The following is a 72,089-nucleotide window of genomic DNA, read 5'->3' on the forward strand; positions in this document are numbered from 1 at the left end:
CAAAACCTCTTTGTTCTTCCTTTTACTGTGACATGTGCCCAAAACAACCAATTATCAGGAAACTAAACTTTTTCATACACCCCAATTTAAGATTGCTTCTCTTGAAACTGGAGAGAACGTGTTAACATGACTTAAAGGTGAAAAAAGCCTAACATTTCAGCAAGAACTTGAGTCATCATCAGTAACTCAAATTTGATACTATGCGACAGTTCGTTCAATTCACTCTTTGTACTTGACGATCCTACAGCTGTATTTCTTTTAAAAATAGTCTAAAATCTGAGGCGCCTGGGTGGCTTAGTCCGTGGGGCGTCTGACTTCAGCTCAGGTCATGATCTCGCAGTTTGTGAGTTCGAGCCCCGCCTCGGGCTCTGGGCTGATGGCTCAGAGCCTGGAGCCTGCTTCGGATTCTGTGTCTCCCTCTCTCTCTCTGCCCCTCCCCTGCTCATGGTCTGTATCTCTCTGTCTCTCAATAATAAGTGAACGTTAAAAAAAAAATAGTCTAAAATCTTGCTAAATTCCTCGTGTGTTTAGTACTATAGTTTCTGTGTACTCATCTCTCTTTTCCTCTAAACTACGAGTTCTTAGAGGGGCAGTACCTCAAAGCATTGCCACATTCGTTCCCTGTCCTTTAGGAGCTTAGGCAATAGGAGGAGGAAACCCTACACAAGGAGCTATCCTTATTTTCTAATGCCACCCTCTTCTGTTTCCTCTTCTATTTCTTCTCTCAGTCACTGCTACCCTTGCAAAAAACATAAACACTTCTTATTATTCATTATTTAGCTTTTGACAAAAGCTTCTCCAAAATAAAAAGTCACCCCAAACTGTTTATAAAAAAAAAAAAGTAATGTATAACGACACATCATTCCTATAAATCATAATAAAATACAGGAAAGCTACTACTTGGAATTCCTGGGACTAGGCAGTGGCGTAGAAAAGAGGAAAGAAGGAATTTTCTTTTAAGGGAACGGCCAAAGCAGGCCATTTGGCACCATTTTGACACCATAGATCATACTTTAAATAGAAGTTGCCCATTGCGGATTTTAGATTATAAATTAATTTTAAAAGTCAAACATCCTGGGGAAACATTTTTAGTCTGTTAATAATATTATTACTGAGATCTTTTCCCGCAAAACTACAAATAAAAGGGTATGAAATATCACGGTTCTACCCATTTTATGGTCTTGACAAGAAGTTATACTTACACAAGGTAAAGTCAAGTTTATTCCAGGAAAAAGAAAAAATAAAATAGGAACAAGTTGAAATTTACCATTAAGATTTTCAGATGATAAGCCACTTAAGAATAACTACTTTTCACCTTTCTTTAGCAAACATAATATACCAACACTTGGATCTGTACAAATAGTAACCTAGGATATACTTCTTTGACGACATGAAGTAAAATTTAAGTATCCAATTTTTCTATTAAGCAGTTTATAAACATAATTTAGTATTTTATGTGTGACATTAAACAAAGTATATAATGGGAAATAGCCTCCCTTATGAGTAAAACACAAATCTTCCAAGATTTTAGCAGAAAACCAAAATCCCAGAAAGTCACTCCAGGATGGGAATCCCCTTCGGTTTTCCACATGTTAATCCCCAACCAAAACTCTGACTCAAGAATAGACACACCCTCCATTCTTTAGTTCCCCTTGACCCAGTTGAAACTGATTTGATTTTTTTGTGCTTGTAAACGCGTACTGTGTTGCTCTCAATTTTGTTGCGGTTTATCATTGATATTTAAAAAAATACTTGACTAAATAAGGGAGAACATGAGAAATAATTATGGAAAATCCAAACTAAAAAAACAGGCACGTTTCCAAAGCACATATTTCTGATCCTAAAATAACCTCCCTTTAGCCCTGAAGGACCAGTAGAACTTTGCAGACACCTTGCCCAGTTCCCACCTTCCGTTTCATGCATTTTCCTTGTTTGCCAAGAAGTCTTAGAACCTATGAGAACCAATCTAGAATGACTTAACTTTAGACAACATTATGACCTTTCCTTTTCTTTCCTTTCTTTAAATTTCCTTTCCCCACAGATTTTCCACTTATACCTAGTTTCCCATCTGAGGGACACAAATAATTTATAGGGACATGATAATTTGAATAATGAATTGTCCATCTCTTTCTAGCCCAATTTACTGGCTCTGCCCACTTTTGTATGAGGCAATGATTCTGACATTTCACCAAATGTAGAAACAACTGTGTGTTATCTCTGAACTGGACAACAGCCATTGCATGCACACAATACCATGGCTTCCTCCACACCCCTGGCCTTGGAAGGCATGTAACTCAGGGCAACCCAGGTTGCCCATGTCTTATCCATAAAACCATTCACATCAGCTGAGTATGTGAAGGACAAAGCCCCCCCAAACGGCAAGAACAAATGACATGACACACTTGAAAAGAAAGGAGCCAGAGCACTGACCATTTCTGCAGCAAAGGCGGTGGGGGTGGGGGTGAGGGAGGGGGCGGGGGCGTCAGGAAATGAATCTTCAGGCGAACAGCTCAGGGAGAACTGGGATTTGACTACATGTTGTTTATGTCTCACTGTGGAATGTTTCTAAATTCCATTCGTTGGACTTTTACTCGTATCTGAAACATAAACTAGGGAAAAGAATCCAAACAAAAAAAATAGCAACAAACTCTCTGTAATTAGAACAGGTTCTATATTTCTGCTTCGGTAGAAAAACTATAGCTAAAGAGTGGTAGTTTCTTATCAACTAATTAACTCTTGATATCCCAGAGAACATAGCAGAAACCAAAGATTGATGAGTTTTCATTTTTTCAGATGAGTTCTTTTCTGTTTTGTCTTTGCTGTCATACTCACCCTTGTCCCAAAGAAAGACAGGTGTTGAGAGTAAAGCCTTAAGGAGGATGGTCTTTTTACAAAATTACAAAGCCCTGACCTTCAGAATTGCTACAAATAAAATCCCTTTGCAAAGGGTCAAGCCATGCTTTCCCCATGCTGACTGTCACTCCTTAAGCCTCTATCCCCTACCCTTAAATTCCAGTGGGCAACTCCGACTCAGGTATTCACATTATCTGACCTTCAGAATTACCTTCCATGAAGTGTGTATGGAGAAAAAGTAAGATTTTCAGTGTTTCAACATAGTATCTGTGTTTTTTTTTTTTATTTAAATAATCTCTAAATCCAATGTGGGGCTCAAATTTACAACACTGAAATCAAGAGTTGCACATTGCCAACTGAGCCAGCCAGGCACACCAAACATGGTATTTCTGAGTGAGATTTTTTTTTTTTCTTCACTGGCTTGTGACATTAACATTTTATTTTTTTAATTTTTTTAAATGTTTATTTATTTTTGAGAGAGAGAGAGAGACAGAGTGTGAGCGGCGGAGGGGCAGAGAGAGGGAGACACCGAATTTGAAGCAGGCTCCAGGCTCTGAGCTGTCTGTCAGCACAGAGCCCGATGTGGGGCTCGAACTCATGAACTGTGAGATCATGACCTGAGCTGAAGTCAGACACTCAACCGACTGCACCACCCAGGTGCCCCGTGACCTTAACATTTTAAACTATTTTCCATGAGAAAATTTTCTATCCTTTTAGTTATTCAAATGTCTCTTACCAGGAGTTAAATAGAAAAGAGCCTGAAACTGGTAAGATTTTTATAATCTCAGCGTGAACATTGAGTATATTTTCACTAAATTATGATGCTTCCATAACTTTTCTTGGCCCTAAGAATCACTTTACTCTGTGATGAAATGAAAGAGAGAAGATTGCATTGAGCCAAAGTTGGCGCAAGAGGAAATGGATCCACGTCCTGAAGCTTTTTAATCAAAGCCCCTACGCTGGGCTCTACAACTGGCTTTTACCTCCAAGGAGACTACATTCTCATTTGGCCTGTTTCTTAGGATGATATATTCGGGAAAACAGATCTCATTCCTCCTGATCTGTATATTAAGACAGACCCTAGTTAATGCCAAAGAAGTATGTTCTCACAATAATCATATTGGGAATTCTTTGAGGGGTTGTTTATTTATTTTTGTTCTCTTTTCTTTTTCAAAGGTGTTAAATATGCCAGGTAGTTCTGTGCTCTGATGCTCATGACACAGTGTTTTTCTTTTCATCACCGGCATTTTGGCGCTCATGGACCAGACCCTCACAGCCCTCGAGACAAAGTAGCCCTACCTGTTTATCACTGGAGTCAAGTACCTCTTCTGCCAGTTCCCACAATGTGACCTTCCTCTGAGCCTCTCTAGGTGCACTTTTCTCTGGACAGGCTTCTACTCTCTATTATACCAATGAAGACTCATAGCTCTGGGGTCTTTCCACTCAGAAGGCATGATTTTGAGTTTGCCCATAGGCCTAGAAGAACAATGTGAACTGCCGATGCCCTGACCCCACAGTCTATGCCCGCTTTCAGTGTGGGCACGCTCAGACGGAAGTAAGGCGTGACGAAGCAGCCTTCTGTAAGGACAGCTGCTTCCCCAGTTATTCAGAGCACCTGAACCTTGACTTCTAGACTTGTGGCTTCCCAGAACTGTTATTCTTACAAAATACCTAACTTTTATGGAGTACTCATAATATGCCAGGCATTTATGTAGACAGCTCATTAAATCTTCACCACATTCCTACAGGGTAGGTTTCTCATCTCACAGATGAGAAACAGAAGCTCAGAGACGTTCAGAAAGTTGCTCAAGGTCATATAATATAAGAATTAGTAGCGATGGGGTACAAATACAAGAAGTTTGACTCCAGATCCCTTAGCCATCTTTTGGGCAGTGGTTTACCCTTTGAATGAAAGAATAATAATTAAGCAGAGTATCTGGAATGAAAGAATATAATTAATTAATTAAACATATATAAAAATAATAACAGCAGTGCTTACAAGAGTTCTTTAACTGAGGATTTTCTGTGAAAACTATAGAAGGATTAGTTGAGAATGACTGGGGTTAACTTAAAATATCCCATAAACTATATGAAAATGTATAGTGAGGTTCTTATATCATCTTCCAATTTCTCCTCTCTAGGGAGTTGATAAAAACCTTCACCAGGTGTGGTTAAGAGAATCATCTTTCTTCTTGTCCACTCTAAATGTCCCCCTCCCTGTTCACTCTCCCAGATTCTCTTATCTCATGGTGTCATTGCCCCAGAATGATTTGGAATCACCCCAATCATTATCAATGGGTTACTAAGGAGGTTTGCAAAATGCCTGCCATAGATACTCTTAAACTTAGTACGTGGTTTCTCTCTCTTGGTCCCCGTCATCCCATCCCCTACTGCATTTGTCAATCCTGTAACACTTCATTTATACCTCTGTTTCAAGAGCTCCATATCTTACATCTGTTTCTGTGCTATGTTCTGCCCTCTGTGGCAATGGAACAATTATTGTATTTTGCTTCTTTGGGCATGAAGTGTGGCTTCCTGACAGAGATCTTATAGCTGATATGGTTGGTGCCCCATCCATATCTTTTCAGCGTTCACCTCACTGAAGACTAAGAACACTTGTCATTCTCCACCGTAAGCCTTTCTTGCTGGGCAGGAAGTAAGCTTGCAGGCTGAGCCACAAGCGTCAGAGCCAATGACCCTGAGCGCAGTGCTCAATCCATTGGTAGATGGGGAAGAGGTAGAAAAATACTCTAACTTCCTCACTTCTGGTTGGTATAACTCTGAGGCATGTTCTACACCATCTCTCAGAGTTCCTCAGGTGCCATGGCAAATCCAAGTAATACCATCAAACATACCCCTAGGCAGAGCAATTCCAGTGTGTTTCTTCAGTCATTTCACAGGAAGGCTCAGTGGGGAAGAGACAAGCCAGCCAAGGTAGGCTGGTGCCAATGTCGTTAAAGTATCATATTATGAAGACTCTAAACATTGATTCTATATAGTATCAGGAAGCGTGTGAGAAAACATTCTCATTCATGCTTTGCTGCAGTGGGAAATGATATAACTCTGTAAAGGCAATTTGGCAGGATCTACCAAAGCTTTGATTGTGTGTACACACTTTGGCCCAGAAATTCTTTTAGGAATTAATTCTGTAGAAATGTTTGCACATGTATGTCCAGGAATTTTCTTTTTCTTTTTTAAAATTTATTTGAGAGAGAGACAGTGTGTGTGTGTGTGTGTGTGTGTGTGTGTGTGTGTGTGTGTGAGAGAGAGAGAGAGCGAGAGAGAGAGCCAGGGAGAGAGCCAGGGAGAGGCAGAGGGGGAGAGAGAGAGAGAGAGAGAGAGAGAGACAGAGGGAGAATCTTAAGCAGGCTCCACACTGAGGGGGCTCCATCCCACAACCCTGGGATCATAACCTGAGCTAAAAATCAAGAGTCAGACGTTCAACCAACTGAGCCACCCAGGCACCCTAGGAATTTTCAACATAGCATATTTATAACAGCAAAAACAATGGCCATCAAAAGGACACAAAAAAAATAAAGAGAAAGCCCTCAAAAAAATAATCTATGTCCATTGCAAATAGCTTGTGCATAAACTCTCTATTTCCATAATGGCAATTAAAGGGGGAAGATAAACATTTATTGTGCCTTTCCTGTACAAGAATATTTTATATTTGCAAGTATCCAAATAGTACTAATTGATGTCAAAAAGTACTGTTTTATAGAGCACTTCCAGCTGATAAGTGTAGAAGGAATGATAGAATCCAAAAACATCTATTTTATAATCCCTAATGAAATAATTGATTCAGACTATGGTCACCAACAGATGATGAAACTCTAGAAGGAAGTCCAATGGGAACTAGCTATTGGTAGGGTTCCAAGCACTTATTACTTGTTGGTTATAAAGAGAAAAGAAAAACTTTCTCTTGGAGAGAACAAGCTGTCACCTTGACTATACTAGTGAATCTTGTCTGTCCTAACAGTGAGACTAGCTGTGACCCTCCTCAGGTGATACAGTCAGGAGGACTTGGTGCCACTTACAAAGTATTCTCATCAAAATGTTGATCCTGAAACTAATCAACTGCAGAAAGACATTTTTCACAATTGTAAAGAGGCATTCAGGGACCCTGAAAATAGACTGGATGTTAGCTGGAGGAATTATTGACAATTTTGTTAGATGACATTAGGAAAATGAGCTTTTTGGGGGGTTGGGGGAGGAACTGTATAGTGTTTAGGAGTGAAATGTCCTGACATTTCGAATTTGGTTTAAATACTTTAGCAAAGAAAAAACAGATTAAAAAAGATGAAATATGGCAAATTGTGAATCACTGTTAATACTCTTACAGAGGTATTCACATTAAGTTCATCATAATCTTCTCTCTTCTGAATGTATGTTTGAAATTTTTTGAAAAAATTAAACAGAAACAACTTTTGTGAAACTAAAATTGTAGTACATTCCATTTTTGTTTTATATATATATATATATATATATATATATATATATATATATATATGATTTTCGGTTTATGAAGAAAGTTTAACTTCACTCACGTTTATTAATCAATATGTGTATTCTATGACTGGTGCTACTCGTCTCGATGGGAATATAATCCAGCTTTCATGGAGCCTACAGTACAGCAAAGGAAGCAAACATTAAACTAATTGTGAAATTAATTATTTAACTGAAGCTAGAATGACCTCCTGATATTAGATGCTCTGCTCATAGCCTCAGGAGGTCTGGCCTCATCTGGGGAAGTGATGGTCAAGCCAAATACAAGACAAATTTATTGTTTCCCAAATGTGGTAGAATCTTAGGAGTTCCTGAAGAGCACTGGCTAAATTATTGACAGCAAGAAAGGACTTAAACATTAGGGACCGGAGTCAGCTTCCAGATGAGCCCAGGGTTCAGTCAGGTGTGCACAATGTCCAAAGGCTCAAAATCTCTAAGATCCCACACAGAGACCTTGTCCTGTGTTATTTTGCAGGAAAACTGACTCCTACCAAAGCCTGTCCAGATAGAGAGGGGGAGGCAGAGAGAGAAGCTGGTTGACCATATTAGTGGGGATTTCCTGCTTAGCATCACTGGAGCTGCATTTGCAGATGGAGAGAACTGGAGGGCCAGCTGGGAAAAGCTGGGGAAGAGGAGGACTAGAGAAATTGGGCAGGACTCACCCAAATATACATAAACTTGGATGAAAAGTCAGACTCCAGTTTATTTACAAACAACAGCGCATTACTTGAATTCCCCAAAGTAATTCTCCCGGAGTATTAACTACTAAGTGGAAGTCCCTCCAGACAGCAAACTTATCTCAGAGCACTAATAAGGAATCCTGTTCCGGGGTGTTTAGGTGGCTCAGTCAGTTAGGCGTCCGACTTCAACTCAGGTCATGATCTTGCGGTTTGTGGGTTCAAGCCCTGCGTTGGGCTCTGTGCTGACAGCTCAGAGCCTGGAGCCTGCTTCGGATTCTGTGTCTCCCCTCTCTCTGCCCCTCCCATGCTCATACTCTGTCTCTCAATAATAAATAAACATTAAAAACAATTTTTTTTTAAAGAATCCTGTTCCCTCCATCCAAAGGAAGAGATTGGATTGTCTCTTGGGTTTAGCTAGGTAAATGTATCCTCCTTGGAACAGCCAAGGTGGAGCCTGCTTTTCTGTTTCCTTGCCCTTTAAGATGGAGCAAGTATAGCGAGTCTAAAAGAGACTGTACCTATTAATTAATCCTTTTTTTAATTATGAAATATTGTACATGAGAAGTACAGAGAGTAATATACAATACCTTACTTCCCACTGGGAATTGTTTAAATTCAATATATGATTAATATATTTGTTATTTAAGAATAAAACTTCACATACAGTTGAAGTTCCTTATATATTCTTCCCTAAACCTATTCCTTTCCTCCTGGAAACAAATACTTTCCTGAATTGATCTGTGTCCTATGCCTTATATCTATATCATACGTATGTGAAAAATATATGAATATATGTATATACATATACGAAAAGTATGCATCCACAAATAACATATAGTATGGTTTTGTGCACCTCTAAACAAGTTGTACAATAAATTACCCAAGTCTTATCATAATATAAAGTGTCAGTCTGCAACTTGCAACTTCTTTTTGTCACTTAATATTGTTTTCTAAGATTCACAAACATAAATCTAGTTTATTCAGTTTAGCTACTGGCTGTATTCCATATGAGACCAAACTACCATTTATTCATCCATTTCTCCTACTTCTGGGTGTTTTAAAATTACAAACTTTTTGGGCGCCTGGGTGGCTCAGTTGGTTAAGGCATCCGGCTCTTGATTCTGGCTCTGGTCATGATCTAATGGTCGTGAGATTGAGCCCAGCAGCCCTGCTTTGGGATCTGGGCTTAGTGTGAAGCCTGCTTAAGATTCTGTCTCTCCCTCTCCTTCTGCCCCTCCCCGACTTGTGCTCACTCTCTCTCTCTCTCTAAAAAAAACAAAATTGCAAACTTCCAAGTATTATTACAGATCATGCTGCAGTGAAAATCCTTGTGCATTACTTTAGGTATACATATGCATATTTTATGATCTAAGATTTATACCAAGTAGTGCAATTTCTATGGTTCTATTTTTTAATCTAAATATGACTCTAGCATCCTTAGGTGCGCAATCCATCTTCAAACTGCTTTGACCTTGAGGGTAACGGAGAGATTCACAAGACCAATGATTGTTGATTGGAGCTTCATCTTGTGGAATAACTAATATACATTTATTTGTAGGACATCTATATACTGCTTTATTTGTTTATTACAGTTTTGTTAATTGTTGATGACTATGCATATGGGTTTGTGTATTGTAGTTTACCTACCATAAATAACTTAAGTTTCTATTTTGTTGGTATATACTCCCTTCACCCTAGGTTATCTAGAAAAACAAAACAAACCTTAGTTCCCCTGGAGAAATCTCAGAATCACATCTTCTTTGTATCTTTCATAACCCATGGATAGTTTTCCTGTTAAACTGCATATAATTTAATCTGTTTTCTTACATTAATAAGAACTGCTCAATCCAAGTTTTAGATCTTTAGAAGATAACTGTGTTATCATACTGTGTTTATCACATTTCATCTGTAACTCAAGAATTTTTAATACCTTAGCCACCCTGTGATTGCTTCAAGGAAACCTGCTTCAGTGACACCACTGGTCTAGAACCCAGTTGAGCTCACCTATAAAACCCAAATTGTTGAGTTAATAAACAATTGTAACTGTTAACATATTAAAATATTCCACTTTAAATATTTATATGTGCAAATCATATATTATCTAGAAATATATGAGAGAAAAGAAAAGAATCAAATGTTAGGAGCAAAGTAAATTAATCATTAGTGCAAATTATGCATTGAGGAAGAGCTTTCTGATGAGTATATAGCTAGATTTTTTTCCTTCTTGTCATTGTCTTATTTTCCATCTACAAAGGAGATAATGCAATGACTCTTCCATTGACATTTTCTTAGAAAGATGTGAGAGCTGACATGTAACTTTAGTCAGACTTATTAAATTGTCAGATTTATTTAACTCACTTAATTCAGTTAGTTAAAATAAATCAAATTATTTAAACTTAGACCACCATTAGATGGTATTATCTGGCAAGTGTATATATATATATATGTATGTGTGTGTATATATATATATATATATATATATATATATATGTTTTCTATCCCTGACTACATAGATATCCTCTAAACTTTGGATGACCTGATATCGTTCCAAAATGGTCCAGAAACCCTGGATTCTCCTGCATTTGAGATTGTACTGTTGAAGCTGGACCAACAGGAAGCAACCCACAATGCATATATGAACACCAATAACTATTGTATTGAACAAGCAAGTTCTGAGGGCCATAGTTGAATGAGATAAGGAACACTTACTCAGCCTTATGGTTACTCTTGGTTTCCGTGCAGACAATATATGCACTTTGCACATTTCAAAAATGCAGAGGTACAGCTCCATAAGCAATCATAGACACCAGGTATTCATATTTCTGAGAAGAAAGTGTATGTTTTCAGGCATTCCCTAATGATGTATGCAGGAGAAAATTTTGTTGCTAATTTGCACTTAGACTTAATCCACCAGTTGAGAGCCACTGACTTGAGCACATACTGAGGCAAAAGTCTTCTCTGCCCATCATCACTATATATATGGCAGCCTCTGAGATTCAAGTGCAGACCCAATGATAGCTAATGATTTTTAGCACTTCCTGTGTGTCCAGCACTGTTTTATGTACTTTCACCTGTATTCACTAAATCCTCACATTACCACATGGGATAGATGCCATTATTATCCTCATTTCACAGATGAGGAAACTGAGACATAGATTAAGTAACTTACACAAGTTACACAGCTCCAGAGCTTGTGCTCTTAAGCATTAGACCTCACTGGGTATTTTACATAGTTCCAATGGGGTCAGTCAGATACACACTGGATGTGGTCTCAAGTGCTCAGGGAAATGGATCTCTTCTGGAGCTATTCCAGGCTTTGGGATCCCACTGCTAGACTCAAAATGCAGGGGAAAAGACAAAGAAAATCAAGAATTGGACCTGTCATTCACTCTGAAGTGGCATCAAAATGTCCTGGAGATTCCCAAAATCAAAGTCAGTTTGGAACCAGATCAGGCTTCCTTAGTTTACATCCAGGCTGGAATTTCATAAACCCAGTAATGATTCTTCAAATTCTGATACTTGAACTACTAAAAGGTAAGGGGAGATGTTCTGATCAAATAAATTTGAAAAAAAAAAGCAACAGTCTACTGAAATTCACAAGAAATCATAATAGATATGAATATATTAGAGATTTGTAGAAATTCTGCAACAAAGAAACACATTCAACTTTGCTTAAGCAAGCATTTCCCAAACTTGTACCCCTTAACATTTCCATGGAACATCATTTGAGACCAGTGCTCCAGAATGAGTTGACCAGTGGCACCTTGAGATAGAAGCTACCTGGTCCACCATGTCTTAAAAACATTCTATAAGAGCTATTATAGCCCCTGCATCATTTCTCCTCCCAGCCTGGCCTCAGGAAGGCCTTCTCCTCTGAGAACTTTGGCAGGGCTTGGGTTTTGAGGTTGGCACTCCATACTCCCAGGCTTAGGCTTAGCTTCATAAGTCCCTTCAGACTTTTCTATCAACAGCTTGATGTGTGGCCCTGAAGCAACTTGAAAATGAGCCATTCGGTTCTGATCCTAAAACCAGGGAGTAAGACATTTTGTTTGGATTTTTGGAAGATCTTTGGCAACTTTCCATATAAGTGGTTCCTCAATAAGCAATGAATCATAAACATCCATTATGGACAGGAGCGACTGGGTAATAATAGAACAGACACATGCTGTCCTTATGACCTTTCTTCCAAAGGGAAGCTCAATTGAATTAAGTCTGTTCCCACAGTATATTACTCAATGTTTCTTAGGGGTATGAGAAACCTGGAAATTACAAGGCAAACCACAAATGAATTGCTGTTCAGTCAAGTCACACAACTAAGAGAAAGTTAAATTCCTCCATGGCCAAACACAGCATCTAGTTCCCAATCTGTCAAAGAACAACAAGCCAGGAAGTGACCACTTTACAGGTATCTATCCTTCCATCCAACCAAGGGTCTCAGAACATTTTAAAAGTGGAAGCTGATTAGGATAGTCCTCTGAATGGAGCAGAACAGTATATAGGCTAGGGAAGTTTTATGACATCCCCCTCATTCTCTTCTTTTTCTGTTGCTAGGGAAGGTGGGAATTAGGACTGACTTTTTTTTTAAACCACTTGATTGCAGTATGATTGACATACAAACAGAGGTATATACTTAATGTACACAAAAGTTTTCTCCTTCCCTCTTTGTTGTTTATTTATTATTATTACTATTATTATTATTATTATTATTATTATTATTTGTATGTGGTAAAAACATTTCACATAAGATCTACCCTCTTGGCAAATTTTTAAGTATCCAACACAGTATTGTTAACTTTAGGCACTAATCTGTCCAAGGACATATTTATAGATCTAAAGGACATATTTATCTTTCATAACTGAAATTTACTACCCTTTGACTAATATTTCCCCATTCCCCACTTCCCACAGTCTCTGGCCAAAGCCATTTCACTCTCTGCTCCTGAGTTTGACTATTTTAGATTGCTCATATAAGTTGTATCATGTAATATTTGTCCTTCTGTGCCTACTTTAATTCACTTAGCACAATGTCCTTCAAGTTCATTCCTATTGTCACAAATGGCAGGGCTTCCTTCTTTTAAAAAGCTAAATAATATTCCACTGTATGTATATACCACATTTTCTTTCTCCATGCATCTATTGATAGATAGATAGCAAGAAATGTTCTAGGCTTTTATCTAGAAAATGAAGTAATAATAGAAAGAAATTGACCTAGGAATTCCCCAACATGGACTGGCCAAATGCGATAGCGGAGTCAGCAGGGGGGCTACACTGGAGCAAAGTCTGCAAATCAGGAAACTCTGAATGATAACAGATACCCTCGTGCTTAGCTCCACAAAGCAAAAGTAGCATGGATGCTAAGAAGGATGGTGGCAAGGCTGCTTGCAGGGCCTGCTATGTTGGCCTAGTCCATCTGTAAGGTCCATCAAGCTCCTTGGGCTCAAGCACTGAGATTTAGTGAGGTTTATTGCTCAAGCTAGCTGAAATCTGGATCCAGTCCCCCACGCCCCTAAGCACTCTCTGACAGTGCATGCCAACATTCAGTAAAAATGCGCTGGGCATTGTATCAGACCTATGGAGGTTAGAAACATGAATTAGACATAGTTCCTGTGCTCAAAGAGTCTATGAGTTAATAGGATAAATAGAATCCAGTCAAGGAGGTATAATACAAAGCAGAATTAAGTGCCGTAAGAAATACATACAACTACAGCAACTGGAGACAATATAAATAGTATCAGTCCTTGTGTCAGAGAAGAAAAGCACAAGATGGACACCAGGAATGTTGATTAATTCAGGGCTGCTGGGAGGAGAAAGGTTGAAAGGAGGTAGGAGGAGATATAGTCATAATGAGTCAGAATGGTAGTTTGGGGCGGATAATGACAAACTCTAAATTTTTAGCCAAAATGTGATTGTATTCATTCCAGAGAACAATGGATGTTTTCAAGCAGGAAGAGTGTTTTTGACAAAGAAGGCAGGAAGGGGTCTGCAGTAAGGATTGAAAGTAGATCAACTTGAATGAGAAAGGACATTAAGGAGGCCAGAAACTATGGAGGCTGAGAACTCCAGCCAGGAGGTATTTAGAGAACATTTTCTTTAGAAGAAGGAAGGGAAAGAAACAAACAGACTACTACATCTCAAATGTCAAGAGGAGAAATTTCAAGAAAGAAAAAGTGGAAATTTTGCAGAGAGAATTAATTTGTTATAATTAATATATTACATAATTAATTATTAATATAACAATATATTATATTAATATAATTACATAAACATTTGATAAATGTTTATGTGGAACAGAAGACCAGCAAGAAAGTCTACTCTGGGGGAGCTTACATTTCAGTAAAAGGAAGCAAAGTAAACACGTTCAACAAAATAGTTATGCATTGTGATAAGTACCATAAAGAAATAAACAGGATGAAGCAAGGAGAAAGTAGAGAGAGGAAGAAATCTTTATGGGGCTTCCAGGTTAAGACCTCTTAAAGAAGTGACACTTGAACTGAGGATGTTCAGCTATTGTAGAGCAGGAAGGAGAGTGTTCTAGGCAGAAAGAACAAGTGCAAAAGTGTGGGTCATTAGAAAGGGCCATTCGAGGAACAGAGAGGAGGTGTGGCCAGAGCATACCGAACAGGCAGAATCATGGCATGTAATGAAGTCAGTGGTCCAGCAGAGAGAAGATAAGACTTGGCCTTGGGTTGGTTACAGAGAAGACAAAGAAAGGGCCATATCTGGAATTAGAATCAATAGAGTTTTTTGAGAGATTAGCTATGGAAGATGAAAGGAAGGGGTAATCAAAGATGACTCTTAGCTTCTCTGCCTGAGTAACCAGGAGGATACTGATACCATTTATTTTGATGTGAAAGAGTGGGAGACAGATACATTAGAGGGAGAAGGAGCTCAATTTTAGATATGTCAAGTTTAAGATACCTAGGTGAATAGTATTTGGATTGTCATAGAATGGGTTTGGGCAATAAGGAGGCCATTGGTTTCTAGTCAGAGATGTGGTCCATGGTAGTTCTGGGGTCACATCCTTATAGCCACTTCCATTCCAGCTCCAACAGAAAGTCTCTGTGAAGGATCTGATTGGTGTAACTTGGGCCCAGTGCCCAAGTGAAAATAGACTCCTAAGATTGGATCCTACCTATTATATTCCCATTCTTGTGACTGGTGGGCAGTGGGGGCCAGAGAAGATATATAGGAACCATTGCCAGAAAGAAAGTGGAAGGGTATGCCATACAGACAACGAAAATAACAAGCAAAGGCAGAAGAGGTGGCCCTGCTCCTACCCACATGGCACCTTTTTTTTTCTGATATCTTCTCCACTAAAACATTACAACTATTTGTCATTATGCTGCATTAGAGACAAAAGCCACACTGCAAAATGGTAGCTGTATATAGGCATCTTTGCCAAAACAGGCTGACTTTGATGATACAACCACCTGGCCTACCCTAAAGTGATGCCTTCTCAGAGGCAGGAAGGCTAAATAGTAATTTGCCTACTTGATCTAAGTGTTCGTTCCTTTTTTCATTAAATAAGTCTATCTCAGGGACTTAATATGTGCCAGGAGATGTGGGGTATACATAGATGTATAAGAGAAGGCTTTAATCCTGTGGGGAAGACTAGACATGAACACAAACAGTAATACAGAAAAGAAGGGGTAAGTGCCATTTGAAACAAAGTAATCTCTGGAAACCTAGCTGTGGGAATTTAAGGGGGAGGTGGTGGTACTTATGTAAAGGAAAAGAAAGGTGAGAGAAGAGGCTTTGCTGAAGTATGGAGACAGGAAGGACAAGGTAGGATTGGAGAATGGTCAAAATATCTGTTGAACTGGATTCCAAATTTCTATTACAAAGCAATAGGATTGGGGGCTGAAAGGTAGGTTGGGGCCAGATGATAGAAGGCTCTGAATGCCTGACTTGGAGCACTAGGTTTTCTCCGACTCCTCTCAGTGTTTGAGCGGAAGAATGATAGGATCCAAGCAGTGCCTTCGGAAGGTCGAGTTGGCGAGGAGTTGGGGAAGCACAAGAGGTGGGGTGACAGGGCGGTGTCAGGAGGTCACTGCACCCTCCATACATGAGTGATAGAACCCAGCTAGGGAGACAGTAGCACTAGAAAAGAAAAGAGGAGTAGAAAAGAGGGTATGAAGAAATGTTTGACTGGACTGGAGAATGGTAGGTAGGGAAGGGTAGGGTAGGGAAGGGTTCCATTAGGGTGGAAAGAAAAAAGAAAGTTGTGCAAAGTGACTGAGGTTTTTGGCTCAGTGAAAAGGAAGAAGGCAGTTTTGCTACAGAGACAGGAGGGTCTGGAGGTTTGGGGAAGATATGGCTAGTTGACCTTAGACATAGTTTATTAAGCCTGAGTCACCAGGAGGACAGACTGGAGTAGATTTTCAGTAGTGTGTTTGGCATGTAGAACTGGACCCAGAAAAGCCATTGGCCGAGAGACAAACTATTGGATGTCATTAGCTGACAGATGTGATAGCAGAAGAGGTTCCCGGAAAGTGTTAGAACCTTGAGAATTACATTTAGGAATCAGGTAGAGACAGGAGGCAAAGTGAAGTCTGAAGAGAGTCCAGGAGTAAAAGAGAAAATGTGGTTGTGATGGAAACCAGAGAATGACCAGCCATGTCGTACTGATCAACCTGATGTCAGAGACACAGTTACCTTGTGGCAAGTTGAAAACTTGCCTGTCCTTCCTCAACTCCCCAGGCCCATCCTTAGTCTGGGTAGAGATTTGCACACAAAATGTGCTACCAGTTAAGCGAGATTTGGCACTCTGGCTTGGAAGTGCCTTTGTCACATGAGTTAGAGCAACAGAAAGGGCAGGCCTTGACCCCACAGGTCGGGGCTGGACTGCTGTGGGGCTTCCTTCCCGACTTGATTCAGGAATGGAGTGGGAGCTGGAGGAAATGGAGCCAGGGAACTTGAGATTCAAAGAAGGGAAGTTCATGCAGGGGCAGATTGGAAGGGTGGATTATTTAGGGAAAATGACGATTTTCGTGGCAGGGGAATTAGAAAATTGCATCAAGCAGCCATCTCTCTCTCTCTCTCTCTCTCTCTCTCTCTCTCTCTCACTCACTAGAAGGGAAAGAATTGGAAATAAAAATTAAAGGGGGAATTAAGATATGAAAATGATGATGTTGTCAGATATTTAGTAAATTCCATTTTCTCATTCAGAAACTTGCACGTTAAATTATACATGAATTGCCTGCTTTAAAAAGCAACTGAAAGTCACTTATTTCTGAGAAAATAATGTGCCCTGAACCTAGAAAGTGTGGAAATACAAAAACAAAAAACAAAAAACAAAAAACAGTAAGTTTCCTCTAACCCCTAATCCAGAGAAACTTCTTTTAAATGTTGGTGTATGCCATTTCATCTGGAATTGAACAACTAGGCAATTTCCAATCTTTTACTACCGTAAACAGTATTATGATGAATATCCTTATACATTCGCTTTTGAATACTTGTTCTAATATTTCCTTACCATAAATCCCTTTAAGCAGGGTTGTTGGGTAAAAGGAGAGGCACACTTTTCAAAGCTTTTGATAAATACCACCAAATTACTATTCAGATAATGATACACATTTGAACTTCCACCAGCGATGTAGCAGAGTATCTATTTCCCTACATGTTCTCATCAAATTTTTTGTATTAATTTGTATTCCGCTACATGCATAGCTAGGTTGAAGTTTTTCCCAAATATTATTGACCATAGGTATTTCTTCCTTTGTGAGTTGTTTATCTATGTCTTTTGGGTATGTTCATCCTCTTTTTTTTTTTTTTTAGTTTTTAAGAGTTTTCTATTTAGTAAGAATATTCATTCTTTATCTATCACATACATAGCAAGTGTTTTATTCACAATTTTCTATCTTCTGGTGTTTGAATTAATTTTATGGTTTGTTAGATTTATAGAAATATTTAAAAATTTTAAATGTATATAGTAAAATATTTTTTAAACATATTTTACTATATATTGCTATTTATAGTTTCTGTTGTGCATGTTATGGGGAAGTCTTCCCCACCTATATTTTCTTATAGTTTTTTAGTTGTGTATGTATGTATATAGGTATAAGTGTGTGTTTCATATATGACATTTTGATCCATGCAGGTTTTACTTTTGTATTTTGTATTTTTGTATGTGAATAGTTAATCAGTTATCCTGGAATAGCATTTCAAAAATCTTGTTCTGAGGACTTCTTTTCAGGGAGATGCAAATTGGTGCTGTGAAAAATGGGTCTTTAAGTACAATGCTTCTTTTAGGAATTGATAATAATTGTTAGCAATCTAATAAGGAATCCTGATTAACTTCAATTCAGTGCTTTATAAATGTGTTTGAACACTCTCTTTGCACTCAACTATTAAATTCAAGCAAGTGTTCATTGCATGTCTGCTATTAGAATTATAGAGATTTAAAGGTGAGTGGGAGAAAATCCTTATCCTCAACAAGCTTAAACCACAAGGGAATTATAGTCTAATAGAGACTGTTTTAAAGGACAGAATATGATACTTCCGGCTAGAAGTTAGGGCTCATCAACTAAACATGTATGGGTTGGGGACGTATAGGCAAGAGTCCCAGGGGCTGGCAGATGATGCCATGTTCAGTCTGGACTAGCTCAGCTTGGACTAACAGTGGCACACCCAACTGGGGGCAATGAAACATATAGAATAAGAGTTTAGGTGAAGAGAACAGATTCGAAATTAGGGTAGATTAATACTATAAGGTAGGAGAGCAGAGAGCCACAGCATGAGTCCTGGCGTCTGGCAACATTTAAGGAGCCGGGAACAGCAGGAAGAGCTAGGAAAGCAAAAGATGATCACATCAGAGAGGAAGAAGGGAATCTTGAATAAATTTAGAAGTCCTTGGAGTAGGTTTGTTTCACAGGATCGTTCTGAGATATTTTATTAAAAATGAATTGGTAATTTCCTGGATGAGAAGCTTGGGACTGAGGGTCAAGTGATGTGCTCAGGGGACCATCATGAATCAGCAGCTACATGTCAGTTCACCACAAATGAAATGTCAGTGGAAATGCAAAGGCTGAGAAGGGAAAGAAGACTGAAATTCTACAAATTACATATCAGAACTACATCCTTTAAACATGCAAAGTGTTTTTTAAAATTCAGAGTTTAAAATGCATGGCTGTAATCTCAAAATCATTGTGACTACATATAAAATTGCTCTTTCTGCTTTGAGAATGGAGAAGAAAGACTTGTGGCAAAAGGAATGGGTGGTGGTGAGAACTGGGTGAACTGGGGCTATTAGAGGTTAGTGGCCAACTCTCTAGTTTTGAAGGGTGGTGAGTGGTGAGAGAAGATTACCAATAATGAGTAAAACCACAAGAAACTCCAGAAAGAGTTGACAGAATCTCAGAATATGAGGGTTTGTAAGAAATGTTTGGTAAACCATAGGCAGAGGTGCCCCAGATTCTGATGTAGGAATTGAATATTCCAAATTGGGTCACAAATAAAAATCCCTTTAAACTGTTCTCGTGGCTTCCATAAGGGCATCTTCTCTGGTATGCCTTCTTTCTCTCTGATTGCTTGTTCTTTGACTCCTCTTTCTCACCCATTCCTGAAATTTCATGTTCAGAAACATGGTTCAATGATTCCAAATCTCAACTCTATCTTCTTCGCTTAAACTATTCTCAGAAGATATTTTCATCTTATCTCCATTCATTGTCTCTTCTTTGCCCATAAACAAAACCAACCTCCTCAGCCCTCTACTGCCAGCTATTACTATCTCTGGAAGTGTTCCCTGAGGGTGTGGGAGCTCAGGTGGGGCCAGTATTTGGGAATGATGCTGGTACTGGCAAAAGTTATGGGGGTGACACCTCGGTTAAGCCACCATGTCCAAGGTCTCATGCTCATTCAGCCTCCCTTGCCCAAGCGCTGGATGACTTTTAGTGACTCCAAAGATGATCCCTCATAGGTCACCACTTTAATTTTTGAAATGAGCTTCTCAGCTTTATCAAGGAATAGTTAATATTATAATTAACATTATAATGATTGCTTACTATGATCACTGATTGCTCACTGTGTGCTAGTTACTGCTGTAAAAACTTCATATATATATCAATGGATTTAATCATTATTAACTCCTCTTTAAAGAGGGGAAAATGATGGGGCGCCTGGGTGGCGCAGTCGGTTAAGCGTCCGACTTCAGTCAGGTCACAATCTCGCGGTCGGTCCGTGAGTTCGAGCCCCGCGTCAGGCTCTGAGCTGATGGCTCAGAGCCTGGAGCCTGTTTCCGATTCTGTGTCTCCCTCTCTCTCTGCCCCTCCCCCATTCATGCTCTGTCTCTCTCGGTCCCAAAAATAAATAAAAACGTTGAAAAAAAAATTTAAAAAAAAAAATAAAGAGGGGAAAATGGGGCACCTGGCTGGCTCAGTCAGTGGGGCGTGCAACTCTTGATCTCAAGGTTTGAGCCCCATGTTGGGTGTAGAGATTACTTAAAAATAAAGTCCTTAAAAAATAAAAATAAAAAATATGTAAATAAAGATGGGGAAACTAAGGTGAAAGGAGGTGAATGATTTGCCCCACTGGTAGGTGGAGGATCCAGGATTCAACCCAAGCCATGTAACTCCTGACATAGCATAAAGAAAACCTGGGCAGAAAGAGAGTAATACAATATTCAGAACAGACAAATGGTTCTAGCAAGTACTAGGAGATGGCGTTGGGTATAAGGCAAAAGAGATGGATACAGTGAGGCAGGTATGGGCAAGAAAACAGACTTCCATCTGCTGGAAAATGACACCATCGCTTTGACTCAATCATTCTGCCAGACTAGTTCCCTCCTCCCTCCCTTACATGCTGTCCTTGCTTCCTGTTAGTCTCCTCCCAGAATGCCCTTTCTGTCCAGTTTCCCTGTCCACACCCTGTCCAGCCCAGGAAAATCCCCTCTGTCTTCATTACACTCACTTTCCGTGACCACCCATCATCCTTACATGTGTTTCATGACTCACTTAAATACATAACCTCACACTGCCTTATGCTGTTACTTAGCAGTTTCAGGTGTTTCCAGCTTATTCCTCCAAATCAGTGAAGGCTCCTCTAAGTCAGGGACCATGTCTTAGTATGGTCTTTCATCAATGTCCCTTCCCATTCTCCACCATCCCCTCCCCAAGCTGTCCATATAAAAGGCATTCAATGAATACTTGTTTACTCAAATCCCATTATTGTGGGAAACCTTCTAAGTGACCTTTGTATGAGTAAGTTCTCAATCTTTAACTTTCTATTTGTATGTGGCACGCAATAGAGATCCATTGTTTGAAATTACATCCAGAACTTCTGTTTACTAAGTATGGTTTGAGTTATTTTGTGCAGATAAAAAAGAGAGAGAGAGAGAGAGGGAGAGAGAGACTGCTTCCGGAAAACATTTTTTATAACATTATTATTGGCGACTCATGCTGTCATGGAACTGCTTCTTTATTTTGGCTGAACTTTGAACACAGATTTACATTCTCCAAGTTTCCTTTGGAGTCAACTTTACTCTCATGCAAACTTCCAAAGGTTGCCAGCTACATCTCTCAATGTGAAGCAGAAAGAGCCATGTGTACAGAAAAATGATCTAGCTAAAAGTCCAAAGTCTGTGTTTATTTTACTGCTTTTAGTTAAAATGTGCAAGTCTAGAATTTCCAAATGTTCACCATATGTGTAAGCCCAAGCAAATCAAACAATTTTCAATTATAATTGGGTAATAATATGGTCTACCTTCTGTCTTACTATTTGAGCTTGCAATGTGAGCAGTAGAAGACAAGTATCAGTTCTCAGTTCTCATTTCTCAGGCCACAGAGTACCCAGAGTTCTGCACATGCCAATAATTGCCCCATATTCCCAATGTCTTTGAAACCCATCATGGAGTTTTCTTTTTAGTGATGATAAATTCTCATATTCCAATCCTGTAAAGTTAGCTTTCTTGCATTTAAATTCACTCTTCTAATTCGATTTCAAATTGTAAGTAAATAAACTATTTTTAACATTCCTTTGTATCTTCTACAATGCCTAATTCCAATGCTTTGAAAACAACATAAAAAATTTAATTGACTCGTGAACAAGTCAACAAAAGCTTAACGTGGCTTTTTCCATCAGAGATTGTAGGTATTTTTTGGTATTCTGTACTCAGAGAATGTGACCATCCTTCATAAATTTTACTCTTAAATATTTATCCTATATTTAGTTAGAAGGTTACCTAGACTTAAAAAAATAGTTGATAGGAGCTCCTGGGTGGCTCAATTCGTTGAGTGCCCAACTCTTGATTTTGGCTCAGGTCATGATCCTAGAGTTGTAGGATCGAGCCCTGCATCGTGCTCTGTGCTGAGCAAGGAGCCTGCTTGAGATTCTCTCTCTCCCTCTCTCTCTCTGCCCCTCTCCCCCACTCATGCTCTCTCTCTCTCTAAAAAAAAAAATAAATAAATAAATAAAAAATAAAATAAAATAAAATAAAATAAATAAAATAAGTTAATTGAAAGTAGAAGGTACTAAGGTACTTCTGTGTATGTTTGATTTTTTAAATATATTTGTTAAATTACTGACCTACTCATTAACTTTTGTCCCAGGCCTAGTCCCATCTAAGACTGTTCTCTTTACATTCTCCAAGTTTCCTTTGGAGACAACTGTTCTCTTTAAACCAGTGCAAAGCCAGCTGGACATTTTATAAAGAGCACCCTTACTGACAACTTGTTTACAAATATGCTATTACTTCCACCCATGTCTGATAGCTAAGTCCCTAGTGGTTAGCAACACAGACAGTGATCTCGAAGACTGTTCACATAAAGAAGCTAGGACCTACTGATCCCTGCTGCCCAGATTAATGTACCCGGGTTCCTTCATCTCCCAAGGGTACCGGTAGTCGTTGGGACTGTTCCATGCTGTGTATACCAGCCAGCAGGCTCGGCCCTACTCCATTCCTCTCTATTTTGTTTTTTCTTTCTCTCCTCTTCTCCTTTCTGCTCTCTCCTCCCATCTCTTCCCTTCCCCTCTTTCTTTTTTCCCTTCCCTACCCCTCTTTCTTTCTCTTTCTTCTTTGTTTCATTCAGTATTTATTAACAAATTTTCTATTTATGGGGCCACTGTGTTAGAGTTTATGGTTGAATAGAGAAGTGAATATTAATAAAATTATCACAAATAGTGGTGAGTTCTATGAAGGTAAAGAATAGAGAGATATGACAGCAGGTTCCAGACACCTGGTCTGATCTGGAGGGTTGAGAACATGGGCTTAATTTTACACTTAGATCTCAGAGACAAGTTGTATTTGTTAATTTATTACCCTTTTTCTCTTCTTTGTTTCACTTCTGAGAGATAAATTCTCCCCTTGTGCCAACTACTGGCACCTAGGGCCCAATGTAACGTTGTTGTTGTTGGTTTTTTGTTTTTTGTTTTTTTGTTTTTTTTTTACCTTCTCTCTTGTTATGCTAGAATTTGCCCAATAATCAATAAATATATCCTGAAATTAGGGTTTGGACATGTACTTGATTCTTAACAAGTGTAAAAATGGTATCAATGCAAAACTGACCTTGCTTCTCCCCCATATACTGGTAGCCCCGTGACATATGTCCTCCCCTGCCCTTCTTTCCCTTCTAGTTGCCTCAAATTGTACACCTCCTTGGTCCCCATCACTTGGTTTGGCACTGGCCTCCTCTGCCACACCCCAGGCTGGACTTGACTCTGTAGGCTTCCTCACCCCTCTTTCTTCTTCCTGTTAATTTGTCCCCAAGCATCTCCTTCGTGAAACACATCAAAAATCTTATTAAAGAAAGTTTCCATTGTTGCCAATGTACTTACTATTTTCTCTCTGAGGCATAAAAGTATATTTTATTCATATTTTTAACAGCAAAAGATGACCCAAGTCATTTTCTTTGATAAGCCTTAATGCTGGCAAAGATGTAGGAAAAATAGAAATTCTAATGCAATGTGACTGACCCTGTACATTTTGGGGGATTCATTGTCAGTATCCTACCAAATATTTCAAATGTGCATGCTCCTTGACCCAGCAGATCCTTCTGAGACATGCTTCTCTATGCTGTATAAAGATGTATGTAGAAGAATGTTCATTGCTTCTATTATAATAACAATTTTAAACAACCAAAGGGGATTGAAGAAATAAACAATGGTTCAATCACATACAGGGATACTTGCTGCCAATTTAATCAATGAGATAAAGCTGTTTGGACTAACTTGGAAAGGTGTTCGTGATATATTGTTAAGTGGAAAAAAATCAAGGTATAGGACAATGTAGTAATATGATCCTATTCTTGAAAAAGTAATCATAAACAGCAATCACCTCTGGATAGTGGGATATCCCGGAACATTCATTTACTGACGCATCGCCACTGCAATGCTTCAGCTTTAACAGGTCAGCATGTTTTATTTTGTTAAATAAGTAATCATGGCTATATAATACTTTTATATACTAATTTACAGTGGGTTTTCCCTCCTCCTACTCCCTTCCCTTTACTTGAGCAGTTTCTGTCTGTTCTCTCAAGGAATGTAACAGAACATAAAAATAGCCTTTCCAGTCTTTCTGGCTTTCGTGTTCCAAAAGCATAAGCCCTTAGGGGAAGAGAATTTATTACATGTGTAAACAAAATGTTTTATTCAGCAGTGAGGGGAAGGCAGGGTGTCCTCCAGACTGGGGAAAGACACCACCTGAATGCAGTGATGGGGGAAAGAGAGTGTGAGAAGCCATCAGGAGGAGGAGGAGATCTTTTGAGTTACTAGAGCAGAAATAACCCACACACTGTTCTCAGGAGCTGGTGGAAAGGGCAAGGGACAGGGGTGGGAATAGGTAAGATTCCAGAACCTAAATGTCTGTATCTAAGCCAGAAGTTATATTACAACTCAGATACCTCCAGGTGTCCTGGAGCGAAATGGCCCACTTGGCAGGACAGCTGTTACTCAGTCTCCTGCTGTCCACCAGGAGTGAGGGCCCAGCGTTGCCAGACCTTCCAATTGTTCAAATCCAAAGTTTAAGTTACAAACACTTACTTTTTAACTGGCTCAGTTCCACAGGACACATTAATTGTACCTGTTGGTCCATTTGGGCTGCTGTAACAAAAACGTCATAGGCTGGCTGGTTTATAAACAACACAAATTTATTTCTCACAGTTCTAGAGGCTGGGAAGTCCAAGATCAAGGCGCTGGAAAATGCGGTGTCTGGTGAAGACCTGTTTCCTCGTTCATAGTCATCTTCTCACTCTGTCTTCAGTTGTGGAAGCGGGGGAGAGAGCTCTCTGGGGCCTCTTTTATAAAGATACTAATCCCATCACTAGTGCTCCACCTTCCAGACCTAAGCACCTCCCAAAAGCCCCACCTCCAAATGCCATCACCTTGAGGGCTAGGATTTCAACATATGAATTTGGTGGGGACATAAACATTCAGTCCACTGTAGTACCTGTGGGTGGAACCCAACCTACAGGCCTCACATGTGTGAATTGTTGGAAGAAAAAGAGGCAGTCTCGCAAACAATTCCTGCGCTCCAGGCATGGGCCAGGTAGCAGGAGCTGTGGGCGCTTCTCTTCACAGGTGCCAGTGTAGACCAGGACCACATGCTCCTTCCCACCCCCACTGCCTTGTTGAGGCCCGCAGCCACAGAGGCTGGATTAAAGAGAGGTGAGGGGACAAGAACCCCTATGTCCTGATGTTGTTGTGTTTTTTGTCTACCAGGGCAGGTGAATAGAAGTGAAATGGAATAAAGAAGTGAATGGAATAAAACGCAGTCAGAAGTGAAATGGAATAAAGAAAGAATGGCTAATATAAGGATTATTTTGTGTAGTCTTTGTACGAAGAGCAGGGGCTCTCTGCCAGGCTCTGGAGAGCCAGCCCTTCCTTGAGAACCACTGCCCTGGCCACCTTTCTTCTCTTCCCGCCCCACCCACACCAGGACATCCCAGTCCCCATCTCCTACCACTGTCATCAGGACGCCAGGCCCTGAGAAAGCCAGGCCCACGCACGTGGGGTTGGGGGTGACAGGCAGGGAGGGTGCACTTTTATTTCTGGGATTGTGAGAAAAATGAGTTCCTGGAATCCCCAGTTGGAACCTGGAACAAATAAGATACAACATAGTAGGGAGGGGTTTGTTTCTCTAGTGTTGTGAATATTACAGTTTGGCCATATTAAGTCATGTTGTGAGAACTGGCCTGGGAAACTAAAACAAGTCTTGATTAAAAAAAAAAAAAAATGAGAAGGGGCGCCTGGGTGGCTCAGTCGGTTAAGTGTTGGACTTCAGCTCAAACCATGATCTCACGGTTCATGAGTGGAGCCCTGCATTGGGCTCTCTGCAGTCAGCACAGAGCCCACTTCAGATCCTCTGTCCTCCCCTGCTTGCATTCTCTCTCTTTCTCTCAAAATGAACAAAACATTTTTTAAATTATTTAAGAAATGAGGGGAGGCATTTGAACACTACTAACCTACAATCAAACCTAAGGTTCTCCTCACCACTTTCCTCTCTTGCACCTCTACTTTCTCTCCCTTATTTAGCCAAATGATTCTTACAGCTTCAATTCACACCTTTACACAGATGTGTCAAAACCTAGAGCACAGGTGCAAATTCTCCTCTGAGCACCAGACACACAATCTCCCCAGCCTGGGGAACATCTCTGCCTGGGCTGTTGAAAGGTTTCCCAGAGACCAATGGGAATCTTAATAAGGAACTCCATGGAGGTGGGGGGTGGTGAAGGAAAAGGGGAGAAACATGAGAAATGACCACCCTTTGCTCCAGGGGAATAGAGGTATGGATCACCAGGCCAGAGCACCAGCTGAATTTCAACTCCTGGGCTGGGCATTCTTGTATGGAGTCTCTTCCTCCCATCTTCCCTTTTCTGTCACTATTTTTCTAGTCAAGACTTGATTAGGAGCACCTGGGTGGCTCAGTCGGTTGAGCGTCCGACCTCGGCTCAGGTCATGATCTCACGGCTCGTGAGTTCGAGCCCCACGACGGGCTCTGTGCTGACAGTTCAGAGCCTCGAGCCTGCTTTGGATTCTGTGTGTGTCTCTCTCTGCCCCTAACCCACTCGCATTCTGTCTCTGTCTGTCTCAAAAATAAATAAATATTAAAAAAAAATTTTTTTTAAAGACTTGACTAGAGATCCCCTGACCAGCTTAGATGTCAATTCTTCCAGAAAGTCTTTCCTAACCCTCTAAGTAAGAATCAGGTGCCTCTACGTGTCATATACTTCCCTCCCAACAACTCTTAGCACACTGAGGTGGAAAGCCCTGTTGTTTGCCTTTTACACTCTACGGTCCCTGCCTTACAATGGTTCAACTTTACAATGGTGCAAAAGCAATACACATCCAGTAAGAACCTTACTTTGAATTTTAGATTTGGATCTTTTCCCAGGCTAGTGATATGCAGTACAATCCTTGTTCATGATGCTGAGCAGCACCGGGGAACTGCAGCTACCAGGCAGCCGCGTAGTCAAGAGAGCAAACAACTCACACACCGACAACCATCCTGGACCCATCCAACCATTCTGTTTTCACTTTCAGGGCAGCATTAAGTCAATTTCATGAGCTAGTCAACACTTGATTATAAAGCAGGCTTTGTGTGAGATGAGTTTGCCCAACTGGAGGCTAATGTAGGTGTTCTGGGCATGCTTAGCGCAGGCTGCCAGGCCAAGCTATTATGTTCAGCAGGCTAGGTGTATTAGATGCCTAATTTTTGACTTAAGATATTTGAACTTTCAATGTGTTCAACTTGCAATGCGTTTATCAGGACAGGAGCCCATTGTAAGTTGAGGAAGATGGGGCACCTGGGTGGCTCAGTCGGTTGAGCATCTGACTTCAGCTCATGTCATGGACTCACGGTTCGTGAGTTTGAGCCCCATGTTGCGCTCTGTGCTGACAGCTTGGAGCCTGGAACCTGCATCAGATTCTGTCTCTCTCTCTCTCTCTCTCTCTCTCTCTTTTAATTTTTTTTTTTTAATGTTTATTTGTTTCTGAGACAGAGAGAGAGCATGAGTGGGGGAGGGGCAGAGAGAGAGGGAGACACAGAATTAGAAGCAGGCTCCAGGCTCTGAGCTGTCAGCACAGAGCCGGATGTGGGGCTCGAACCCACAAACTGTGAGATCATGACCTGAGCCAAAGTCGGTCGCTCAACCGACTGAGCCACCCAGACGTCACTCTCCCTCTCTCTTTGTTCCTCCCATGCTCACACTCTCTCTCTGAAAAATAAAGATTAAAAAAAAATTTTTTTTAATAAAAAAATAAGTTTAGGAAGATCTGTACTTACAGAGAAGTAGGAGGAAGGAAGAAACTTAGCTGCCTTCTTCATATACCTATTATGGCAGTGATCTTATTTCATTTTTTATTTATGGTTTAGACAGTTGATCAAGAAATACTGGATTTCCTTATTTTCGCCAACCAATTTATTTTTTATTCTGAGCCCCCATCCTTGCCATGCTGGGGTATATTTCGATTTCAGTCATTCTTGGTTCTCTCTGCAGGACTAAGCTCCCAGGGACATTCTTCTGGACCACAGTCACAAGGACAATGCCACAGCCTCTCAGTCACTGCCTCTATGCCGATTCTGGGCTCTGCCTGCGGGCACTGGCATCCTGGCAAAGCCAAGAGTCATGTGGTTCTTTCCCTGAAGTCTCCCCACTTCCAGGGAGCAAGAGCTCCATATCCCACCCTTAATCCCACCCACTCACCCCCAAGGCAAGAAGGAACCCCTTCCTGTCTCCATGCGTCCCTCTCAGCGCTCCCTGCCACACCCAGCACAACTTCTTCAATGTGCTTAGGCTTCTAAAAATCAAAAGCTGGAAAGAGAACAACTTCTGCTTTCTGCCCCTTCCTTTCAAGGAGGCAGGTCAGAGCATGGCTCCCTGCTCAAACGAGGGAAGGTAGAGAATAAAATACAAAGGTGTGCCTGGGTGGCTCAGTCCAGAAACAGGCATTCCAGAAACAGGTAGGCAAGAGGGAGTCCTGGACTCGGAGACTCGGGTTCAGCTGCTGTGTGTCTCTGAAAAATGCTAGCGCTTTGCACACCCCCTCTCTGGGCCCAGCCAGGAAAGGGGTGAGAAGGGCAGGGAAACCTGCAGGCAAATTTCGGAGAACCTAGAACAGAAGGAGAACTGGATAAAGCAAATGTAGGTCATGTGACCCTGAAGGCAGCAGGCCAAGCTGACACCAGATACGTTGATGAGACTGGACCATGTGATACGACCCAGCTACACAGGGACAGCGTGGGGTGCCTGTACCTGCCCCAGCACCAAACAGCACAGAAGCACTGTTGCCCTAATCCTCATCCTTCATAGGAAATGCTGATCTTTGCCTCTGCATTTAATCCAAGAAGATGGTTTGATCCAGTGATCCTGATTTGACAATATTAAGTCTTCCACCATCGGCAGAATGGAGTGCTTCAGAGCTAAGTAATTTCAGTTCTGGAGGGTCATAAACAATTCCAACTCCTCGTATCCAAGATTTGTAGCCTGGTAAAAACTTATACCAACAAATAATTTTAAGCAGAGCTGAAATGGAAACTTTTATTGGAGTGCAACCCAACCTTTGTTGCTTAAGATGTTCTATCCAACATATTCTTATATTCTTATAGTTCTAAGAAAATAATTCTGTTTTATAGCTTCATACTTAAAGCATTTTTTTCTTTCTTAAAGAAATGATTTTTCAGTAATTGTATTACAGCTTTTTCTTTGAGGCCAAGGTAAAATTAGACTTTATGGATCAATTCTACTTGTAATGTATATATTTTAACTTAGGAGTCTTTGCCCCTTTTCCAAACATGAGGTGATCATTCAAAGCCCCATTTTCCATCCCACAGCCTGGAAACATCCTTGATGCAGAGGAAAGATAACAATCTGGATCCGCTCAGGGAAAGAAACCCACAATAATTTATTTTCGTGGCATAACAGAAAATGTAGTGGAAAAGTCACAAACCCAGGAATCAGTAGATATGGTCTCCTGGCTTCCGGTGTGGGAGTTTAGTCTTTGGGTGGGAGTTTTGTCAGCTTGTTGGTACCCTGTTTCCTTTCCCCCCATTTGTGAAATGTAGGGCCTGACAGAGATGATCTCCAAGGCAGTGCTCCTCACACTTTAATGTGTCGATCTTGCCCACGTACGCAGATCTAGAGGAGAGCCTGATAGTCTGCATTCTAATCAGCTCCCAAGAGGCAGGTGATGTACATTCTCAAACCAAACTCAAATGTGCATCGAGTAACAAGACTCCAAGGACAGCCGGTACCCAAACTGTTCTATATTTCATTAACTCGTGTCTGCCTTCAGAGAACTGTTATTGTTTGCATTTTTTTAAAATTACATTTTGCACAGTTAGAAAGGACCCACGTTGTTCAAGTTTAAGTTAATTAGGGATTGGGATCACTGTTAAGGGTTGCAGGTCACTGCTAACAGATGCATAAACACACACCTTTTTTTCTGTAGCCCAGCAGTTCTGGCTCTAGCTGCAGTTAGTATCACCTGAGGTGGCTTCAAAACCTACTAGTTCCTGCCCGCCCACCTCCATTTACATACACACCAGAATACAATTGAACTGGTCTGGGGAGGGGCCCAGTCACGGGGTGTTTCTCAAAATCTCTGCTTGTCCTGTGATTCTAATGCGTAGCCAAGATGGAGAACCACGGCAGGCCAGCCTCTCCGGCCAGCCTCTCCGACTATGAAGGCACTCCAGGTACGGTCAAGTTGTTTTCAAGACTACTCACGGCTGTTATCCATTAACTCAGGGCATTCTTGTAGAAAGCGTAGTTAAATTATACAACTCACGTAACCATTTCTCTTCTGAACTTGTAATTCAATCAAGGTTCTCGGCAAGGGAGATGATACAGAGAAACCTCTGGCTTTGTTTGGTCCTTTTTAGAAAAAAGAAAAGAAGGTGGTCCAGTCTATAATGCACACTTTGGCTCTACGGAACACACAGGCTTTAAGGGAGATTTTGTCCACTTTCTCAGTTGCGAGGCTCAACTTGAAACAGCAAAGTTTTATAAAATCAGCAGAAGCCAGCATAGACTGTAAAAGTTCCTGGAGATTCAGATGTCATCAGAGCAATCTCTCCCCAGAGAACAAGTCTTGCCAGAGTGTTGCCATGGTCAGGAAGCCACATGGTCAGTTGAAATCCTGGCTACACCATTTTCTAACTATATGACCTTGGGCAATTTTATTAACACCTGAGTTTCCTTTTTCGTAAAATGTAATGAGGATTAGGTTATAAAGATTAAAATGAGCTAATGTATATAAAGTGCTTTTGGTACAATGCTCTTATACAGTAACTGTCATCTATGCTGCTTTGAGAAGTGGGACATCACTATTTCCGCCTTTAAAAATGACATTTTAGGGGCACCTGGGTGGTTCAGTCAGTTAAGCGTCTGGCTCTTGATTTCGGCTCAGGTCATGATCTCAATGTTCATGAGTTTCAGCCCTGTGTTGGACTCTGCTCTGACAACACGGAGCCTGCTTGGGATTCTCTCTCTCCCTTTCTCTCTGCCCCTTCCCTGATCATGCTCTCTCAATCTCTCTCAAAATAAATAAGTAAACTAAAAAATAAATAAAGTAAAACCCCATTTTAGCATTGCCTCAGCAAGACTATAGTGTGTATTTGTTTAGACAATGATGAAAATAGTATGGGTTTAGCAGGAGTGAGGTAGTCATGAAGCCAGAAAGGTAAACGGAGGCCGGTTTGTGGCAGGCTTTATAGACTGGATTAATCTTGTTGGCAGTGGAGAGCTCTTTGAGAATTTTGAGCCAGAGAATGACATGATCATTTTTTTCTGTTTTAAAATAGACCATTTGCAAAGTTCAAATGGGGTTTACAAGTATCTCCCCTCTTCTTGAGCTGCAAGAATTTCTCTGCCCTACTTCTGTAAGTGATACCATCACAACACGCATTTGCAATTTGTGGTTTTTCTGAAGCAAAGAAGGACTCTCAAACCACTGGTGTTTCCATTTCTGCCCCAAGAGGATGACAGTTGAACAAAACCTCGAAGTCCCCAAATACATTCTAACAACTCCCAGCTAGCTACAGCCCTGAAGTAATTTTATTTTTCTCTTAAGTCGTTAAATGGATATTCGTATTAGCTCAGGCACTTTTAAGATTTACGTTCCAGTGCCCCAGCAAGACCCAAATCAAAGTAAAAGAGCAAGATAAAGGAATAATGTCCTGGATCTTCCAGGAGCAGTAGGGGCCCCTCCAGATACTATGGGAATTTCATATAATTGAAAGAAATTACTAGCCTACTGTCAAGTAGCTTGTGGGTTTAGGGTCAGGGAGTTTATAAGTGAGACTTGGGGCTTGGCCAGACATGATGTAGAATGTGAACATTTTCACAGGCTAAGAGTTTTGCCCAAGTCACCTCCCATACGTTAAAACCAGAGTATGTGGGGACACTTCGCTGGCTCAGTCGGTAGAACATGTAACTCTTGATGTTGGGTTCATGAGTTTGGCCCCACGTTGGGCATAGAGATTACTTAAAAAAAAAAAAAGACCCGTAATATATAAAATTAGGTATCCTGACTCTGGGCTTCTACTTAAGAAAAAGACAAAACATTCTTAAATAAAATAAATATAGTCCTTCCAACTCAGAAGTAGGAGGTATTTAGAAAGTGGAGTTGAAGTGATGTAACTTCTAAACCCAGTTTGGGGAGAGTCATTCAACACTAAAATCTCTTTTCTCCCCAAAATAAATGTTCATAACCAACTCTCCATCATCCAGATGTGCAAAGGTTCAACAAATGCTTGCTGAGTGCTTAGTGTATGCTAACGCCTGTGTTTTTGTCATTCTGTTCTACCAGAACTCTCCTGACTACTTAGTATCATTAACCCCATTTTGCAGATAAGGATACTGACAGTTGGAGGGGTTAAGTAACTTGCCCAAAACCACATGAGCTTGAATGTGGCAGAAGCAGGATTCAAACACTGAATCTAAAGTCTGTGTGGCCACAATAAAACGCTCTTACTGAACAAGCTAAGAGCCTCACGGAGAGAAATCAGAGTGCATGCAAACATGTTTATGATGCTGGTGCATCTGCTAGAAATCAAAAAGATGTTAATGTTAAGGTAGCACTAGGAGGGAGAGAGAAGACCAAGTTTCCAGGGTCAAAAGAGGTTTCTGAGAAGAGTGGTATGGAATTGGGGCTGAAAAAGCGAGTGCATAGGATTTCACCTGGCAGAGAGAGTGAAGGCAGTCTTGGTGGAGGAATGAGTGTGAACAGACATGGAGGCAAATATCAGGTGTACTTGGAGAACGTGACTAAGTAAAGGAGTGTGACAGAGGCATGGAGATCAGCTTTGCAGAAGCCAGGAGGAGCAACAAGGGTCTGAACCAGCTGATGATAACCGGAGGAAGAAATTTAGGAGACATTAACTGAGGGAAAATGGCAAGAATTTGGTTCCTCTTTAAAGCTATGTCTAATTCAGCCTTGTTTAGGGGTGCCTCACTTTATTTCTGACACAGAGTGCACTCTGAAGTCATGTTTGCTGAATGAACAAAGGGAAGAAAATGTCAAAAAAAAAAAAAAAGAACCAAAGGTGGGAGAGGAAGTAGACTAGGTATAAATCATTCAATAAATGCCATCAAAGAACTTTGAATTTTCATACATGAGTAAATGGTGGATCCGTGAACTTAAAGAAAAGTCCAGAAGATAAACTGGTTTGGAGAGTCGCCAGTCTACCTCACAACGTTCTGGCAAAGGTAAAAGCGAATGAGGTTAGTAAAACACTTCTGTAGCTCTGAGGTATACATGTTTGCGTTTATTTATTCACTAAACATTCTTGAGTGGTCTTTGTGTTGGGTATTCATTCAAAAAATATTTCATGAACATCTATGAGCTGTATTATAAAGATGAATAGAACAGAACACATTTCTGAGAAACTCACTGTCTAGTGATTGACATAGGAATGGAATACAGTGATAATAGCCAATGTTTATTGGATATTTACTATATTCCAGACAAAAGTATTTTGTGTATTGATTCATTTTATCCTTATTACAATCCTGTGAGGTATATGTTATTACTATCTGTGGTTAAGTGGAATACTAGCTCCCCTCAAAGATGCCCATATTCCAATCTCTGGAATCTGTGAATATAGTGTGTTATATGGCAAAAGGGAATTAAGCTGCAGATGGAATTAAGGTCGCTCATTAACTGACACTGAGATAGGGAGAATATCCTGGGTTACCTCGATGAGCCCCATGTAATCACAAGGACCTTTAAAAGTGGAAGGGGTGAGAGAAGCAAAGGAAGATAGAGAGTCAGAGATGGAAGCAAGATTGGAGAGATGTCAAATCTCAACCTGCGATTGTTGGCCTTTAAGATGGAAGGGGGCTATGAGTCAAGAACACAAGCAGCTTCTAGAAGCTAGAAAAAGCAAAGAAACAGATTATCCCCTAGAGCTTCCAGAAGGAGGACAGGCCTGCTGACATATTGAAAGCAGGTGTAAAAGACCTGTTTTGGACTTCTGACCTCTAGAAATGTAAGACGATGCATTTTTGTTGCTTTAAGCCGCTAAGCGTATGGTACTTTGTTATAGCGGTGATAGAAAACTAACACATTACTCGTTTGTTTTTTTTAATTTAAGAAAAAACTTATTCATTTATTTTATAAATGTTTATTTTAGAGATAAGGAAATGGAGGCACAGAGAGACTGTTTTATCCAAATTTTGACTACTTGACATTGTTCTTTCTTGAGGGCTTTCTCATCTCTCTGGCCACTTTTTTCCTGAGGCTCCTTGCAAGTTCCTTTACTTGTAACCAATCTCTAAATGGTTATGTTTTTCAAGGACTTTTCCTAAATACCTTTCTCTTCTTGAATTTTTTTCCTCGGTGATCTCACCCATTCCCAGAGTTTTAAATACTGTCTATAATCTGATTATTCTCAACACGATATTTCTAACTTTGTCCCCTCCTCTGAGCTCCATGCTAGTCAGCTTGTCATCGGCCAACTTGATGTCTTTGTTCAGGTAGCTTACAAACATTCCGAACCTAACAAATGTTCAAAACAATCAGTTCCTACCACAAAACGGATCCCCACTCCGATGTTCAGTTACATTTGTCTCAAGTCAGAAAAACGGAGTCAAGCATCATTCTTCTGTCTCTCCCTCCACCTCCATGGTCACCCCACCAGCAACCCATCCATGTCCTTCTGCCTTCACTACTATGAACCTGGTCCAAACCACCACCATTTCCTACTTCAGAAACCACAGTAGCTTCTCCATGGCCTCTGTGCATCTGTTTTCTTCACCACCTTCTTAGACAGTAAATCAGATCTTGTCTTGTACCTGTTTAACATGCTTCAGTGGCTTCCATTCTATGTAGAATAAGATCCAAACTCCTTTTCAGTGACTCCTAGAGCTCTGCACAATCAAGCTCCTGCTTACCTTGCCAACCTCACCTGCTGCCACTGCCTCTCATTCATTCACCTTTTTCTAACCCCACTCAGCGTCTCTCTGAAGTTAATCTCTTAAATTCTTTCCTGCCTCAAGAGCTTTGTCTCTGCAGCTTCCTGTTCATGGAGTACAAGTGCTCACACACACACACACACACACACACACACACACACACACACACACACCTTTTGCCTATATATTACCCATTCTTCAATTTTCAGATTAAACCCCCCCCCCTTATAACGGACAACACCAAACCATGCTGTCTAAAGCATTTTTACTCTGCCACCCAACCCCTCTCCAACCTGATTCTGTATCCCAGCTCCCATTTGTTTCCCTTTAACACTTACTGCAACTTGCAGTAATTTGTCATTTTAATTCCTTGGTTTTTTTGCTTCTTGTCTTTCTTGTATGTTAGTTCTGTAAGGGCAGGAACTGTATCTGCCTTGGTTATCAGTGTAACCCCAGAGCACTATGTCTGACAAATAGTAGATGCTCAATAAATATTTATAGACTCTCGAGTAAATGTTGTATATACAAAGTTAGTAATGTTTAAAATGGTACTGATACTCTCTACACCATTATCTCTATACCATTATCTATAGCGTATCTATAATAATGTTCCAACTACTTAAATGGTACATTTGCATTTAAGCCAATTACTGATCACTAGCCAATTGAATTTACATTTTATAATATCTTTTTATTCCACTGATTGTAGTTATCTATACATTAAATCAACTATGCATTTAAAAGTAAAATATCGTGTGAAAAAAAATTTTTAATTTTTAAATGTCATGACAAATTTTATATATATTATATGTATTACATATATATAATTTTTTCATCTAAAGACTTTGAATCAATTAGCTTTTTTTTTTTTTGCCTTTATGCTTGTAGTAAAACCACATGATGCAGATTCAGAGTAAGAAAATATATATTTAGAATAGATCACACCAGCACACACGTATTTTTTCCCAAAGTTAGAGGTGCTAAAGAGAAGAAGTCTACTTGCCAGATACGGTTTCTAGGAAATCCCCAATGAGATATAAAAGTAGAATATAAATTATTCAAATTATGTGTAGCAAATGACTTATGCTTCTCAACTAGGTATTTGGAGATAAGCAACAAGTGATAAAATATAGTAGCAGGCAAATGAAAAAATAAGGTTGATATATTTAACTTTAAGTAAGGCTATATTTGTAGTAAAGAGCCAACTCCTTTGAAAAATATATGGAATGAGAAAGAAACACCTTCATTCTTCTTCCACTCTTCATTAAAGCAACATATTCCCAATCCCCCAAAGAGGACCAATGGCGATGCGGGATCTGTAAGTTTGAAGGATAATATTCAATTCAATCAGTAAATTTTTATTTTGAGACTACAGGATGATAGGTGTTTTTGAAGATAAGCAAGATGAATGAATCACTAGGCCTGACTTTATATAGGTTATAATCTCATTGGAAAAATAAGACAAAATATGTAAAGAGTCAAGCAACAAACACATCAGGACCAGAGGTTTAACAAGAAAGTACTAACTAACTACAGATGTCCCTTCAAAGAGATAGATATAGTGTCAAATTCTGGCTCTAAATCTTCACCAGCTGTACAACTTTTGTTAAGCTACATGACCTCTGAACCCCTGTCCCTCCTCTGTAAGAAGAGGATTATAGAAGCATACTGTGCCTCATGGGGTCATGATAGGACAAAATGAGATCATCTTGGCAGAGTGCATGGCATTGAGCATAGCACAAAGTAAGCGCTCATTAAACATTAGCTATTGTTATGACTATTTTAGTCTTTTGTAAGTTATATGAGAAATTGTTTCTGTAAATGGAAATGGAAAAAGCCTTTGTTGAAAAGTATTATTTGCAGACTGTGTCATTCGTTGTAAAGGATTTATTACAAACTTACCCACATTGTTGAGATGAATCCCACTGTAACTTCTGCCAGAAGTTTGCAACTTTGAGGTGTTAATTTCTGGAGTGAAAAGGCTCTTTTCTTAGATGGCTTTCTTTAAAGAAAAATTTTTTTAATGTTTTTTGAGAGACACAGCATGAGCAGGGGAGGAGAAGAGAGAAAGGGAGACACAGAATCTGAAGCAGGCTGCAGGCTCTGAGCGGTCAGCACAGAGCCTAATGTGGGGCTCGAACGCATGAACTGCGAGATCATGAGCTGAGCCAAAGTCGGATGCTTTATGGAATGAGCCATCCAGGCCCCCTAGATGGCTTTCTTTTAATTAAGTGCTTCCCCAAGCACGAGGTAGAGGAATCTTATTTATGATCACATGGCCTAATATAAAAAGATAATTATTCAACAAAAACTTACTTATTTTGAAGGATACAAAATGTCACACACAGTCCTTGCACTTTAAAGATATATAGGGGCGCCTCAGTAGCTCAGTCACTTAAGCACCCACTCGATTTTGGCTCAGGTCACGATCTCATGATTCCTGGATAGAGTCCCACATTGGCTCCTGCACTGACAGTGAGGCGCCTGCTTGGCGTTCTCTCTTTCCCTCTCTCTCTGCCCCTCCCCTGTTTGTGTTCTCTTTCTCTCTTTCTCTCTCAAAATAAATAAACATTTAAAAAAGATATATAGATATAGAGATAAAGATAATCTGTCTGCCATGGAGAGATGTACCAAAATGTATATTATAAATCATTAAAGAAGTACATATCATATATCATTCTGTCTGGGAATTCTTCCTCTCTCGTGGTTTTAACTACCTCCTTCATTGTGATGACTTCCAAATCCACACCTGGAAACTTAACCTCTCTTCTGAGCCGTTGTACATTCTGGTGAGGACAGCTAGCTCCATTAAATGGAGCATGCCCAGAACTGCACTCACCATCTTGCTGCCAGGTATTTACTTCTCTCCTTTATTACCAGTCAGACAAGGAACGCAGAGCCTAAATTCCTCTTTCTTTCTTCCTTCTCCCTAAATACTTTTTTATTTTTTAATGTTCATTTATTTTTGAAAGAGAGAGAGTCAGAGAGAGAGCAGGCAGGGGAGGGGCAGAGAGAGAGGGAGACAGAATCTAAAGCAGGCTCCAGGCTCTGAGCTGTCAGCACAGAGCCCCACGCAGGGCTCGAACTCACAAACCTTAAGATCATGACCTGAGCTCGGGTGCTTCGGTGGCTCAGTCGGTTAAGCGTCCAACTTCAACTCAGGTCACGATCTCTCGGTCTGTGAGTTCGAGCCCCGCGTCCGGCTCTGGGCTGATGGCTCAGAGCCTGGAGCCTGCTTCCGATTCTGTGTCTCCCTCTCTCTCTGCCCCTCCCCTGTTCATGCTCTGTCTCAAAAATAAATAAACGTTAAAAAAAAAATTAAAAAAAAAAGATCATGACCTGAGCTGAAGTTGGATGCTTAACCCACTGAGCCACCCAGGCGCCCCTCTCCCTAAATACTATTAATCCTTCAGCCCCTGGTTTTGCTTTCTACTTTTTCCTCATATCTATCCCCTCATCTATGCTGCTATCCCCATTATTTCGATTTTGGGCCTTCCTTTTCTCTCATATATATTAAAGATGGTAAATTGCTCTCTCTCTTTCTGCCCCCCTTCCAATTCCTCCACACCATGCAGAGTCATCTATCTAAAAATTAATTCTGATCTGTTTAATACCTTTCCCTGTCTCCCTCTGTTTAATGACTCCCCAGTATTGGCAGTATTGGCATTTACTCAGTGATTTGATTTTTACTGACTGCTTACTAGGGAATAGACACTGTTACAGGTACTGAGAAAAGAATATTAAAAAAACAGCTAAGCTTCACAACTTCATAACTATATATTCTAAGAGACCCACCCCCACCTCAAAAGTAAACAAAGACCAACTATAAGGTCAAGTAGTGACCATCAATACAAAGAAAGATAAAGCAGGGTATGGGGAAAGACTCAGATGAAGATCACTGTGTTAGGTATAGTCATTAGAGAAGGTTTTTCTGAAGAGAGAACTCTTAAACAATTTAAAAATCCAGAGAGCAGTGTCTCAGACAAGAGAAACAGTGAAAATTTCCTGAGCTTGGAAAGCTTGGGGAATAGACAGAAGACCAGTTATGACTGAAACAGGATGTGCAAAGAAGAAAGTGATAGTAATGAAGATGAACAGGTAGGCAGGGAACACGGTATAGGGCTTTGTAAACTACGCCAAAGAGCAGGATTTATTCTAAGAATCATAGAATGCCCCTGAAAGGTGCTTTTTAAAGTCAGGTATATATTGAGGTATAATTTATATACCAAAAAAAAAAAATGTATCCTTTTTAGATGTAGCATTCAGTGAGCTTTGACATGTTTTGAGCATGCTGCCACCACAACAGTCAAGATAAGAATGTTTCTGTCTCTCCAAAAAGTTCTCTTGTGCTCCTTGATAAGCACCCCCTCCATCCTTCACAGTCCCTGTTAACTGCTGATCTGTTTTTTGTCCCTCTAGTTTTGCCTTTTCTAGAATGTTCTGTAAATGGAATTATATCAGGTGTAGATTTGTGTGCGTGCCTTCTTTCACTTAGCACAATGCATTTGAGATTCATCACTATCCTTACATGGATCAGTAGCCTATTATATTTTAATGTTGAGTAGGTTTCCATTATGGGAGTACCTGATGGCATTTAGATCATTTCCAGTTTGGGGCTGTTACAAATAAAGCTGCTATAAACATCCACATAAAGGTCTTTTTGTGGGTGTATGTTTTCATTTCTCTCGGAGAGATAGCTGGGAGTAGGATTGGTAGGGCATACGGTAAGCGTATGTTTAATTTTGTAGGAAGCTGCCAAATTGTTTTCCAATGTGTCTGTGCCATTTTGCATTCCACCAGCAGTGTATGAGAATGTCAGCTGCTTCATGTCTTTGCCAACTCTTGATACTGTGAGTTTTTATTTTTCATTATCGCCAATTACGTAGGTGTGTAGTGGCATTCATTGTGACTTGAATTTGCATTTCCCTAATGACATTAAGCATATTTTCATGTGCTTATTTATCATCCGTGTCTCTTACGTGAAGAATGTGTTCAAATCTTCTCCCCATTTTGTTAATGGATCGTTTGCGTTACCAGATTTCTTCACGGTCTGGATGTCAAGAAACAGATCGGTATTTAGCAAATGTATTCCCCTAGTCCATGGCTTGTCTTTTCATTTTCTTAACAATGTCTTTCCGATAGAGGAAGCTTCAATTGTGATGAAGTGCATTTTATAAATTTTTATTTGGTCGTTCATGTTTTTTGTGTCCTGAGAAATCTTTGTTTAACCCGAGGTCACAAAGATTTTCTCCTACGTTTTAAGTTTTATGATTTTAGGTTTTAAATTTGGTCTCTGACCCATCATTTTAAGTTTTTGATCAGCATTATTATAAAATCTCACATAAAAACGTAACTGTAATATAAAGAACAGACCATAGGATTCCACCCTGTGGAAGTTCAGAGTGGTAGTGAAGACACTGGTTTAGAAGGAAATTGCAGTAATTCAAATTCAGAGACTTTTTTTTTCAATATATGAAATTTATTGTCAAATTGGTTTCCATACAACACCCAGTGCTCATCCCAAAAGATGCCCTCCTCAATACTCATCATCCACCCTCCCCTCCCTCCCACCCCCCATTAACCCTCAGTTCTCAGTTTTTAAGAGTCTCTTATGCTTTGGCTCTCTCCCACTCTAACCTCTTTTTTTATTTTCCTTCCCCTACCCCATGGGTTTCTGATAAGTTTCTCAGGATCCACATAAGAGTGAAAACATATGGTATCTGTCTTTGTATGGCTTATTTCACCTAGCATAACACTCTCCAGTTCCATCCATGTTGCTACAAAGGGCCATATTTCATTCTTTCTCATTGCCACGTAGTACTCCATTGTGTATATAAACCAAAATTTCTTTATCCATTCAACAGTTGATGGACATTTAGGCTCTTTCCATAATTTGGCTATTGTTGAGAGTGCTGCTATAAACTTTGGGGTACAAGTGCCCCTATGCATCAGTAGTCCTGTATCCCTTGGGTAAATTCCTAGCAGTGCTACTGCTGGGTCATACAGTAGGTCTATTTTTAGTTTGTTTTTTTTTTTTTTTTAATTTTTTTTTTCCAACGTTTATTTATTTTTGGGACAGAGAGAGACAGAGCATGAACGGGGGAGGGGCAGAGAGAGAGGGAGACACAGAATCGGAAACAGGCTCCAGGCTCTGAGCCATCAGCCCAGAGCCTGACGCGGGACTCGAACTCACGGACCGCGAGATCATGACCTGACTGAAGTCAGACGCTTAACCAACTGCGCCACCCAGGCGCCCCTATTTTTAGTTTTTTAAGGAACCTCCACACTATTTTCCAGAGTGGATGCACCAATTTGCATTCCCACCAACAGTGCAAGAGGGTACCCGTTTCTCCACATCCTCTCCAGCATCTATAGTCTCCTGATTTGTTCATTTTGACCACTCTGACTGGCGTGAAGTGATATCTGAGTGTGGTTTTGATTTGTATTTCCCTGATGAGGAGCGACGTTGAGCATCTTTTCATGTGCCTGTTGGCCATCCGGATGTCTTCTTTAGAGAAGTGTCTATTCATGTTTTCTTTCCATTTCTTAACTGGATTATTTGTTTTTCAAGTGTGCAGTTTGGTGAGCTCTTTATAGATTTTGGATACTAGCCCTTTGTCTGATGTCATTTGCAAATATCTTTTCCCATTCCGTTGGTTGCCTTTTAGTTTTGTTGACTGTTTCTTTTGCTGTGCAGAAGCTTTTTGTCTTCATGAGGTCCCAGTAGTTCATTTTTGCTTTTAATTCCCTTGCCTTTGGGGATGTGTCAAGTAAGAAATTGCTGCGACTGAGGTCAGAGAGGTCTTTTCCTGCTTTCTCCTGTAGGGTTTTGATGGTTCCCTGTCTCACATTCAGGTCTTTTATCCATTTTGAGTTTATTTTTGTGAATGGTGTGAGAAAGTGGTCTAGTTTCAACCTTCTGCATGTTGCTGTCCAGTTCTCCCAGCACCATTTGTTAAAGAGAATGTCTTTTTTCCATTGGATGTTCTTTCCTGCTTTGTCAAAGATTAGTTGGCCATACATTTGTGGGTCTAGTTCTGGGGTTTCTATTCTATTCCATTAGTCCATGTGTCTGTTTTTGTGCCAATACCATGCTGTCTTGATGATGACAGCTTTGTAGTAGAGGCTAAAGTCTGGGATTGTGATGCCTCCTGCTTTGGTCTTCTTCTTCAAAATTCCTTTGGCTATTCGGGGCCTTTTGTGGTTCCATATGAATTTTAGGATTGCTTGTTCTAGTTTCGAGAAGAATGCTGGTGCAATTTTGATTGGGATTGCATTGAATGTGTAGATACCTTTGGGTAGTATTGACATTTTGACAATATTTATTCTTCTAATCCATGAGCACAGAATGTTTTTCCATTTCTTTATGTCTTCTTCAATTTCCTTCATAAGCTTTCTATAGTTTTCAGCATACAGATCTTTTACATCTTTGGTTAGATTTATCCCTAGGTATTTTATGCTTCTTGATGCAAGTGTGAATGGGATCAGTTTCTTTATTTGTCTTTCTGTTGCTTCATTATTAGTGTATAAGAATGCAACTGATTTCTGTACATTGATTTTGTATCCTGCGACTTTGCTGAATTCACGTATCAGTTCTAGCAGACTTTTGGTGGAGTCTATTGGGTTTTCCATGTATAATGTCATGTCATCTGCAAAAAGTGAAAGCTTAACTTCATCTTTGACAATTTTGATGCCTTTGATTTCCTTTTGTTGTCTGATTGCTGATGCTAGAACTTCCAGCACTATGTTAAACAACAGCGGTGAGAGTGGGCATCCCTGTCGTGTTCCTGATCTGAGGGAAAAAGCTCTCAGTTTTTCCCCATTGAGAATGATGTTAGCTGTGGGCTTTTCATAAATGGCTTTTATGATGTTTAAGTATGTTCCTTCTATCCTGACTTTCTCGAGCATTTTTATTAAGAAAGGATGCTGAATTTTGTCAAATGCTTTTTCTGCATCGATTGACAGGATCATATGGTTCTTATCTTTTCTTTTATTAATGTGATGTGTCACATTGATTGATTTGCGAATGTTGAACCAGCCCTGCATCCCAGGAATGAATCCCCCTTGATCATGGTGAATAATTCTTTTTAATATGCCGTTGAATTCGATTTGCTAGTATCTTATTGAGAATTTTTGCATCCATATTCATCAGGGAAATTGGCCTATATTTCTTTTTTTTACTGGGTCTCTGTCTGGTTTAGGAATCAAAGTAATACTGGCTTCATAGAATGAGTCTGGAAGTTTTCCTTCCCTTTCTGTTTTTTGGAATAGCTTGAGAAGGATAGGTATTATCTCTTCTTTAAACGTCTGGTAGAACTCCCCTGGGAAGCCATCTGGTCTGGACTCTCATTTGTTGGGAGATTTTTGATAACCGATTCAATTTCTTTGCTGGTTATGGGTCTGTTCAAGCTTTCTATTTCCTCCTGATTGAGTTTTGGAAGAGTGTGGGTGTTTAAGAATTTGTCCATTTCTTCCAGGTTGTCCAGTTTGTTGGCATATAATTTTTCATAGTATTCCCTGATAATTGCTTGTATTTCTGAGGGATTGGTTGTAATAATTCCATTTTCATTCATGATTTTATCTATTTGGGTCATCTCCCTTTTCTTTTTGTGAAGCCTGGCTAGAGGTTTATCAATTTTGTTTATTTTTTTCAAAAAACCAACTCTTGGTTTCGTTGATCTGCTCTATAGTTTTTTTAGATTCTATATTGTTTATTTCTGCTCTGATCTTTATTATTTCTCTTCTTCTGCTGGGTTTAGGCTGTCTTTGCTGTTCTGCTTCTATTTCCTTTAGATGTGCTGTTAGATTTTGTATTTGGGATTTTTCTTGTTTCTTGAGATAGGCCTGGAATGCAATGTATTTTCCTCTCAAGACTACCTTCGCTGCCTCCCAAAGTGTTTGGATTGTTGTATTTTCATTTTCATTTGTTTCCATATATTTTTTAATTTCTTCTCTAATTGCCTGGTTGACCCATTCATTCTTTAGTAGGGTGTTCTTTAACCTCCATGCTTTTGGAGGTTTTCCAGACTTTTTCCTGTGGTTGATTCCAAGCTTCATAGCATTGTGGTCTGAAAGTATGCATAGACTTTTTTTAAAGCTGCTGGTAATGAAAGTAGTAAGAGGTAGGCTGAAAGAAGATACACTTTTAAGTTAGAACCAAGAAAATTTGTTAATGAAAGAAGAAAAAATGCTCCAAAGCTTTTGGACTGAGCAGCTGAGTTAATAGTTGGTATAGTTGTTGAAAGGTTTGCCATTTTCTTTTTTTATAAATATAACTGATGGTCAAGTTAGTATCCATACAACACCCAGTGCTCATCCCAAGTGCCCCCGTCAACACCCATCACCCACTTTCCCCTCTCCCCTACCCCCATCAACCCTGGTTGTTCTCATTATCCAAGAGTCTCTTATGGTTTGCCTCCCTATCTGTCACTTTTTTCCCCTTCCCCTCCTGCATGGTCTTCTGTTAAATATGTCAACATCCACATATAAGTCAAAACATATGGTGTCTATCTTTCTCTGACAGACTTATTTCACTTAGCATAATACCCTCCAGTTCCATCCGCGTTGCTGAAAATGGCCAAATTTCATTCTTATTGCTAAGTAGTATTCCATTGTATATATAAACCACATCTTCTCTATCTATTCATCAGTTGATGGACATTTAGGCTCTTTCCATAGTTTGGCTATTGTTGAAAATGCTGCTATAAACATTGGGGTACATGTGCCCCTGTGCATCAGCACTCCTGTATCCCTTGGGTAAATTCCTAGCAGTGCTATTGCAGGGTCATAGGGTAGATCTATTTTTAATTTTTTGAGGAACCTCCACACTGTTTTCCAGAGCGGCTGCACCAGTTTGCCTTCCCAGCAACAGTGCAAGAGGATTCCCATTTCTCCATATCCTCGCCAGCACCTATAGTCTCCTGATTTCTTCATTTTAGCCACTCTGACCGGTATGAGGTGGTATCTCAGTGTGGTTTTGATTTGTATTTCCCTGATGATGAGTGATGTTGAGCATCTTTTCACGTGCCTGTTGGCCATCTGGATGTCTTCTTTGGAAAACTGTCTATTCATGTCTTCTGCCCATTTCTTCACTGGATTTTTTGTTTTTCAGGTGTGGAGTTTGGTGGGTTCTTTATAGGTTTTGGATACTAGCCCTTTATCCGATAGGTCATTTGCAAATATCTTTTCCCATTCCGTTCGTTGCCTCTTAGCTTTGTTGATTGTTTCCTTTGCAGTGCAGAAACTTTGTATCTTGATGAGGTCCCAATACTTCATTTTTGTTTTTAATTTCCTTGCCCATGGAGATGTGTCGAGTAAGAAATTGCTGCAGCTGAGGTCAAAGAAGTTTTTTTTCTGCTTTCTCCTCTAAGGTTTTGATGGTTTCCTGTCTCACATTCAGGTCCTTTATTCATTTTGAGTTTATTTTTGTGTATGGTGTCTAGAAAGTGGTCTAGTTTCATTCTTCCTCATGTTGTTGTCCATGCACCTTTGTTAAACAGACTGTCTTTTTTCCATTGGATACTCTTTGCTGCTTTGTCAAAGATTAGCTGGCCATACATTTGTGGGTCCAATTCTGGGTTCTCTATTCTATTCCATTGGTCTATGTGTCTGTTTTTGTGCCAATGCCATGCTGTCTTGATGATTACAGCTTTGTAGTAGAGGCTAAAGTCTGAGCTTGTGATGCCTCCCTCTTTGGTTTTCTTCTTCAAGATTACTTTGGCTATTCAGGGTCTTTTGTGGTTCCATACAAATTTTAGGATTGCTTGTTCTAGCTTGGAGAAGAATGCTGGTGCAACTTTGATTGGAATTGCATTGAATGTGTAGATTGCTTTGTGTAGATTGTATTGACATTTTACCAATATTCTTCCAATCCATGAGCATGGAATGTTTTTCCGTTTCTTTGTGTCTTCTTCAATTTCCTTCATAAGCTTTCTATAGTTTTCAGCATACAGATCTTTTACATGTTTGGTTAGGTTTATTCCTATGTATTTTATGGTTCTTGGTGCAGTTGTGAATGGAATCAGTTTCTTTATTTTTCTTTGTGTTGCTTCATTATTGGTGTATAAAAATGCAACTGATTCCTGTACATTGATTTTTTACCCTACAACTTTGCTGAATTCATGTATCAGTTCTAGCAGACATTTGGTGGAGTCTGTGGGGTTTTCCATGTAGAGTATCATGTCATCTGTGAAAAGTGAAAGTTTAACTTCTTCTTTGCCAATTTTGATGCCTTTGATTTCATTTTTTTGTCTGATTGCTGATGATAGGACTTCCAACACTATGTTAAACAACAGTAGTGAGAGTGGACATCCCTGTCGTGTTCCTGATCTCAGGGGGAAATGTCTCCGTTTCTCCCTATTGAGGATGATATTAGCTGTGGGCTTTTCATAAATGGCTTTTATGATGTTTAAGTATGTTCCTTCTATCCTGACTTTCTCAAGGGTTATTATTAAGAAAGGATGCTGAATTTTGTCAAATGCTTTTTCTGCATCAATTGACAAGATCATATGGTTCTTCTCTTTTATTAATGTGATGTATCGCATTGATTGATTTGTGAATATTGAACCAGCCCTGCAGCCCGGGAATGAATCCCATTTGATCATGGTGAATAATTCTTTATATATCCTGTTGAATACGATTTGCTGTATCTTGTTGAGAATTTTTGCGTTCATATTCATCAGGGATATTAGCCTGTAGTTCTCTTGTTTTGCTGGGTCTCTGTCTGGTTTTGGAATCAAAGTAATGCTGGCTACATAGAATGAGTCTGGAAGCTTTCCTTCCCTATTTTTTGGGACAGCTTGAGGAGAATAGGTATTAACTCTGCTTTAAACGTCTGGTAGAATTCCCCAGGGAAGCCATCTGGTCCAAGACTCTTATTTGTTGGGAGATTTTTGATAACTGATTCCATTTTTTTGCTGGTTATGGGTCTGTTCAAATTTTCTATTTTTTCCCGTTTGAGTTTGGGAAGTGTGTAGGTATTTAGGAATTTGTCCATTTCTTCCAGGTTGTCCAGTTTGTTGGCATATAATTTTTCATAGTATTCCCTGATAATTGCTATATTTCTGAGGGATTGGTTGTAATAATTCTATTTTCATTCATGATTTTATCTATTTGGGTCATCTCCCTTTTCTTTTTGAGAAGCCTGGCTAGAGGTTTATCAATTTTGTTAATTTTTTCAAAAAACCAACTCTTGGATTTTTTAGATTGTATATTTTTTATTTCTGCTCTGATCTTTATTATTTCTCTTCTTCTGCTGGGTTTGGGGTGTCTTTGCTGCTCTGCTTCTATTTCCTTTAGGTGTGCTGTTAGTTTTTGTACTTGGGATTTTTCTTGTTTCTTGAGATAGGCCTGGAATGCAATGTATTTTCCTCTCAAGACTGCCTTCGCTGCATCCCAAAGTGTTTGGATTGTTGTATTTTCATTTTCATTTGTTTCCATATATTTTTTAATTTCTTCTCTAATTGCCTGGTTGACCCATTCATTCTTTAGTAGGGTGTTCTTTAACCTCCATGCTTTTGGAGGTTTTCCAGACTTTTTCCTGTGGTTGATTTCAAGTTTCATAGCATTGTGGTCTGAAAGTGTGCATGGTATAATCTCAATTCTTGTATACTTATGAAGGGCTGTTTTGTGACCCAGTATGTGATCTATCTTGGAGAATGTTCCATGTGCACTCTAGAAGACATAGAGTTCTAAATATATCTGTCAAGTCCATCTGGTCCAATGTGTATCATTCAGGGCCATTGTTTCTTTATTGATTCTCTGTCTAGATGATCTGTCCATTGTTGTAAGTGGAGTATTAAAGTCCCCTGTAGTTACCACATTCTTATCAGTAAGATTGCTTATGTTTGTGGTTAATTGTTTTATATATTTGGGTGCTTTCGAATTCAGTGCCTAGACATTTATAATTGTTAGCTCTTCCTGATGGATAGACCCTGTAATTATTATATAATGCCCTTATTCATCTCTTGTTACAGCCTTTAATTTAAAGTCTAGTTTTCGGGGCGCCTGGGTGGCGCAGTCGGTTAAGCGTCCGACTTCAGCCAGGTCATGATCTCGCGGTCCGTGAGTTCGAGCCCCGCGTCAGGCTCTGGGCTGATGGCTCAGAGCCTGGAGCCTGTTTCCGATTCTGTGTCTTCCTCTCTCTCTGTCCCTCCCCCGTTCATGCTCTCTCTCTGTCCCCAAAATAAATAAACGTTGAAAAAAAAAATAAAAAAATAAAGTCTAGTTTTTCTGACATAGTATGGCTACTGCAGCTTTCTTTTGACTTCCACTAGCATGATAGATCTCCATCCCCTCACTTTCAATCTGAAGGTGTCCTCAGGTCTAAAATGAGTCTCTTGTAGACAGCAAATAAATGGGTTTTGTTTTTTTTATCCATTCTGATACCCTATGTCTTTTGATTGGAGCATTTAGTTCATTTACATTCAGTGTTATTACTGAAAGATATGGATTTAGGGTCATTGTGTTATCTGTAGGGTTCATGTTTGTAGTGATGTCTCTGGTACTTTGTGGTCCTTCTAACATTTCACTCACCAGAGTCCCCTCTAGGATCTCTTGTAGGGCTGGTTGAGTGGTAATGAATTCCTTCAGTTTTTGTTTGTGTGGGAAAACCTTTATCTCTCCTTCTACTCTGAATGACAGGCTTGCCGGATAAAGGGTTGTCAGCTGCATATTTTTTTCTGTTCATCACATTGAAGATTTCCTGCTATTCCTTTCTGGCCTTCCTAGTTTCAGTAGATAGGTCTGCTACTACCCTTATGTGTCTACCTTTGCATGTTAAGGCCCATTTATCCCTAGCTGCTTTCAGAATTTTCTCTTTATCCTTATATTTTGCCAGTTTCCCTATGATATGCCATGCTGAAGCTTGATTCGTGTTATACCTAAAGGGAGTTCTCCGTGCCTCTTGGATTCCAATGCCTGTTTCCTTCCCCAGATTGGGAAAGTTCCAAACTATGATTTGTTCAAGTACACCTTCATCCCCTTTCTCTCTCTCTTCTTCTGGAATTCCTATGATATGGATATTATTCCATTTGATTGACTCACTTGGTTCTCTAATTCTTCCCTTGTGATCCTGGATTTTTCTTTATCTCTCTTTTTCTCAGCTTCCTCTTTTTCCATAATTTTATCTTCTAATTCACCTATTCTCTCCTCTGCCTCTTCAATCCGTGCTGTGGCCGCCTCCATTTTATTTTGTACCTCGTAGCAGTTTTAAATTCATCGTGAGTATTTTTTATGCCCCTGATCTCTGTAGCAATTGATTCTCTGCTGTCTTCTATGCTTTTTTCAAGCCCAGAGATTAATTTTATGACTATTATTCTAAATTCTTGTTTAGTTATGTTGCTTAAATCTGTTTTGATCAATTCTTTAGCTGTCATTTCTTTCTGGAATTTCTTTTGAGGAGAATTCTTCCATTTCATCATTTTGGCTAGTTTTCTGTCCCTTATGAGTTTTAAAAGCTTGTGATGTGCTCTGCACCTGCAAGCACTGCTATATTAAAGGGGGGGGGTTATATACTGCCCATGGCATGGCCCTTAGGAAATGTGTTTTTTGGAGAGTGTTACTTGCTCTCTGTTGTTGTGACTTTGGTTATTTTATTTCCCTACACATAGTGATGTTTTGGACCTCCACCTTGTGTGCTTTGATTTGTTCCTTGAAGTATCCTCATAGGGCTCTGGTGAAGATTCAGTGAGTCAAGTTGCTGCCTAACATCACTCATCTGGTCAGTAAAGTCCAGCTGTTGTTCGAAGCCACTCCACTGGCTCCAACATCCAACAGTGGTTCTAAACCACCATGCTGTGTAGCCACTGGGCAGTGGTCTCCATAGGATCTTGCTTCAGGTATCAGTAGCTCCAAGAAGCTTGTGTTCACTTCTTCCTTCTGACACACCAGAGCCCTCAGAAACAGCCAGAAAGACAGTGAACTCAAGAGTTCTTGGGGGCACCACACCTGTTTCTCATTGTTCCTGATTGCCAGTGGAGGTTAGCTTCTAATGCCATTGCTGGAAGATTTCCTTCATGACCACGTAGAAAGACGAGGAATTATACAAAATGGAAGCCTCTTATAGGAAGAAGGGTCGGGCACAAAATTCAGGGTTTGCCATTTTCTAAGTTAAAAAGACTGAGAGAGGAAAAATAAAAAGTTGCATTTTGAATCTATTAAGTTTGCAATGTCTATTGAAAACCCAGAGGTTGGTAAGGCTTACATGGGCGTCTGTTGCTTTTGCCTCCTATTATCCATTTACCCTTCTTCTTTTTGAAAAAGTTTTTATTTAAATTCCACTTTGGTAACATACAGTGTTATATTAGTTTCAGGTGTACAACATAGTGATTCAACACTTTTATACAGCACTCGGTGCTCATCACAAGTGCACTCCTTAATCCTCATCCCCTATTTAACTCCCACTCCCCTCTGGCAACCATCAGTTTGTTCTCTATAGTTAAGGATCTGCTTCTTGATTTTTCTCTCTTTTTCTCCCCTTTCCTCATTTGTTTAGTTTCTTAAATCACATATGAGTGACATCATATGGTATTTGTTTTTCTCTGACTTATTTTGCTTAGCATTATACTCTTCAGCTCCACCCATGTCATTGCAAATGGCAAGATTTCATTCTTTCACTGTGAAAGAATGTGTGTGTGTGTGTGTGTGTGTGTGTGTGTGTGTGTTCTTTATCCATTCATCTATCAATGGACACAGGCTACTTCTGTATTTTCGCTGTTGTAAACAATGCTACTAGAAAAATAGGGGTGCATTTATCCTTTTGAATTATTGTTTTTGTATTCTTTGGGTAAATACTCAGTAGTGTGATTGTTGGATCATAAGTAGTTCTATTTTTAACTTTTTGAAGAAACTCCATGCTGTTTTCCACGGTAGTTGTACCACTTTGCATTCCCACAAACAGTGCAAGATGGTTCCCCTGTCACCACAGCCTTGCCAATCCCTATTGTTTCATTGTGGTTTCGATTTGTATTTCCCTGATGGTAAGTGATAATAAACATCTTTTCATGTGTCTGTTGGCCATCTGGATGTCTTCTTTAGAAGAATGTTCCTGTCTTCTACCAATTTTTTAATTGGATTATTTGTTTTTTTGATGTTGAGTTGTGTAAGTTCTTTATATATTTTGGATATTAACCCTTTATCAGATATGCCATTTGCAAATATCTTTGCCCATTCCATAAGTTGTCTTTTAGCTTTGGTGATTGTTTACTTCCCTCTGCAGAAGCTTTTTATTTTGATGTAGTCTCAGTAGTTTATTTTTGTTTTTATTTCCCTTGCCTCAGGACACATAGAAAACAGTTGCTACAGATAATGTCAAAGAAAGTACTGCCTGTGTTCTCTTCTATGATTTTTTATTTCAGGTCTCACATTTAGGTCTTCAATCCATTTTGCTTTGTTTTTGTTTTTGTTTTAATATAATTTATTGTCAAATTGGTTTCCATACAATACCAAGTGCTCATCCCAACAAGTGCCTTCCTCAACGCCCATCACCCACTTTCCCCTCTGCCCCAGCCCCCCCATCAACCCTCAGTTTGTTCTCTGTATTTAAGAATCTCTTATGGTTTGCCTTCCTCCCTCTCTGTTTGAAACTTTTTTCCCCTTCTTTGCCCTCCATGGTCTTCTGTTAAGTTTCTCAAGATCCACATATGACTGAAAACATACGGTATCTGTCATATGGTGACTGACTTATTTCACTTAGCATAATACCCTCCAGTTCCATCCACATTGCTGAAAATGGCCAAATTTCATTCTTTCTCATTGCCAAGTAGTATTCCATTGTATATATAAACCATATCTTCTTTATCCATTCATCAGTTGATGGACATTTAGGCTCTTTCCATAATTTGGCTATTGTTGAAAGTGCTGCTATAAACATTGGGGTACATATGCCCCTATGCATCAGCACTCCTGTATCCCTTGGGTAAATTCCTACCAGTGCTATTGCTGGGTCTTTGAATTTATTTTTGTGTGTGGTCCAGTTTCTTTCTTTTGCATGTTGCTGCCTGCCATTTGTTGAAGAGACTGTCTTTTTTCCCACAGGCTATTCTTTCCTGCTTTTTTGAAGATTAGTTGGCCACATATTTGTGAGTTTACTTCTGGCTTTTCTATTCTATTCTATTGACCTATGTGTCTGTTTTTGTGCCAGTACCATTTTGTTTTGATCACTACAGTTTTGTAATATACCTTGAAGTCTGGAATTGTGATGCCTCCAGCTTTTCTTTTCTTTTCTTTTTCAAGGTTGCTTTGGCTACTTGGGGTCTTTTGTGGTTCCATACAAATTTTAGGATTATTTGTTCCAGTTCTGTGAAAAATGCTGGTGATACATTGATAGGGATTGCATTAAATGTGTAGATTGCTTTGAGTAGTATAGACATTTTAACAATATTTGTTCTTCTAATCCATTAGCATGGACTGTTTTTCCATTTCTTTGTATCCTCTTCCATTTCTTTCATCAGTGTTTCATAGTTTTCAGAATATAGGTCTTCACCTATTTGGTTAGGTTTATCCCTAGCTATCTTATTTGGGTACAATTGTAAATTGGCTTGTTTCCTTAATTTCTTTTTCTGCTGCTTCATTATTGGTGGATAGAAATGCAACAAATTTCTGTGCATTGATTTTGTATCCTGTGACTTTACTGAATTCATTTATCAGTCCTAGCAATTTTGGGTAGAATCTTTCAGGTGTTCAACATAGACTATCGTGTCATCTGCAAATAATGGAAGTTTGGCTTCTTCCTTACAGATTTGGGTGACTTTTATTTCTTTTTGTTTTCTGATTGCTGTGGCTAGGACTTCCAGTACTATGTTGAATAAAAGTGATGAGATGGAACATACTTGTCTTGTTCCTGGCCTTAGGAAAAGCTCTCAGTTTTCCCTATTAAGGATGATGTTAGCTGTGGGTGTTTTACATACGGCCTTTGTTATGTTGTGGTATGTTCACTCTAAACCTACTTTATTGAGCCCTTTTTAGTATGAATGGATAGTATACTTTGTCAAATGCTTTTTCTCCATCTATTGAAATGATCATATCATTCTTATCCTTTCTTTTATTAATATGATGTATCACCTTGATGCGATTTGTGAATATTGAATCACCCTTGCAACCGAGTAATAAATCCCAGTTGACAGTGTGTATGATTTTTTTAAAATTTTTTTTTTAACGTTTATTTATTTTTGGGACACAGAGAGACAGAGCATGAATGGGGCAGGGGCAGAGAGAGAGGGAGACACAGAATCGGAAGCAGGCTCCAGGCTCTGAGCCATCAGCCCAGAGCCTGACACGGGGCTCGAACTCACGGACCGCGAGATCGTGACCTGAGCTGAAGTCGGACGCTTAACCGACTGAGCCACCCAGGCGCCCCATGTATGATTTTTTTAGTGTGCTATGGGATTCAGTTTGCTAGTATTTTGTTGAGGATTTGTGTTTCTATGTTCTTCAGGGATATTGGCCTGTAGTTCTTTTTTAGTGGTGACTTTTTTTAGTGGTGACTTTATCTGGTTTTGGTATTAGGGTAATTCTGGCCTCATAGAATGAATGTGGACATTTTCTTTCCTTTTCTATTTTTTGGAATAGTTTGAGAACACTGGGGATTAACTCTTCGTTATATGTTTGGTAGAATTTGCCTGTGAGGCCATCTTGTCTTAGACTTTTGTTTGAGAGTGTTTTAATTACTGATTCAAATTCTTTGCTGGTTATTGGTCTTGTCAAGTTTTCTATTTCTTCCTGTTGGCAGATAGTTTTTCATAATATTCTCTTTTAATTGTATTTCTGTGGTGTTGGTTGTGATTTCTCCTCTCTCATTTGTGATCTTGTTTATTTGAGTTCTTTCCCTTTTTTTCTTGATAAGTCTGGCTAGAGGTTAATCAATTTTGTTGGTTTTTTTCAAAGAACCATCTCTTGATTTTGTTGATCTGTTCTATTGACTTTTTAGTTTCCTTATCATTTATTTCTGCTCTAGTCTTTATTATTTACTTCCTTCTGCTGGTTTTAGGTTTTGTTTCTTTTCTAGCTCCTTAAGGTGTAAGTTTAGGTTGTTTATTTGGGATTTTTCTTATTTCATGAGGTCAACTGTTTTGCTATAAATTTCCATCCTAGAACCACTTTAGCTGCATCCCAAAGGTTTTGGACCATCGCATTTTCATTTTCATTTGTTTCCATGTATGTTTTATTTCTTCTCTAATTTTCCAGTTGACTCATTCATTGCTTAGCAGCATGTTATTTAACCTCCTTGTATTTGTGGTCTTCCAGATTTTTTAATTTTTTTTTTGTGGTTGACTTTTAGTTTCATAGTGTTGTGATCAGAAAATATGCATAGTATGACTTCTATCTTCTTGAATTTGTTGAGGCTTGTTTTGTGGGCTAATGTGTGATCTGTTCTGGAGAACGTTTCATGGACACTTGAATAAAATGTGTATTCTGCTCTTTTAGGATAGAATGTTCTGAATATATCTGAATAGAATATATCTGAATGTATCTATTAAATCCATCCAGTATGTTGTTCAAAGCCATTGTTTCCTTGTTGATTTTCTGTTTAGATTATCTGTCCATTGATGTGAGTAGGGTGCTAAAGTCTCCTACTATTATTGTATTATTGTCAGATTAGTTCCTTTTATGTTTTTTATTAACTGTTTTATGTTTGGGTGTCCTGTGTTTACAATTTGCATAAATATTTATAATTGTCATACCTTCTTGTTGGATTGTCCCCATTATTATTATATAGTGCCCTTTGTCTCTTATTATGGTCTGTTTATAAATTCTATTTTGTTCCACATGAGTATTGTTACCCTGGCTTTCATTTGACATCTATTTCCATGAAGGATGTTTCTCAATCCCCTCACTTTCAATCTGCAGGTGTCTTTAGGTCTGAATGAATCTCTTGTAGGCAAAATGTAGATGAGTTTTGTTTATTACCCATTCTGTCACCCTATGTCTTTTGATTAGAGTGTTTAACCTATTTACATGCAAAGTAATTATTGATAATTATGCACTTATTGACATTTTATTGTCTTGTGATTGTTTCTGGAGATTTTCTCCTTTCTAGTCTTTCTCTCTTTTATACAGGTTTTCTTTAGTTATATATTCATATTTCTTTCTTTTTATTCTTTGTATATTTATTAGTGGTTTTTGATATATAGTTACCAGTAGGTTTGTATATAACCTCCTCTGCATGTAGCAGTCTTTATTAAGTTGATGGTCATTTAAGTTTGAACCCATTCTTTACTCCTCTTCTCATGTTTTCTGTATATGTTGTCCTTTTCATATCCCTTTTTTTTTTTTTTTAATAAATGTTTACTCATTTTTGAGGGGGAGAGGGGCAGAGAGGGAGGGGACAGAGGATCCAAAACAGGCTCTTCACTGACAGCAGAGAGCATGATGCAGGGCTCAAACTCATGAATCGTGTGATCATGACCTGAAGTTGGCTCCCTAACCGATTGAGCTACCCAAGCACCCCTCATATCCTTTTATTTTGTGAGTTCGTTAGCTAATTTTTTACAGAAATATTCATATCTATTCTTTTTGTGTTTCCCACCTTTATACTGTCACTTTTGATCTCTCCTTTCCATTCAAAGAATCCCCTTTAATATTTCTTCCAGGGCTTATTTAGTGGTCATTAGCTCCTTTAGATTAGGTTTGTTCATTTGTTTGTTTTTTCTCTGGGAAACTATCTTTCATTCTATTCTGAATGGTAGCCTTGCTGGATAGAGTATTAGCTGCAGATTTTTTTCCATTCAGCACTTTGAATATATCATGCCGCTCCCTTCTGGTTTGCCAAATTTCTGTTGAAAAATCTCCTGCTAGCCTTATGGGTTTTCCCGTTAAGTCACTATCTTTTGTCTTGCAGCTTTAACATTTTTTCTTTTTTTAAATTTTTATTTATTTATTTTGAGAGAGGGAACAGGGGAGGGGCAGAGAGAGAGAGAGGAAGGGAAAGAATTACAAGCATTCTGTCAGTGCAGAACCAGATGCAGGCCTTGATCTCACAAACTGAACCATGAGATCATGACTTGAGCTGAAATCAAGAGTCAGATGCTTAACCAACTGAGCCACCTAGGTGCTCCTAAAATTTTTTCTTTATTATTATATCTTGCCAATTTAATTACAATATATATTGGTGTGGGTCTGCTTTTCCCCCAAATTAGGAAGCTTTTCAACTATTGTGTCTTCAAATAAATTTTCTGTCCCCTTTTCTCTCTCTTCTTCCTCTGTGACTCCTATAATATGAATGTTATTATGTTGATGGAGTTACTGAATTTCCTGAGTCTATGTTCATTTTGCATAATTTTTCCCCTCTTTTATTCAGCTTGATTACTTTCCATTACTCTGTCTTCTAGGTCACCAATTAATTCCTGTGCTTCTTCCATCCTGCTTTTCTTTCTATCAAGAATTTGTTGAGCCCTTTATTAACATTTCATTTGTTGAGCACTTTATCTCTGCTATGTTGTTCCTTATCTACGTGTTAAGGATCTCACTATGTTTTCCACTCTTTTCTCAAGTTTAGTGAGTATTCTTATGATCATTGTGTTAAGCTTTTCAGTCCTGGGGGTGGCAGAGCTGAGCCAGCAGCACCCACCCTCCAGCTTTCCATGCCTCCATTCCACTGACTGTTTGTTGCTCCATCTGCCCTGCCACCATAATGGAACAGGCCATTTCCTTTGTCAAGGATTTCCTGGCCAGAGACATCACCACTCCAAGATGGTGGTGGCCCCAATCAAACAGGTCAAGCTGCTGCTGCAGGTGCAGCATGCCAGTAAGCAGATCACCACAGACAAGCAATACAAGGGCATTGTGGACCATGCTGTGTGTTTCCCCAAAGAGAAGGGTGTGCTTGTCCTTCTGGAGAGGGAACCTAGCCAATGTCATCTTCTACTTCCCCATGCAAGCCCTCGATTTCACCTTCAAGGATAAGTACAAGCAGATCTTCCTGGGGGTCATGGACAAGCTCATGCAATTCTGGAGGTATTTTATTGCCATTTTTATGTTGCCTCTGTGCAGGCTGCTGTCTCTTTAAGGGCAGCAACTCAGCTATCACTTGCCCTCCTGGCTCACCCAGGGCTGAGTCAGTTGACTTTTTAAAGCTCTAGGCTCCAAGTCCCACTGGTTATACAAACTCATGGAATTCAGCCCCTCTGGTTTTCAAAGCCAAACATTATGGGGATTAGTCTTGCTCATGTGAGCTCCTGGTATAAGGGCCCATTTCTCTGCCCTATCTGTGTATGCAGCTCCCTCCCTCCTGTGGGCAGCCTCCCTCCTCCTTTCTGCCCTTCCTAACCTTTTAGAGGCAGCTTCCTCTCTATATTTGTTGTGGAGTTTGTTCTGCCAGTCTCCAGATCCCTATCTGCTTTATTTACTTGGTTGTGGATAATAACTAGTTGTAAAGTTGGGACAGGTTGAGCCAGCTTCCTCCTACTCTACCATCTTACCAAGCTCCTCCTACCCTTCTTCTGATAAGAGTCTCACTGCTCCATCTTCCTTTCAGAAACACCCTCATCCACTTCAGGCCATCACCTTCCAGAGGGGTTGACTCCGGTTCCAGGAGCGGGCATGGGATTCAGTGTATCCTACTTCTTCAGCCATATTGCTCTGTCTGAAGATGATGCAGTTAGGAACCATGAAATTTTTGCTGGCATGGTTGAAAGGCATTCTCTTTCCTGCTGCTCGCTGAGGGTATAGAATTCCCACTTAATAGCCATCTTATCACCACCAGCAAAAGCCTCAATAAGAATTCAGAACTCAGAAGGAAGCAGAGGTACACCAGTCTGAGAGATCAGGTCTTGATGTCAGAGTTTGGGCTCTTAGATCCAGCTATGTTTAAATCTTACTCTTCAGTATTTCAATTATGTAAACCATTAAACACCATTTTTAATTGTGCCAATTTGAATTGGGGTTTCTGTCACAACTAGTAGAGTCCCAACTAATAAATAGAATATCTCAAGTTTCAACTGATATAGCTCTAATTGAGAAGAAAAATAAATCACTGGTAACCTGATAGTGTAGTCCAAAGAGGGTCAAATCCTATGTTAAATGTCTTTAAAATCTCCTATCCTCTTAAAATTTAATGTGAATATTACGTCACTCTTCTTTGTATCTTACATCAAGAAAAAAAGAGGTGTGCCTGGTTGCCTCAGTCGTTAAGTGTCCGACTTTGGCTCAGGTCATGATCTCAAGGTTCGTGGGTTTGAGCCTCGTATTGGCTCTTTGCTGACAGCTCAGAGGCTGGATCCTGCTTCAGATTCTCTGCCTCCCTCTCTCTCTGCCCCTCCCCCTGCGCTCTCTCGCTTGCTCTCTCTCTCTCAAAACTATTAAAAAGAAAAGAAAAAAGAATACCCTCCATCTGCAAACAAAAAGTAATATTTTATTATAATGTACCATTTTTGGGGGGTCGCCTGGGTGGCTCAGTTGGTTGAGTGGCCGACGTCGGCTCAGGTCATGATCTTGTGGTCCGTGAGTTTGAGCCCCGCGATGGGCTCTGTGCTGGCAGCTTGGAGCCTGGAGCCTGCTTCAGATTCTGTGTCTCCCTCTCTCTGCTCCTCCCCTGCTTGTGCTCTATCTCTCTCTGTCTCTCAAAAATAAATAAATGTTTAAAAAAAATTTTTTTAATGTACCATCTTTTGCCTGTGGATCTATTTACCCCATTTGAGGATTGTTCATGATCCTAAGAGAGCTAGACATCAACATTGGAATTGGATGGAGAAGACTGAGATCAAGAGATGTGAAGAATGAACTTGGAGGCAAAAAGAGCTGGATATGAATCCTGGTTTATACATTTGCTGGATGACATTTTAAAAGTTTCAGTTTCCACATTGAAAAATAGGCCTGCATGTTCTATTTCTCTAATACTCTATAATTTTCAGCCCTCCCTACTTACCTGGATATTGTAAGGACCAATCTAGTGGTGACATAATGCCCATTCTCCTCAAGAGGCATTTAGAAATCAATGACTTCTATGAGTCAATATGGACTGAGAGCTCATCATACTTCTTAAAACTGAAAACTCGATTATCTTTTTTAAGTGGAGTTATTAGTAACCATATTTTAACACGATTTGAAAATAAATGGAGTATCTTAAATATACTGTATCTTGATTTTTAGAAAATATTGGATAAAGTTTCTCATAGTATTTCTATGGATAAAATGATGAAAGCTAATGTCACTGCAATGCTTAGTGGAGGTACAGTTGGTTGAATAACACATTGTAAGGATATTGATTACTGGTTCTGAAAAATATTTGCTTAATGGCATACCACCTACCAGTTTCTGTTCTTGGTCCTGTCAGGTACCATATTTTCTATTAATAACATGAAAGAAAATTACATATAATTGATTAACACAACCAACCAGAGATTAAAAATGATCCTGATATGTTAGCATATTGTACAGAAAATTTTAAAATAATAAACAAATAGTAAGTGGAAATTTAGCCTCAGGTTAGGAAATTCCGGACTTCAAAGCAAATCTTGTTCAATAGATCTGAGTATATAGTTTATTACAAATACAAATTTAGTTGGGGGAAAAGTGTGGTTGCTTTTTAGCTAACTTAGCTTGAGATATCAATAGAAGTGTAATACCCAGAACTCCAGAAGTAATGTATCCCACATCATTCAGCACTGATGAGGTATTATCTTGTGTTATATTCTGAAGAGAGATGTAGTAGAAAAACTAGCCTATGTCCTGGAAAAAGTGACCAAATGGTGGGGGACCTGGAAACATGGAGGCTGAAAGGGGTTGTGGACTGTGTAACTGAGGAGGACAAGGACTGAGGGGAGATGTGGTCATCATGTCCTTCTAGGCTGGCATGGAGCACAGGCTATAGACTTGCTCCTCCTACCAGAGAGGAGGGCCCAGACCAAGAGGGAAATGGAGCAGGTGAACTGGGCTCTGGTTCAGGATGAGAACGAACCAAAACCACTGAGTAATTTCCAAAGGCAAGCACTCTGTCACGGGCTGGTCTTTGACAAGGACTGCCTCCTGCTCTTCATCCATGTGCTCATTTGCTCATCTGACAAAACTAAATTTGAGAAACTTGTGGTTCCTTCGAAACCGAAGTTTATGAAATTTATTATAAGTTATTAAGACAAGAAGTTAAATCATATAGACATCAGCTCCTTATAATGTAGATAGTTTCACAAACGTGAGGCAAGTCAAGAGGTGCCCACGGGTATCTTGTCTCACTATTTACCTCTTGCAGCAATTGTTTTGCTTCAGTCACTACTGGAAACCAAACTGGAATTTATGTCTGGTTTTACTCCATTTGTATAGCAGTGAGGAGAATGAGCCCTGGAGACAGACTGCTTTTGCTTGAATTTTGGTTTTACAGTGTGGGTTTAGGATATGTTATCTGAACCTTCGAGCCTCTTTTTCCAATCTGAAAACCGGAAATAATTGACCTACACATGGGGTGGTTGTGAGAATCAGATGAGCTAGTGCATGTAAAGCACTTAGTGCGGCTTCTGCAACTGAGCAAACCCTCAGTGAATGTTACTGTGATTGTAATATTGGTAGTAATAAACCGTGCCCAACTTTGCAATGTAGTTCCTGGGTTTTACCTTCAAATTTACTCTATGTACTTCAGATGCTGAATAACTCAATTTGTTTGGGTCATCGTCCTGCTTTGGGAGTAGAATTTGAAAATAGGAAATGGGGCTTCTTAAACAGATAAAGGGAAGCATGGTATGGTAGGAGCAGGAACCTGGTCCCAGTCCACTCAGACTAGCGCTGTGACTAGACAGACCACTTAGGCTAAACATCAGTACAGTGAGAGGATTTTGTTCTTTCCTGGCTAAAATGTTTTGTCCTAAATGAGGCCATGACTGGAAAAGACTAATAAATCATGAGGATAGACAGAAGGAATGGGAATACTAAAAAGCCTAAACATTGACTACTTAGTCTGTGAACCAAAGTGCCTCCCTTACAAGCTCCAATGTGCAATTAATGGTCCTTGTGAGCTGTATAAAACAAGACAATAATAACCATGTCTTCCAATTACTTCCTATTAGAAATCACTAAAACTCCCCTAAATTTTAATAATAAGGGTGTACTTCATTCAACTGAAGTGAGGTTAAAGGTGACACCTGCCAGACATTGCCATGTTAATCACATACGGTCTTTCTTATAGTCTGGCGTGCTATGTTAAAGGGTCACAGCCAAATGGAATAGAAAATTGCCTGCTGTATAACCCCAGAGTGTTGTTTATTTGATTTGCACTGGAATTCTGCAGATTGATTACAGGATCAAGAACAGATGGTATTAAAAGAATCCTTTTACTGCCAGATGGCCTCCTGAAGCTTTAACCTAGAGCCACATGCTCTCTGTATCAGTATCTAGCCCCAGTAATCAAAGGCACAAGTTTCACTACACCCCCACCCTCTCCTTCCTCTGCTCCCTTCCCCCAATTTAGCCAGCACCTCCAGTTTGAATGTACTGTGCCTACGAGGAATAAGATGCTTTGTTTGCCAGGAATTCAATGTCGCAGAAAAAACAGACCCATAAATATACAATTCTTATGTAATAGGATAAGTGAAATGTAGAAGTGTGTGGAGCAGTGTGGGAGTATTAGAGGAGGGCTTTTTGCTCAAATGAGGAATTGGGGAGGCAATTTAAATGATAGAGAGGACTCCATCATTGGGGGATGATAGATACTGTTTTGTTAAAGTTAAATAGCAATTAGCCAGGGAAATAAATGGAACAGGGAGGGGTGGGCCTTCTAAGCAGAGGGTGAAACATGAACATAGACGTGGCAACAGGAAACAGCATGGTGACCATCAAATGCACTATAAGCAGTTCCATGTTGCTGAATCACAAAGTACGGGGCGGGAGGTAGAAAATAATTAGACAAAAGAAGTTGGCGTGGGCTAACCTAAGAAGATCCATTCGTGTGCTGCTAAGTAGCGTAGACTAGTGGTTCACAGTATGGCCCATGGATCAGCAGTCTCAACATCACCTGGGAATTTGTTGGACTTGAAAATGCTCAGGTCCTATCCTGGACCAAGTGAATTAGAAATTCTGAGGGTAGGGTCCATGAACTGCTGATTCCATAGTTGATTCTGAGGTCCATTACAGTTTGAAAAACATTTGTGTAGACTTTATCCTATAGTAGGAAAGGAACTTTTGAAGACTGTTAAGAAGAGTGCCATGGACTCTTTGTGATATCAGATATGCATTCCCACATCTTTTGTGATTTTAGAGATTATTGCTCTAATGAAAGGCCACTCAAGAAGATGGACTTGCATTTGGGAAACAAAGTCAGTTACATTTTCTCACATATCTATAAAACTATCGAGCTGGATAGAATCAAGCTATTGGGAAGGAACATATCCTGAAAAATCCTTATCATAGAGATACTATCTGGATAGGCTACAAAAGATATGTCTGGCACATTTGGAGCTATTTTTCCTCATTAGTCAAAAATTACACTAGAAATTGTTGTTAAACTCATTCAGATACCATATATATGTAAACTTTGAAAAAGTGGCCCATCCTATCCATAATCCTGTACTTTTCAAGCTTTATTTTTAGCAGTGGAATGTTTTTTTTTTTTTTAAAGAATCATTTATACCATCTTCCAATATATAAAATAAATAAAAGTCAAGTCACTCTGGTTGAAGCTCAGGAAGGGGAGCACTTTACTTGTCCCCTTTGATAGTCTCTGAGACAACACCATCAAGCCCATTGTTTTAGAATCATTGATCTATTTTATTCCTGGTAGGCATGAATAATCCCACTTCATTAATAAGGCTGATGGTAGCTGTATCACGCTCAGAATTTTCTAGAGAAACAGAACCAATAGGATATCTGCATATGAGTGTGTGGTGTATCCTAGAATTTTCTAGAGAAACAGAACCAATAGGATGTATGTACATGAGTATGTGATGTATCCTAATTCACTAGTCTATATGTATGTGTAATAGATACATCTACATACAGACAGAATGGAAAAGGGGGAGATTTATTATAAGGAATTCACTTGTGTGATTGTGGGGGGCTGGCAAGTCTACAATTTGCAGGGCAGGCCAGCAGCCTGAAAACTAGCAAGAGTTGACATTGTAGGCTTGAGTCCAAAGGAGTCTGGAGGCAGAGCTTTCTTCTTCCTTCAGGGACCCCAGTCTTTTCTCGTAAGGCCTTCAACTGATTATATGAGGCCCACCCACATTATGGAGGATAATATGCTTCACTCAGTATCTACTGATTTAAATGTTCATCACACTTTCAAAAGACCTTCACAGTAATATCTAGGCTGGTTGACCAAACAGCTGGGTCATAATCACAGCCTAGGCAATTTGACAAATAGCTGAAATAGATGGTGATTGCCCTCGCTACTATAGTAATAAAAAAGGTTCTGAAGAGCTAGGTGACCAGAGACAAAAACCAAACATCTTAAAGTGCAAATGTATTCAAAAATTTCTTCTTTGCAATGAATAATGTAACTAGAGGGCTGGCAAGTGCCATATGAGGAAAGGCAGGGAAAAGCAAGCCTAATTTTGGTGAATTCATCTTACCTCAAAAACAAATTATAGAGTAGAAATTAGTCACCAAAACTCTGCCAAAAACTAAAAACTTTTCATTAAAGAGCGATTAACATTTGAGGCTGATACAGCAGCAGATTAGAGCTTCATGCATAGCTCTGCTATTTCCAAGCAACTGGTTCTTATTACCAGGGATGTTAGTGAAGGAAATGAAATTCTTGCTTGTTGAAAGCTGAGCTCACGCCAAAAGAGTAACAGCTCTTCAATTTAAAGGAAAGTAGTTCAGAAAGGAGTGGCAGAATGATAACCGATACAGGTCATGCATGCATTTAATCACTTAACAAGTGTTTGGACTGTAAACCGTGATCTCTTGCACGGCACAGCTCAAATCTCAGAATGGAACTTCCCTCTACATCCACTGCCAGGCTGGACTACATGAGTTACTAGGCTGGTAGCACCCTCATCAGTTTGGCCACGGCCATTGGATCAGGGCAGCCAGGTTGTTGTACATCAACAACCTGTGAGCTAATTTAGCACACAAAAAAGAAAACTCTACCCCACAGAGAAGATAGTGACTAAATTACCAAGTCTAATTCTCCCCTTGAGAAAGTTTTGAGTCCTAAAAAGAAAGTGAATCAGAAGTAGCTGGTAAGGGGAACAAAGTCTAAAAAACACAAAGAGAAGCCAAGGGATCAGGGCACAGAGCATGACTTCACAATATAGAAGAGGGTCTGACAAGCAAAAGAGAATGATAATACCATGTGATAAATGTCACAACAGCAAGGCATGTAAAACACTGTGGGGAAATATTGAAAAGGTACTTGGAAGGTGACTAAGAATGGCTTTTTGGAGGAGACCATACAAATAGCAGAGTAGTAATAATGGCAGGCACTGTCAAGGATTCCATAAACTTCTGCTACTGAGAGGGTGACTGATGGCTCCCTACAGCCAGAATTGGATCTTGAGGAAGAGAAACTTTCTAGTTCTCAAATTACATTGGATTGGCATATAGCCCAGGCATGTGTCTGTGGCTCTCTTTACGTGACTTCCACTTCTCTTGCTGATACTTGGTTCCCATGTGGCCCCAGACACTTTTTTTCCCTATGTGTATTTGCAATAAGACCTCTTACAATCAAGAGAGTTGATGTTACTTGTAACACGAAAACCAAATATGCCACTTTGGGTTCATCACTTATTATACAATTAGGAAATTTTGCAAATCAAGGCCAAAACAATCTAAAAGCCAAAATTTGGTTTCAGAATAAGTCAATGTCCTTAAAATTCAAATTTATAAAATGGAAAAAAAAAAAGACTTACTCCATCTTTTATTTTAATCCCTGAAAGATTTCACTTACATAAATTGTGACTGATACGTAGTAGACAAATGAAGACGGAATTTATACTGCCCTCCTTTCCAGTTAGGGATTGGAAACCATGAGTCAAAAATCAAAAGTTAAAAAAAAAGAAAAAGGAAAAAAACAAAAACAAAAACAAAAAATGGAGCGCCTGAGTCATTTGAGCATCCCACCCTTGATTTCAGCTCAGGTCATGAACCCAAGTTTGTGGGTTGGAGCCCTACATCACACTGAGCATGGAGTCTGCTTAAGCTTCTCTCTCTCTCTCTCTCTCTCTCTCTCTCTCTCACATCCCCACTCCTCTCTCCTGCTTACACCCTCTCTCTCACTCTACCTAAAAAATAAAAAAAAAAAACAGAAGTTACTGTCCCTCAAACCATATTCAAATGTCAGATTTTCCACAAAACACTGGATCAAAATGAAAATGAAACACATATGTACATACACACATACTTTATGAAAACCAGAATCATTTTTTTTTTATTTTTTTTAACGTTTTATTTATTTTTGAGACAGAGAGAGACAGAGCATGATCGGGGGAGGGACAGAGAGAGAGGGAGACACAGAATAGGAAGCAGGCTCCAGGCTCTGAACCATCAGCCCAGAACCCAACGCGGGGCTCGAACTCACGGACTGAGAGATCGTGACCTGAGCCGAAGTCAGAGGCCCAACCGACTGAGCCACCCAGGCGCCCCAAAAACCAGAATTATTAACTGGTATATCGTTTGGTTCAGTCTCTCCTTCCAGTTGGGTTTCCTTAATTGTCAGACTGCTACAGGACACAAAAGCAACACAACATAGACAACCATTGAAGAATGGAGAGAAATGTATTTCCCTTTACAGATTCATTCAGCCATTAGTTGTGATTGTAATTGTAATTCAGCCATAACAGTGATTGTACCAACAGTGGTGTTAGTGGTTCTATCAACTGCAAAATTATTTGTTAATAGTATCTTGCAACAGATAAGCTGAGTTAAAAATTTGAGCATCCTAATAACTACAAAGATGAATTTTCCGTTTACTGAACACAATGTAACATTCCTAATGGAAATGTATGCAGATTTGCATTGTGTTAACTTGAAAAAGCTGAACTTCAAACATCAGTAAAATTCTTTTTTAAGCACAAAATTAGGAACAATGTAAATCAAATTGTTTAACCTTGAAGAACTATAATTTTAAATTGGAGGAAGGATGAATGAATGACCAACTGTGTTTATGTTAGTGGCATATGTCTTAGCCAGTTTAAAAAAAATTTTTATGATGTTTATTTTTGAGAGAGAGAGAGAGAGTGCAAGCAGAGGAGGGGCAGAGAGAGAGGGAGACACAGAATGCAAAGCAGGCTGCAGGCTCTGAGCTGTCAGCACAGATGTCTTGGCCACTTTTGATCTTAAACATCTTTGTCAGTCCTATGAGAGCAATTCAACATGAAATATGCAAGTTTTGAATTTTGCCAAGTCTTTAGGAGCAATCATTTACATAAAATGAAACTATAATGTACTTTCTCCGCTTTAATGATATGCCAGTACCATTCATGTCAATAAAATTTCTTCAGTTTATTGACTGGCAACTGGGTCTAAAGAGGCAGAGAAGTCAATAAGTTTATGTTTCAGGCTATTAGGTTCTGATGGTTAATTTTACGTACCAACTTGACTGGGCTAAGGGCTGCTAAGATTACTGGTAAAACACTATTTCTGGGTGTGTCTGTGAGGGTGTTTCCAGAAGAGATTAGCATTTGAATTGGTGCACTAAATAAAGCAGCTGATCCTCCCCACTGTGTGTGGCATGATCCTATCTGCTGAGGGCCTGAATGGAACAAAAGGCGGAAGAAGGGCAAATTCACTTTCTCTGCTTGAGCTGAGACACCCATCTTCTCCTGCCCTCAGATATCTTCACCCCCTGGTTCTCTGACTTTTGGACTCAGATTGGGATGTATACTTTAGCACCCCTATTCTCAGACCTTCTGACTTGAATAGCTGTCCTACTTCTCCAGATTGCAGATCAAGGAATTTCTTGGCTTCCATAATTCTTATTGGTTCTATTTTTATAGAGAAACCTAATATGTAAGTGATATTTAGAAAATCTGAAATATACAGCTCATTGGATATAGTCATCCTGTAGGTTTCTAGTTCTAGGAGTTTTGTGGGTTGTTTTTTGTTTGTTTTTTGCCTTTTTTGGGGTTCTGAAACCCTTTGACAGTCTATGACTCTAACCCCCAGAAAAATGCATATATGCACATGTACACTCCATTCTGCCTACATGTACCATGGGCCCCAAATAAAGAAACCCTCTTTAGATTGGCAATATTTGCGAAACAGAGGTGTGGGTAAGCAAGTACATGCGCCCTACAGCAAAGTAGCAGCAGTTCAGCACTCAATCTGTACTAGGCACATGTGTAGATGGAATGTGGTCCTGGTTTCAAATTACTGTTTTAATTACGTTTCCTTCAATACTCTTTAATGTCCTGGAATGTCTCTTTGTATTAAGGATCAAAGACTTTTAGACCATTAAACCAAAGATGCAACTAGGTCCCTGACGTTATAAATATTTGCAAATATTCTTTTTGGTAACTATTAGAGAACAGTAAAGATAAGAAAAAAAAGTTAAAACACAGGAACAGAACAAACCACACTCATTGTACTAAATTTGTTATAATAAAAGTAAAATATGAGTGAACTAATCAAGGATTTTTTTTTCTCTTAAAATAGGTTCTTAATCAACTTGTACCAAACACACAAACACACAGACACAGATACACATATAAGACTTATAAAGCCAAGCTCCAAAATGACATGAACATACATAGAATATGTTAAAATATATATATATATATATATATATATATATATATATATATATATATATATTTTAATGTTTATTTATTTTGAGAGATGGAGAGCATGAGTGGGGAAGGGGCAGAGAGGGAGGGAGAGAGAGCATTTCAAGCAGGTTCCATGCTGTTAGTGCAGTCTGACACAGGGCTCAATCCCACGAACCATGACATCATGACCCGAGCTGAAATCAAGAGTCAGATGCTTAACCAACTGAGCCACCCAGACGCCCCAGTATATATTTTTGATTATTGTTTAAGACTATGCCCTTCCCTAAAAGAATGCAAGATTTGAAAATCCAAAATACAACACAAGGATTTGGAGGTGAGTTTTTATTTAGAAAGTAATTCTTAATTGTCTAAGCAAAAGAAAGGTACAAAATGGTTTCTTTAACTAGAAGTTTTGTCTGTTCAATTGCCTGTCATACAGACGTAAGAAAAAGCATTTACCTATAGGATTATTCACTTGGAAAATGCAAAATGTGAGTTGAAACATACCCTCAAAGGGAAAAAAAGCCCTATCTTAAAGACATTTGAGAGCTCTAAAAATCATTATTTTCTCTACTAGATGGAAATCTAAAGACCATTCTCCAGGGGAACAGCAGCAGTGGACAGATCGTGAACTCTCAGATTCCCTGTTGTTAGTGGGGATGGAAAACCTCCATTTTATGAAGTTAAGATTAGAGCAAGTGTTAACAAAATAAAGTCAGCTACACATTGAAAAAAATTCTGATACTAGTCCATTAAGGGAACAAGGGAATTACTAGAAATAACTCTGAAATTCTTTCCCACCAACACTGAACTTAATTACAGACAGGCGTTGTAAACAGAATCTATGAGAAGGAAGAGCAAAACAAGGAAAACAAAGAAATTCTTGCATAGTAAGTATTGTTTTGTTTATGTGTTTCATTATGAACAAATATATTTTTTATTTTTTAATTTTTTTATAACATTTTTTATTTGTTTTTGAGAGAGCGCAAGCAGGGGAAGGGCAGAGAGGGGGTGGACAGAGGATCCAAAGTGGGCTCTAAGCTGACAGTAAAGAGCCCAATGTGGGGCTTGAACTCATGAAAGATGAGACTGTGACCTGAGCCGTGACTAAGTCACCCAGGCACCCCAAACAAATATAGTTCCTAAATATTGTATTCTCAATGTTAGACACATCTTCTATGTTTATAAAAATGAGGTGATTTCTAGGGGCTTGGTAAAGAACAAACTAGCTTATCAGGTTTGCATTTACTTTAAGAAAAGCAAATCATCTCATGTTTTCCTATAACAAACAGACCACTGTGAATTATTGGGTCCATGCTCATAAAATACCAGATTGCTTTCTCTTAGGAAAAACAGATTATGATCAGAAAGTTTTGAAAGCAGAGAACAGAGCTTAATCAGAAATTCCTCCCAGGGACTATGGGAAGCAATTGAGGATGAATCAGAACACTCAGACTGAAGAAGCATCAGGTACTAGTTGTGTGTTCAAGGTTTTCCTGATGCCACATTCAACTTTATGTAAGACATGCAAGGCATGGGAGCCCCTGCCTTGCATCTTAGCACTTGGGAGGGCCTTTGGAATAGAAATGGAAAAGGGACATAGCTTCTGAGGGAAGCTGGGCAACTGTGGACTACTGACTTTGTGGAATAACTTTGGGACAATGTAGAAAGAGGGAGCATTATTCCGAAGGAAAAACAACAACCCATTGTATATATTATCAAGGATTAAAAATATCAAAGTAAACTTTTAGAAATCCTTGATAGCCTTGAAAAAAATACATTTTTACAAAGCATAAAGTAACACAGATTCTGAGAGCAGGGCGGGTGACTGGGTGGCTCAGTCGGTTGAACATCTGACTTCAGCCCAAGTCCTCATCTTGTGATCTGTGAGATGGAGTCCCGCGTCGGGATTTGTGCTGACAGTTTAGAGTCTGGAGACTGCTTCAGATTCTGTGTCTCCTTTTCTCTTTGCCCCTCTCCCACTCATATTCTCTCTCTCGCTCTCTCTCAAAAATAAATAGTTTTTAAAAATTAAAAAAATACAGATTCTGAGAGCTATAAACACTTGAAAGCAGAAAGTGCTTGCAATCTACTACTTAAGATGGCATGATCTAAAACAAAAATTCTTAATAGATGGTAAGAAATTATCTAAAATGCATCCTCCACCAAATTTGTTTTTTTAAATCCTGCCTAAGCCTGAGATTTTTTTTTTTTTTATTGACTTCTGAATAAGAATTTGGAAAGTCCCAATGTGAAATGTCCAAGAAGAAATTTCATGATCATAGCTCAGTGGTGTTCTTCCGTGATAAACATGGGAAAGCAATGTTACATTCCATCAACCTCACAGAATGGATTTTAGGATGTGTTACCTAGGCCTTCCTTCAGCCTCCTAGAGTTTACTTTCCTTCTCTTAAGGGTTCTTCTTTATGCTGCAATGAATTATGGTCCTAGTTTGATAAAAAACTTGAATACACAGTTTCAAACCTCTTTCCCCCACATATTCGCCAAACATCTTAGGCAACATCTTTCACTTCTCTGAGCCTTAGTTTCATTATTTGTAATACAAAAATGAAAATATATACCACTCAGATCTTCCTTCCTAGGGCTTGAGTATAACTCCTTTTCTAAAACATGCAGTATCTTTCCCTATATATCTGAGAATTTACTTCAGTTTGATAGCAGCTCTATTTTCTCTTAGTTATGCTCTCAATGTTAGACATCTTACATGTTTATAAAAATTGTATTTGAGGGGATTTCTAGGGGCTTGGGAAAGAACAATCATATGGTTTACAGGTTTTGCATTTACTCTTAGAAAGGCAAATTATTTATTTTAGAAAGGCAATTATTTATCTTCAACCATCCAATTTATTATGGATTTTTTTTTCCACCTTGGCTCCTGAAAAGATACAAAGAACTATCCTATCATTTCCTTTGTCTCTCTTTCCCACATTTCTTGGTTTTCATGGGTAGAAAAAATTTATACTCATATCCATACTAACAACATGACCTGTCCTTTTTCCCCATCATCCCATAAAATGTTGTCAGTCTGAAAATTTCAGACCATTAATCCATATTCACTCAAAAAAATTTTTTAAGGAAAATTGCTCTAAGATTTCTCCTCTTACTATCAATCCACATCTATCTGCAGCCATCACCCCAATACCTGCCCCCATCCCCTGCTTCTACCTGACTCGTGATCCACGGGGAACACTTTTGACTTACAGTCAGTATTTCTGATTTGAATTCTGGTTTGATTCCTTAAAAGCTCTAGAAAAATCCCCTTAATCAGAGTTCCCAGTTGGGTTCACTATCAGCATCATCTGGGAAGCCTTTTAACTGTTGAAGCAAAGTCTTGGAGGTTGAGTTGAGGAGTGAAGTACAGGAATCTATTTTATGAAATGTTCTCCTAGGTGATGCAAATGAAGACTTAAGTTTGGGATCAAGTTGCCAAATCCTCTGAATTACTTTCCTAGCCTACAAAATGCCAGGCCTATTTTATAGTGATATCATGAAGGTTAAGCAAGGCAATGTATGGACAGAGCATTATAAATTAAAAATTAAATATAATACAAGGTATTATAAGTCAATATTCTTGTGGAATTTGGAGTAGAATAGTCCATTGTCAATCATTTCTGCAGCAACATACACAGACGCTGAGCAACAAACATTGTCAATGCTAATGATCTGAAATGCTCATAGTATAAAATCTCAGGGCGTACCAGAACACAACTTTAAAAGCATATAAAGTGATTTTAAAACCAACAGACAAAATATTTTTACTGTACTTTCAAATAAAAACCATCTAAAAATAAATTTCACCCTTTCTGACTTCTTGAATTACATTGACTTCATGGTGGGAATTTGCTTCTCAAAGTCCTAGTGTTGTAGGAAACCAGAGAAACATTGGAACACTTTGAAGCCAAATTAAAGGAAGAAAACTGATGTGCAAATACTGGTCTCTGTTCTTCCCATACCTAAGTTGTTTCCTGAAACTATAATAATTGAGATGCTAAGGGAGGTTTACTAAATCAGTCCCCATTTTGTGCATTTTATATTGCAAGGAAATAAATGGTACTCTA

General features: G+C 39.3%; 1 pseudogene; it reads left to right on the plus strand.

Moving 5' to 3' along the window:
• Positions 1–30,602: 30,602 nt before the first annotated feature.
• Positions 30,603–57,509, plus strand: LOC123386245 (annotated as a pseudogene).
• Positions 57,510–72,089: the final 14,580 nt, after the last annotated feature.

The sequence above is a fragment of the Felis catus genome, chromosome B3 (assembly GCF_018350175.1).
Source record: "Felis catus isolate Fca126 chromosome B3, F.catus_Fca126_mat1.0, whole genome shotgun sequence".
Classification (NCBI taxonomy): Eukaryota; Metazoa; Chordata; class Mammalia; order Carnivora; family Felidae; genus Felis; species Felis catus.